The sequence below is a fragment of the Macaca nemestrina genome, chromosome 11 (assembly GCF_043159975.1).
Source record: "Macaca nemestrina isolate mMacNem1 chromosome 11, mMacNem.hap1, whole genome shotgun sequence".
NCBI lineage: Eukaryota > Metazoa > Chordata > Mammalia > Primates > Cercopithecidae > Macaca > Macaca nemestrina.
Genome location: NC_092135.1, coordinates 64,704,268 through 64,776,356, shown reverse-complemented (window position 1 = coordinate 64,776,356; position 72,089 = coordinate 64,704,268). Strand labels below are relative to the sequence as shown.

The following is a 72,089-nucleotide window of genomic DNA, read 5'->3' as shown; positions in this document are numbered from 1 at the left end:
GACTTAGGCAGCCACTGTGTTTTTGGTTTTAGGTGCAATTTGTAGGGCCAAATGATATTTGACATAAGTGATTAAAAAAAAACAACAACAAAAAAAACAACCTTTATTCTTTGTTTTGCAAGCTTGTTTCCGACCTATCTACCAAACGATCAATCTAATAGCTACCTACTTCTATAAACACCATGTAAAAGATTTTGTCTGAACACGAAGGTCTAATTCATTCCCTTTCCCTCCAGAAATATACCTATTCACATTTTCTTCATTGGGTACACATTTTCTTCTGGGAATGTAAAATTGTGTTAAGTCCTCCATCATGCAATACCCTCGTGAGTGAGCAAGGAAACTTCATGTATTGCATTTTCCTCCATCTTTAGTCTGAGAGTTGCTTGGTTAAAGTTTTCACGTGCTTGATCATGTTTAATCATCCTGTGCCCTATAAGAGAAATGCCATTATCCATATTTTTACAAAGTGAAGGAACTGAAATTGAGAGAGATAAAATTGTTTGCTGAAGATCACAGCAATAGAATGTGATAGGAGGGTCCTATTATATTTATTAGTTTATTTATGACAAATAAATATTAACCTGAATTAAAGTTTTGTTTTCTACAGATCAAGATAAGTGTTAACAATATGTATTATTAGATTTGAGGAGTATGACCATTATTCAAAAACCTTGTCTAATTCTGCTCTCTTTTTTCCTCTACACCAACCAGGGAACAGTATATTTTTATTCTTCTCCTTTACCAGTCTCTTAATTTATATGGATTCAATAATTTATAAATGTGTCTAAAGATAGTTTGGGAGTCTTGTTGAAGAACCAATATTATGAAAAACACCTCTTATCTAATGATCAAAAAGACAGATTGGATTACATTTTATCTACTGACAATAGCTAAACAGTTTTTTAGAATTATTTCTTTATTTAAATAATATGGAATTCTGAATTGAAGTTTATGCCCCCATTTCATAGAAATGTGTAGTTTTTATTCTTTCACTGATTCTGAAGCTACAACAGTTGAACTAAGAGTTAGTGCAATGCAAGTTAGAAAAGAAATAAAAGGCAAAGTGAGAGGCAATGAAAATTACTATCATTGCATTATGTTCAGCTAAGTGAGGTAATTTAGTTGAAGGTATATATTATCTACCAATCAAAATCCTTTTGGTGACCATAGACTTGCAAATGTTTTGATAGTTCTAAAGCTTGCAGATATTTTTATATGATCACTGACATAGACTCATTTATCTGAAGCAATTTCAGTCTTTTATCCATATACAAATTAAAAAATAATGTAACAAATTTTGGGCAAACGATATTATATTGTCTGTTGTAGAAATGGGAAGACCTATAGAGGCAGCAAACTATTTCTCCTTCTGTGTCTATATCATTTCACATTTTTCCATAGAATAGCTGAACATCTCCAGTAATTTTTAAAAATATTTAAAACGTTGTTTTGTAAAGACTATAAATATTATATCAATAATTAGAAAAATAACTTTTTTCTTAGAAGTTTGAAAAAATGCAATTGGATCTGAATTCTTAAAGTAGATATGGTGGAAAATTCAAGAAGCAAAACTCACATTTCCCTTTTTACACAGGCAAGTGGTATTTTTTTACATTGTATTAGAAAATCTGAAATTTGTTTAAAATGTAATTAAAATGTATAACATTCTTTTATCAAAAATATAATGCCCTGAGAAGAACATTAAGTAGTAGTTTGATTTTTAAAGCATTTTTTTTTAATAAGTGGGACATATAGCTGTGGGAAAATAATGGATAATTTTATAAGACATAATAACTCCTCACACAACTCTTCATTACATTCATTATGGGGTCTACTAGACATTTGAGGACACATAAAACTTCTTTGAATTATGCTTGATTTGTTTCCAAAATATCATATTAAATATACTTGAGTTTTTAGGAAACGATATAATGTGGACATTTTATATGTGCAAATAAAAATACATCTTTAAGTTACTTTGACATTGTGGATGTCTGGCTCAATGAATAAATAATATATTTTATATTTGTCTTTGCTATATTTTTTAAAACTGTATTAATTTTTAACCAGCCACTTTACTGAATCCTTTTTTGTTTTCATAATCTTTTAGGCAATTCTTTTGAATTTTCCGACATAGAGATATATAATTAGGAAAAGTACCAACTTTTCTACTTTTGTATATTTATATCATTTTTTTATTATATTAAAGTAACTAATATTTATAGAGCAATGCTAATTTTCCTGAGATAGCTTGCATTCTTATGTTGTCTTGATTTTAACAAGAATAATCTAGATTTTCAACTGTTAACTATGGAATTGATATCTGTTCAAGGTGGTCTCCTGTCTTATCCCTAATTCTCACTCTAACCCTGTTTGAAATTCTTCCCTCAAACTTTAATTATATCAGATTTTTTCTATCTGATATTTGCAAGAGTTTCTTCTGTTTTAAAATTAGAAATACATCTTAAATGACATCGCCAAAAATGTTTTTAATTTAAAATGTTTTTGTAAAATGTTTAAGTCGTTTGTTTGCAATTCACATTCATCTGTGATAGAACAGCTCCATTTGGATCTTCTATTTCTCTAACTGTACAGTGGATTCTTCTCGACACCTTTCTACCTTATATGGGCCCTGTTTCTTTCAATGTGCCATGCTCTTTCCTCCAAAGAAACAACTTTATAGATGTGGATAGGTTCCCAGACTGGCTGTCAGCATTCTAATTTACCAGTGATCAATGATTAAACTAGATTACTAATAGTATGATTTCAAGTATTTAGTTAGAATTCATAGAGTTAAGGCTAGACAGACCCCAGCTGTTCTTCTGGCATAGATAGGTGTTGGCAATGTAGACAGCCAGTATTTCCATTATTTCTTAGACCTCAACATGATGTAAAATTAACTATGTCTTCTGGCCAGTCACTATAGCTGTTGCTGCCCAACCTGCCAGGCAGGCCCATCTCATTCCTGGCCCCATGGGTCTGAAGGCTTTTCTAACGCTTTTAGCAGACTGACATGCCATGGAATCTGTCTATTTACCTCAGTTTCCCATTGACACTATCCTCATCCTTGCCAACATCACTCTAGACATCTGCTACTGCATTTCCCCTCTTGACCTCTAATATCCATCTATTCAGCTTAGAGCAGCCAGAGCAAATCAATAAAACATAAATCAGATCATGGCACTTTCATTTCTAAAACTACGCATGATTTTTACTTGCATACAGGATAAAATGTACCATTTTTAAGATAATCTACAAGGTTCTTCCTGGTTGATCTACCTGACTGTTACTCACAATACAAATGCCTCACTGAACTTCTCTTGTTTCTGAAAAGCTTGCAAGCCTTTTCCTGACTCAGTGACTTTGGACCTGTAATTCCCTTTACCTGTAAAACTCTTCTCCCAAAACATTTCATGGACAATTACATCCCTAAATCTCAGTTTCAATGACCCTTCCTCCAAGAAGCCCTCCCTGATACCTTACTCTAAATTTCTATATCCTATTATAGCATCTCATAGCATACAATTATTTTCTTTTCTATTACATACAATAATTGGTAATTACATAGTGGCATATTTCTAATGGTTTTTGTCTGTAAGCTCATATGTGATTGGGTTTTTTCCTCTGTATTTTCAGGATTCATACATAGAAGTTATGGCATTAAACATATATTATTATCAAAATTAATTAAGAGATGAGTAAATTAATAGATGAAATAGAGAACTATGGTTCACTAGCCCTTAAACAGATCATTCTATTGAATTTACAATACTAGATTTTATTTATTTGAGAGCTATTTTTCAAAATCCATACTTGACAGTTCTGTGTAGTCATCACCCAAAATGAGTGAGTTCTATCCTGATACACTTTACACTTACTCATTTCCCCATTCTCTCTGCTCATTGTCCTAAACCAAGTCCCAAGAGATACCCACTCTTAGTCTCCTTCTTTGTACTCAGTCATATTCCAGTCATGGTTGACACATCCACCAGCCTTTTAAGTTTATGTCCTATTTAATGTCTCAAACTTGCCTTTACCACTGTTCACCCAAGATCCAGATCCAGGGATTCATACTCAACACTGAGTCTTTTTACTCATGTATATTTTGTATATACTATATCATATCAATAATCTAGGTTTTTCTTTCTTCAGCAATTTTTCATGTCCTTTTCTGGATGCCTTATTGTACATAGAAGTTAAAGAAAGCATTTGATATTTTTTGTGTTGATAAGTTTTTGTGTATGTAATATGGAGTTTAGAAAAGGAAATATGCATTTTTGTCCAGGCTTTCCACCTATAAAAGGTGTGGGAGCTATGCCATTTTGGAGCAGTGACCAGTCTTTTATTTTCAAAATGTTGTACTTTAGTGATCCAATCAGAAGCTCCTAATGGCGTCCTAGGACCCTTATATAGGAGACTAATATGCATAAGAGGAACAAAATATGAAAAATTACATTTCACCTGTTCTTCATAAAAATTAATAATAATTAAATCTAGCAAATAAGTAGATTTGGAATGAAGGCTATGCATTAATTGTTTTTATCCTCCAAACAGATTTTTTATCTTTGAAATTGACAACAGCCCCTGGGATGGGGCATATAATCTAGATTTGAGTTAGTCAGACACAAAGCCAGACAAAGTCATTCATCTAGCTTAAAAATCCCTGAGTCCTTTCTTTTGAATCTACTTCAAGGAAGGAAATGTTATATTTAAATTTAAATGAATGTTGCAAATCATCTTATTTGAGGATAAAGGTGGCTCGCTTGTCCAGACACTTGGCCCCAGAAGAGAAAGGAGAACACAGGTTCTTCTAAGATTGTAATAATTTCACCTATATTAAATACTTCCTTAAATAGATATGATGACATACTCTAAATTTATTTCAGTAAATTATTTCTTTCTTTAGCGGCTCACCCAAATGAACACTTACAACTTTCTTTAGTGCCTGTGTATTTTCTCAAGAAGCTATGATTTCAGCAGTTTATTCTTCCCATTTTCTCATAGGCTTTCAATAGTTTATATATATATATACACACACACATACATGTTTCTATATATATATACACACACCTACATGCATCATACATATATAATATTACAATACATTATGTATAAAAACTTCTGGAAGAAGTTATTTTCTTTTATTCTTCCTTTTTTAGCTTTCTGTAATATTTGAAAAATTACATGAATATGTTTATGAATTTACATTCCTTTTAGAAAAATTAAAAATAAGATCTAGCTTAAAATCTAGGATTATGGTAGACTTACAGAAATGAATTGAACCTCTGTGTTCATGACAATGAAATGATAAGTCTGAAGGTAACATGTATGAATAGGTCATTTTCTTGAATTATGCATTTGAATTACGTACACTCTGAGGCCTGAGGCAGGACAGGTCTCTTAGCTCATAACTGAAACTAGCAGGCCATGTAGCCTATTCATTTTAGGATGATTTTGTTGTTCTGTATTTGATGCTGGACATCCAATGAACTCTTTCAAAGTGATAAGTCTCTATCAGTAAGAAATAGTCCCTAAGAGAAACTGACCAATATGGAAAGCAAAAAGGTCTAAAGCAGTGACTGTTCTAAGCCAGAAAATGAAACTCTGTCAGAATGCTAAGAATGTAATATTAAAAGTTTGGCTTAAATATATTAACTAACAAATATAACCAATTAAGTGGCCGAGACAGGCTGTGAACCTTGATAGTCCGGCTTTAACTAAACATTTTTTCTTTCCTGTAGGAAATATGGCAAAAATTTAAGGATAAAATCTTTTACCAATGGCTCCAGGCAGGAAGAACAAAAGGTTTAGTCAAAATGGAAATGATAGCCGACTTTTAAAAATACAGTTGTGGCTGGGCACGGTGGCTCACGCCTGTAATCCCAGCAGTTTGGGAGGCCGAAGTGGGTGGATCACCTGAGGTCAGGAGTTCGAGACCAGCCTGGCCAACATGGCAAAACCCCGACCCTACTAAAAATACGAAAATTAGCTGGGCGTGGTGGCAAGCGCCATAATCCCAGCTACTCGGGAGGCTGAGGCAGGAGAATTGCTTGAACCTGGGAGACGAAGGTTGTGGTGAGCTGAGATCGTGCCACTGCCCTCCATCCTGGGTGACAGAGCAAGTATCTGTCTCAAAAATTAAATTAAATTGAATTAAATTAAATTAAAAAGTATAAAGATAAAAGGTGATTTAACCGATTATTGATTCACATAACTGTTTTTCAATAAGAAACAGGGAAAAGGGAAATTTTTTTTTTAAATGATTGTAATTATTGTAAGGAAAGTTTTCTCTTTTCTTTCTTCCTTTCTCTCTCTCTCTCTCTTTTTTTTTTTTTTTTTTTTTTTTTTTTTTTTTGACAGTCTCACTTTGTCACCCAGGCTGGAGTGCCGTGACATGATCTTGGCTCACTGCAACCTCTGCCTCCTGAGCTCAAATGATCTGCCAACCTCAGCCTTCTGAGTAGCTGGGACCACAGGCATGCACCACAATGCCTGGCTAATGTCTGTATTTTTGGTAGATACAGGGTCTCACTATGTTGCCCAGGCTGGTTTTGAACTCCTTGGCTCCAGTGATCCACCCACCTAGGCCTTGCAAAGTGTTGGGATTACAGGCATGAACCACAGAACCCAGCCAAGAATGAGTTTTCTGAGTTTAAGTTACAGATTAGATCACTTATTATTGATCACTGATTATTGCAGAAATATTTCCTCTCAAGCTGAACAAGACTATGGAAGAGAAGATTTATGAGCTAGGTGATGTATACAGTACAGATAAAGGCGGCTTATAATGGAAGAGAATGCCTTTCTAAACATGGATTTCCAAAGAGTAATAAACTTCAAATATTAGTGAACAGGAACTGACTGACCTTTCGGCTTCATGGCAATGCTGCACAATCAATGAATAAGCCAGGATGGCTCCACTGGTTCAAAAACCTTAGAGAATGAAGAGGCAAGGATAAAACTTCTGACTTATATGTTAACTATCTCATAAGAAAGGTTGGGTCATGGGACCACTCTTTGTAGACTTGCAGAACTTTGCACAAATAATGAAGACATTATGAAGAATATCCTGAACCTTGAATAAAGTTTACTTTATGTGCAGATGAACATTAATTTTATGTCTTCCTTTAATATTATCATATCCCTTATCTTCTCAGTGAGGGTGTTGTAACCTATTTCACAGTGTATGAGATATATTGAATATCTACCTCCACCAGGAAATCAGGATGAGGATCTCAACATTACTATCAGCTCATGCTGGAGACAGTAAGATTTTGGGGACTGTGTAATGAATACTAACATGAGAATAAAGGTTAAAAAGTCAGAAATGGTAAATATTCCCACAAAAGTGCTAAAGAGAAAGTGTATATCTTCAGGTGACTTCCACAGAAAAAGCAAAGCTTGTCATACTTCACAGAATATAGGTGACTAAATTTATGTAGAAAGGCTCATGGAAGAAATCTGAAGCAATAATATAGTTCACATGTATTGATTTATATTTGTGTATCAGTCAGATATCAGCTAGAATGATAGAAGTTATTCTGTCTTTTGAGCAGAAATCGTGTTAATAACTTTAATTGAAGTATAATATATATCCATACAGTATACATATTGTAATTGTACAGCTCAATGGATTTTCTTAATGTGAACACACTTATCTTGCAGCATCAAGATTAAAAAATTGAACAGTATCAGGACCTCAAAAGCCCATATCACACCCCATTTCTGTCATCTCTCCATACAAAGATATGAATACAAGACTTAGAGAACAGTTGGAAAGGTTAAAAACAAAATTCATTGAGGCCACTGACAGCCTTTGGGGAATCAGTAAATACAGAAATCAGAAAGATGCCACCATAAGTGATCCCAGCTTCCTGCAGATGTTGGGCGTCTCAGAAAGAAAACTGGCTTACTAGTTGCCTTTGCCCAATCCCCTGACAACAACTGCAACAGGTAATGGCTTATTTTCTGCCTTTCAACTGTTGGGCCACTGACTCTCACGAGGGGACATTTCTTTAAGAGAATCTTAGAAATGTAATAAAAGACTCAGTTATGAGCGTCCAGAAATGTAACATTTATAGAAATCCTGGGGGCAACAGAAAAGCTTAGAAAGGTAGGGACGATACCAAGCATCAATCTGGTCTAGTCTGGTCCATGCTTTAGCTTCTTGACTTCTTTATACACTCTTATGTGCATATCTAAATTGCCAAAACAACATGGTGCAACTATTCATCACGCAAATAGAGATCCACAAAAATGGAAATGAAAAAAATTCCCATAAATAACCCCACCCATTTTTGAGTGATGCTTATTTCTTTACTTTTTCAGACACAATATGTAACTTAAAGATCAGTATAACACATTGTATAAACTATTAATGGAGGGGGAGAGGGAAAGCAAGAAGATTGTGTGTGTGTGTGTGTGTGTGTGTGTGTGTGTGTGTGTGTGTGTGTAGATAGAAGAATTGATAAGAGATGATAGATATATTCAGCTACTGCAGTTCTTGGGTAATGGAAAATACGCAGTGCCATTACCCAATGCCATAAATACCTTGTAAATGGCTTTTTTGTCTGCTATGACTCATTCTATTTTTTCCCCTCAGTACGAATGCTACTATTAATGGTTCTTCACTTGTTGGGTGAACAAGATTTTCATTCACAAAGGTCTGAGCGAGCAATTAGGGGTGCCTGAAAGCATCCTTTGGGTTCTAGATGTATACTTTTCCTTGTTCCTGCTGTGGAGCAGAAATCATAATTCCCCTTAATGGTTGGGATCCATCATCCGAGATAGTACAGTAGTCTCTTCTTTGTCTATTGGTTCAGGATCAGAAGGTACTTCACGTGGCCTGATGTAAGCTCAATTTCCAATTTGATTTGGTGATAGTTGTGTCCCTCAGTAAAAGCACAACTCCCTTGAAAACTACTATTCACAACCAACTGAGTTGAAAGATGCATAGATAAGAATCACAAGTTATACAAGTCACTTCCACTTCCACCCTTATTTCCAGGGCACATATCTTCTCCTGGCCATGGGACAAAGTGTTCAGATTTTTTTAAAGACACAAAGTAAAATTTGTATGTCACAATACAAGGTATGAAGGCTTTGTCATCATGCAGTTTTGTCACTATTCTATCAGTCCAGTTGCTTCTGCATGTTGGATCCATGGTAAGATCAAGGATCCCATAACAGTGAGCGTGTTATCTCACTTATTTTGCTTTCTAGTTGTTTCTAACAATGTTCCAATCAAAATCACAAAAGATTACTTTGAAAAAATTGAATACTTGATTCTAAAACATACATGGATGTGCAAAAAAAATCTAAAATATCGAAACCATTTTTAAAAAGAACAAATTTGTATTTCAAGGTTTGCTATAAAACTAAAGGAATAAAAATAGTGCGTCTTTGACAAAAAGACATATAGATAAATTTTAAAAGATAATTTAGAAATAGCTTCATGTTTATATGGTAAATTAATTTTTGACAGAGGTACCAAAGTAATTTGATGGGGAAAGGACAGCAATTTCAATAAAAAATTACTAGGACAACTAGATATTCACATAAAAATGAAATTCTATGCTTACCTGTTACTATAAACAAAAAGTAAATGAAGGTAGATGATAGATCTAAACATAAAAGCTTCTAAAGTTATATAAGAAAATGTAAAATGTCTTTGCATCTTTGGAGTAGGTAAAATTTGTTTGATAGACACAAAGCAAAATCCATACAAATTGATCAAATTAGGATCATAAAAATTAAAACTTTTGTTGTCCAAAAGACAACATTACTAAAATAAGGGGGAATCCCATAGATTGGAAAATAAATACTTGCAATGTATATACCTGTCAGAAACCTCTATCCAAAATATATACAGAACTCTTACAACTGAAAACTAACAATCCAGTTTTAAATAGACACTTTCACAAAAGAATATGTATGCATGACCAATAAGCACATGAAAATAAGCTTAACATCATTAGGAAAATGTGAATTAAAAATGAAATATGATTTAACACCTACTAGAACAGCTAATATGAAACATACTGAGGAAAACACCTGTTGGTGAGTATTCGGAACAACTAGCCCTCTCATATCCTGTATGTGGAAGTGTAAAAACGGTACCATTATTCACGAAAAAGTTTTGGCAGTTTCTTGCAAAATCAAACATGCTCTTACCTTTGACATAGCAATGCCAAATTTATGCATTGCTCAAGAGGAATAAAAACATACTATCTACAAAATGCACAAAAATGTTTATTGCAATTGTTTTTGTAAGACTCAGTAACTGGAAACAACTTATATTTCTGGCAATTAGAGAATGAATAAACAAATTGTGGAATGGAATAAAATGGAATGGAATCCTACTCAGCAATATAAAGTAATGAACTACTGGCACATTTAGCAATATGAATGTATCTCAAGAACTACATTATGAATAGATTAAAAAAAAGGAAGCAAAAGATTACATGCTGTATGCTTCCATGTATATGAAAATCCAGGAAAGGCAAATTTAATACATATTTGTAGAAAGTAGAGCAGTGTTTTCCTGGAGCTAGACAGGTAGGGTAGGGATTAAGAAAGGACATTATCGACTCTTTTGGGAGTGATGGTACTTATCCATATGTTAACTGTAGTCATAGTTATAAGGGTGTATGCATTTGTCTAAACTCATTATATTGAACTTTTAAAATGTGTATATTTTATTGTAAACAAAGTAAAACAATATAGTTTTTTTCAGTTGCTTCTTGATCAAAAGCAATACTTGAGGATTCAACACGATAGTGGATAAATCATTCAGTAAGCCTATACATATGGTATCTGCATAAGCATTGTGAGAAGGAAAGGTACATCTATATCCAGAATTAGTATCCAATAGGTTGAGGGGAAAGGGGGATAAGCAGGAAGATTCAGAACTACACATGGTCCTGTAAGAATTGAATTCATGGTGTTATTTAAGAAAGAACCTGTCATTTATCAATGTGCCCTATACATTTCATCTTACTCATTGTCTGAAGTTTACTGAGAGTCCACAAAAATATTAGAAAGAACTTTCTCAATTGTAAACTGATTTAATCCTACTTAGCAGAACACATATTCATCATCATCATATGTAAAGTAAATCTTCTTACACAAAGAGTGCAGCATCATTTGTTATCATCAGCACTTCAAATTGACAGTCAAGTAAACTCTAAGTGAATGTTAATAATGAAAAGAATGGATTGTCATATAGTGCATAATTTTAGTAAAAACTTACATTGATGTGTAAATGCATTTAATCTTATCCATAGAAATTACTGAAGGCAGAACATGTTACTTAAAATTTTCAATTATATTTTATTTAATATTACAAGGTAAGTATGCTAAAATTGCACTTACTGATTTGAGAATTCACAATCTCTTGGTATATATTTCTTTTGAATAAATGAGTAGCCTGTTGTACTTTGCCATGGAGTCTTATTGCAGTGAAAAATTTTGACTAAATAATGTGACTTTTTGCACTCACAGCTTGAGGTGAATATGTGGAAACTGATTTTGTATTCAGCCACTTATAATTCTCACTGACATAGCACTAAAATGTGTTGTTTTCTTTATTTCTTCATTAAGCAAAACCTTTTCTGCTAAAGCATCACAGGAAGTTTAACTACTTTGTGAACGATATTTTGCACTGCAAATGCTATTTTAATGGAGAATATAATACCAAAGAAGCTTAAAACAGTTAAAAAGATTATATATAAAGTGCTCAAATTATATTACTAGATTCAGACCAGAAAATAATTTTTCAAACAAAGGATAATGTCCACCAAACAGTTTAGAATATAAAAATTAGAGTTTTAGAGAATGTCATAAGTGCACTCTTCCACCCTCTCAGAAAATTGAGGACCAGATGAGTTAAATAACATGTAAAAGTTTGTGTGGTCCCCACAATTGAAGCCTTGATTTAATCTAGTGCCAGTTTTCTTCTCACAATTTACATCTAAATATATTAGAAATGGGGACTAAATACAAACTAAATACATGAAATTCTGCCAACACTCATAATTCTAGGTATAAACATTTCTCTTCCATGCGTCTTCTGCAATACTAAGTGGCTTCTTCTGGACTTTTATTTGTTCTGCGGATCACATTTATTCATCTTTTTATTGTGTACTACTCCAGGAATCCTATCTTTTAATAATTTTTTTTTTTTTTTGAGACAGAGTCTCACTCTGTTGCAACAGCTAGAGCGTCTGTCTCCCAGGCTGGAGTACAGTAGTGCGATCTTGGCTCACTGCAACCTCCCCCTCCCGGGTTCAAGTGATTTTGCTGCCTCAGCCTCCCAAGTAGCTACAGGCATCTGCCACCATGACCAGCTAATTTTTGTATTTTTTAGTAGAGATGGGGTTTCACCATGTTGACCAGGCTGGTCTTGAACTCATGACCTCAGGCAATCCACCCATCTTGGCCTCCCAAAATGCTGGGATTACAAGCGTGAACCACTGCACCTGGCTGACTTTAATTTGTAGAACAGTTTTAGATTTACAGAAAAAATTAAAATGATAGTACAGTTTAGATTTACAAAAAACAATTGTGAATATAGTTTCCATATACCCTCACACTTAGTTTCCCTTTTTATGAACATTTTTACATTAGTATGGCACATTTCTTATAATTAGTGAACCAATATTGATACATTTTTATTAAATACATGTATGGTTTATTCAAATTTCCTTAATTTTTACATAACGTCCTTTTTCTATCACAAGACATCATTCAGGATCCCTCATTACGTTTAGCCACCATGTTTCCTTGGGCTTTCTTAGCTTTGATGTTTCTCAGACTTTTTTGTTTTTGATGATGTTGATGTCTGTTTTGAGGTATACTCATCGTGTGTTTTGTAGAATGTCTCCCAACTGGGTTTTGTCTGATGCTGTTCTTATGATTAGATTGGAGCTAATGGGTTTTTGCAAAGAAAATCACAGAGGCAAAATGACACTTTCATCACATCTTATCAAGGGTACATGCTATCAATATGATTTATGACTGTGGGTCTTGACCTTGGTCACCTGGCTGAGGGAGTGCTTTCAGAATTCTCTGCTATAAAGTTACTTTCTTCATCCCCTTTATATATTATACTGGCTGGAAGGAAGTCCCTATGCACAGCCTTCACATAATGAGTAGGGTTATGTTCTCCCTCCTTTAAGGCAGAGTAGCTACATAAATTATTTGGAATTCTTTGGCCCAGGATTTTTGTTTTTCTCCCGCTTTGTAATTTATTTGATAATTTATTTATGTAAGCATGGACTCATGGATATTTATTTTAAACCTTGGATTATAATTCATCATTTATCTGTTGTTCTAATGGGTCCAGCTCTGACTACTGGGAGTGATTTCTGTTGGCTCCTGTGCCTCTTTGCCACACTCTCATCAAGGAGGGTTTTTCAGGTTTTGGTTTTTTCTTTAGCACAACTTTACTTTCTGGCACTACAAGAGGCCCAGGCTTATCTTGTCATCTCTTGACTACAGTCCTAGAATCAGTCAGTTCACCAAGGAGCCCTGGTTCCTTTTCTTGGAGAATGGTATTAGAAAGGAAGATCTAGGTGCCAATTGATCCTGGAAGCGTACTTTAATTCAGGGGTTCAGTGTACTTTCTCCTGCTCCAGTAAAATTTAGGAGGCAGCACAAATATATTATCAAAGATAGTCATTAGTGATTTGTTGGTAATGTGTTACTTGCTATCGTATTTCTTTTAGAAGCTGTGTATTATATGTATGAAAATAAATATTGTGAATCCTCAGTGATTTGTTCCACCTGTTTTGACTTTTTAATAATCCTTTGTTGAGTTGAGTTACCCAAAATCTCCCTTCACTTCCAGACCCCAGAGAGTTGATAAACAGAATGTGCAAAAATGTCAAATAGCCTCTTCCCCGAGTTTAGGCCCTTGTACACTTTACTAGATTAAAGCTGCTCACTAGTTTTTTAGCTTCTGTTTTTTAAAGAAATATTCTAGAATATTTTCACTTGGAAAGTACATTTCCAGACTTTGTGAAATGGATGCTCATCAAAGAGATTTTAAGAAAGAACAAATGAGTTCCTAGGAGAAGAAACGGAGGTTGGGGAAATAGCACTATAGTTGTGCATTTTAGGAGAGGTTGGCATCATGACAAAATTGTAACAGTATAGCTTTTTCTTCCCAGCTCTCAGCTACAAAAATATCTCTCTATAGTGCTAGATTATGGATTTTCTCCAAAGATATTTCATACTCAGAGAATAAAAATAATAAAAACAATCTCTTACGAGGATTTACTATCGACTTTCACAATACTAGACCTAGAAATATTTTCATTTTTCCCCTAAAAAGGTATTCAATGTTAAAATATTTGTTCTTCCTTCATGTTTATTGAAATTATTTGTTGATAATCTATTCAGTGCTATCTTAGCCCTTTATGCCTTTTTTACGCGCTAATACTGTTCATTAAAGCTTAAATCAAAAGGGAAGATGGTTATACAAGAATAGTTTCAACGTGGATACATCAGTTTTGTTCTTTTAAGCTGAAGGCTTGTGAGGAGAACACAAAACTAAAAGTTTATTTTTAATTTAAGTAATTTATGATTGACAGTTTTATTTTCAGATGTTATTTTCTAAATGCCAATTTACATGCTATATGTTATTTAAATATAGCAAAAGACTAATTTGATTTTCATAGACTTTAATTCCTAAAAAGGGATAATATTCATAGGGTTATTACTTACATAATTCTATGTAGGCATATATAAATATGCATATTTCTAATTAATTACTACATATATTAGTAGAAAATATATACATGCATTCCAAATTGAACTTTTTCTAAGCCATAGACCCAAAATACAGTTGATATTGTAATTCTTCTACATATTCTAGTGGTGCCCCAGGCTGTAGTTACTTAATAGAATAAATTAATTTTTTCACATATTTTTTCAAAATGAATTCTGAAATATAAATGTACCCCAGTTTGACCTAGTTAATATTTACTTGTTTGTTTTGGGGCAGTACCGGAACAATAATTTACCTTAGTATCCTTGTTCTGATAGCAGAGCATTGATCTATGTGATGTTTGCATCCCTTACATATAGCACTAACTAGTCATGTTGGATACTTTGATTCTATTCTTTCCCTGAACATAATCAATGAATTGGAAAAATGCTTCTGTAGTAAATAATTCTTCCATGTCTTTTCTCCTGTATGCATTGTTTTACCTGTGTTTTCTTCACAAATGGGCACAGTCATGCCCAAGAGTAAGAATTAACATAAAAAGTATGCTTTTAAATGAAAGCTTAAATGTTTCCCTCAGTGCATTGCAATAGCCTTTGAAACAACAGTCATTTTTGCCAGGAAAAATGATTGTATCCTTTGCCTAACTTGATTCCATTCATGTATTTTGGGAATAAGGTTCCTTAATATTTTAGAAGCAATCAATAGCAGATGATACCTCTTAGCTACTCTACTGAAGAGAGCCAACTTTATTTTCATTTTATTCAGAGTCAATGTTCTATGTAACTGTAAATAATTTATGAGGAGCTATTTGGGATGAGAGGAAGCCATGTTTTGAAAAATGAGGTCTACAGAAAATTAATTAGAAATTATTATTCATGTATGTCTCTGGACATACATAAAGGCCCTAGATTTACTTAGAGGTACCACTGAGAAGAAAACAGGAACAAAGTGCTCCCTCTGTAGGAAAATTTCTAAGCAGATTTTTCAAACTAACGGTCCAAGTTGCAAGTACACTAGCCTCTGTGTTGCTTGTGGGTGCATTCTCCAATCTAAATGGTATATTTTAAAATCAGAATAGGAAAACGCTATTTAGTACATTCTGACTGTGATGACTAAAACCTACCATGGTGCTTGGAACACAATAAACACTCAAAAACATTTTTTGTTGAGTGAATGAATAAATACAAAATGGATGAATAATTGAATCACTCAGTTTTCCCTCCTTGTTTAGACACTGCTTTGTAATGTTACTAGTCTTTTAGATGGAAATGTCAGATTAATATCTATATGAAACCCACAATTCATTACTGGGATTACTATTTTATTTGGTAGTAATTGTGTTTTTAACTACATTGGCAAAATGCTTTTAACTTCCTCAAGGCAAGGTATTAGATAGTCATATACCTTAACTATGAAACAATCTTTCAGCAAAACAATTAATATTTATTCTTAGAATTTCCCTGTGCCCCTTTCTATAAAACTCCCTCTAGAATTTTCTTTCTACATTCTGTAAACCAAGTTATGGAAATGATATATGCCAGAGAAAGTTAGAAGAAGTCTGCTTTTTCCAAGTAACCCATGGATTGTGTAGCCCACTGACCTAGTTGTCACAAGTATTTCTTTATTTTCATCTCAAACTAACCATGGCAAAAAAAAATATTCATCAAGCTTCCCATAATTTTATCATCTAACATAATCCTGTTACATTTGTGAAAACTCAGAAATCAACATTAGTACAATACTATTATCTAAACTAGGGACTTACTTGGATTTCACCGTTTCCATTAATGTTGTTTTTCTCTTCCAGGATGCAATTTCAGAATACCAGATTAAATTTAGTCATTTATGGCAGGCAGATAACATAGAGGAGACTGTGGTGTCATAATAGCCTTCAATCTGTTACGGTTTCTCAATCTTGCCTGGTTTTTAAAACCTTGACAGTTCCAAAGAGCACTGGTCATTTTGTGGAATGCCCTTAAATTTAGATGTGTGTGGTATTTTCTTATGATTAGATTGGGTAATTACTTGGGGGAGGAATATTATCCAGGGAAAGGGCACTTCTCATTGCATGGGAGGGTATCTGATACCACTGTGTCTTTCCACTAGCGATGTTAACCTTCAGAACTTGGTTAAGTTGGTACCCGCCAGGTTTCCCCCACTATCCACTTGTTATTGTTTATTTTTCCCTTGTCATACTCTCTTCTTTGGAAATGAATCACTCCAAGAGAGGGAAATTAATTTTCTTTACTTGGATGGGGTAGATACTTATATTATTTGGAATGCTTCTGCAAGAAAGGTTTTGTCTCTTCTCCCCATTTGTTTGTTTGTTTATTTATTTATTTATTTACTTCTCTCAGTATGTACTTATCAATATTTATTTTATTCCTTAGGTAATTTTAATAGCATTATTATTTATTCTCTTAAGTACTTCCTTAACTTCTGCCAATACAATTATGCTCCAGACTCATCTGCTATTGTCCCTGCTCCAATCCTAGAATCAGCCACCCCTCCCAGGAGCTCTGTTTCCTTTTATTGAAAAATGGTATTTACAAACCAAGAACCAGGTGCTGGGTATGCTCATTGCTACCGGGTGTCACTGATTCCAGGCCAAGAGAATTGGAAAAAAATACTGAGAAACTTTTAGGAAAACATACAAAATTCATGTTAGTAAAAATTACAAATTCATGAAAGTAATAATCACCATAGGTGCACAGCTTATATTTTGCAGGGTGTTAATTTTTGTGTCTCATTGCTTTATGGATTTACTTTTCACCTAATATACAAATTACATTCAAATCTCCAGACTTGACATCTATACTGAGATTCAGACTCAATTATGCAGCTATTTTCTAATAAAAATGTCTTTTTATGGTCCCTATCTACCTCAAAATTGACCTGATAAAAACAACTCATTTTGTAACAATATCCCTACTGTCTTCACTAAATATCATTCAAGAAAGAAATCTAAAGTTTATTTCTTTCCACCACTTCCCTTTTCAAACACACACACGCACACACATATATATAGTGTGTGTATATATATACATACACACACTAAACTCTGCAGTTACCTCCTAAATATTTTTAATGTGTTTATATTTTTCCATTCTTGTACCTACTGCCCTAGTCCATATCTGTGCCATCTTCTGGAGTGACTATTGCAATAATGCTTCTGGTTCACTTCCCAGCTACCAACTAGCCTCCCTTCATCTAGATTTGAAATCTTTAAATCCCCTCTTCACATAGTGGCTAGAGTGAACCACAGAAGCCAAAGGTTTAACTCTGATACTCCTCTGCTATAGTTCTTTCACAGACTCCCCCTCACAGTCAGTATTGAGCATAAAAGTTTGACAAAAAAGTAATTTTATTACTGAGCCCTGCCTATTTCTCCAGTCCCGTTCCTCCATACTCTGCCTTATTGCTTATATTTTGGCAGTACAACTTTTCTTTTTTCTAAATGCATCATGTGATTTATGCTTACATACATTGGTTAACGCAGGAACATCCTTCCCATCTGTCTTCACCTGGACAATGCTCACTCAGACTTGGGCTTAATTCCAGCCTATTTCCTCCCAGAAGCCTTCAAGTGCCTAGATTGTGCAAATATCCTTCCTGTTGGGCTAATGCTCAGTCTATGTTCCCATCTTAGTAAGTACCATATTTTAAATAATCTGTTTGGGGTCTGCTTCCTCCCCCAGACTGTGCACTCCCTTAGGGTAGAGAACCTGTTCTTATTCTTTATTCATAAAACCTTAGTGTGTGGCACAGGCCTTGCTCAATGTGGGCATTCAGCAAGTGTTGACACCATTATGGAAAGGGAAAGTGAGACTTCAAATCCACTTTCTGAACGCGAAAGTATACTATTGCTATTATGTCATTTTATCTAATATCATTAAGGTTATCACTCAGTGATTTTTTTTATGTGATAGAAAATTATTATTGAAATAATTACTGGACTCATATAATGTTTTACTGCTTGAGATACTTCTTGTTTTCAATCTGTTTATAAGCAGCAGTTACCCATTGTGTCCAGTAGGATAATTATACCTGAGGCATTTATGAATATAAAAAGAGATGAAGGTTTGACTCATGCTATTTTCAAACTATATTACTTTGGCCAGATTTCTTATTCATTTTTATAGTTGAAGGAATTGAAGATCAGTCCTGAGTATCAAATGAAGTAAATAACATGAAAATCTCATAAAAATGATAAATTTTTCATTAGTAAAATAAGTCACTACAATTCGTATTATTAGTACTCTATTACTCATTCAGTGATATTGAATAATGGTACATTTCAGTTCAGGTGTAAAGATGCCTGTCAAAGTAACTATTTTCTCAAGAAAATAAATACTATGCAAATGGCTCTTTCTGGAGAAAACTACCTACCTGCACTTTGAGGGAAGTGCTGTGAGAATCTCAAGTTTATTTTTTTATTTTTGTTTTTGGAGGTTTTTTTTTTATGACTTACAGATTCTTTGTGGAGATTCTGTACTGTTGACACCTTATATTTCCAATAAGTTATGTTTTACAACTTTTTAGGGATCCCAAATGCTTTAACTGCTCTTAATCAATTGAAATGATCAGAGGAATAATGATACAGTGCCTTCTATCATACTTGAATACATTAATCCAAATAAACGTGATTAATGTATTCAAGTATGATAGAAGGCACTGTATCATTGTGTATGTATTGAAATGTATTGAACACCTCAGGCATTATGAGAAAAACTTTAGGTTATCACTAATTTTAAGCTTAAATCAACCTTTAAGAAATTTATATTATTCCCCTTTTATAGATGGAAAAACTAAGATTTGGAGAGGTTAGGTAATCTGACTAAAGTCATATAGATAGTACGTAGTGGTGAAGCCAGGATTTGAATCTGTCTTCAGAGTCCATGCTCTCAAATCACTGTGTTTATGTGCTCTGTTGGATATTAGGGATCTGCTGTGTTTGTTTACTGTGGCGAGGGGTGAAGGTGGGGACTACATTCCAGAATACCTATTAAAGTTTAAACTGCTACTTTATGGGTAGGTTCCTAATGTTTTGTTGACACCAAACTAAAACATGTGTTTGTTTTGCATGTGATTATTCTGATACCATGAAACTACTTGAATACCTTATTTTTCTTTATTTCTTCATAGCTGTAATGTCCATCTCCACTTCAAACCTAGGTGATCATAAATATCAAACTGCCCTAAGTTTCACCCAGCTGGAAAATATGTACTTATAAGAAAGATAACATTATATAACAGTATTGTATTCCCATAGTTATGTTTCCCATGTGACTATAAATTTAAGCCCTATACCATATTAGAGTTATATTACCGGAAAAAAATGTCTCCCTTAGAAGTTTCTACACAGTGTCCTTGATTTATTGACAGCTTCATAAAAACAGAATTCATGTCCTGAACAATTCGGTGAATTAAACATTAATTCACAACTGAAACATGAAGAAAGTCTGTATTAAGAAATTGTGATCGCATAATTATCAATAGAGTCTAACTCAACCTAATACAGAAACTGGAATAATTTCTGGGCTTAGAAAATTTTCCAATGAACTATTTAGAAATTGGAACATACAGACATTGTAGATCCACAGGAGAAATTCATAGGGAGAGGGCAATAGAAAAATAAAAGGTGCAGTTAAAGAACATTCTTCATAGTTACTATTGCACAAATAAACGCATTTTAAAAACGGGATTAAATTATTGCATTAATCTAAATAAAGTACATGTAAATTCCATCTTTTATGATCATTCATTGGTTCATTTTTCCAAATGATAACTAATCATCTCTTAAAAAAACAATTGCTTATATATTACTAATATATAATAATGCTCTGTTACAAAGGAAGAAAAATAATAAAAACGTAAATATCTCCTATGATGTTAGGTGAGAATTGCAGGTTGGCAAGCTGGTATCTATTCTGACTTTTTAAAACCAAATTATCAAAATGGTAAAATTCATTAATTCTGTTTACAGAAAGTGGAATGGTGTTCATGTTTACTTAGCTCAGTGTAGCCTCACAGACTATTGTTAGCACATTCTCCCTGACAGTTAGCCTATTAATGGTTTCTGAATAACAGAAAAATTCTAAAATTACATTTCAAACATATCTGAACCCAGAACAAGCCAAAGCTGAATCTGGTCCCAGACTGGCAAGGGTGGCCAATTTTGTGGTGGCCCAGGGAGGGAAAACAACATAGTTCTCTCTATATAGCTCAGAGCAACTTTGTCATTGGGTAGACAGCCAATCAAGCTAATTCCCTTAATTACACATTAATTCAAATTTCATGTTATCATTGGGCTAATTGTATCACTAATTTGCAAAAATGAAAGAAAACATAGACAAAAGGCACTAACGCAATTCTATAGACTGGCTTCATAATTTTATTAAGTTTCTTTTTTTCATGGCAGGGGATGTGGGGCGATGGAGTCTCACTCTGTGGCCCAGCCTCGAGTGCAGTAGCACGATCTTGGCTCACTGTAACCTCTGTCTCCAAGGTTCAAGTGATTCTCCTGTCTCAGCCTCCTGAGTAGCTGGGATTATAGGTGCAGGCCACCACGCCTGGTTAACTTTTTGTATTTTTAGTAGAGATGGGGTTTCGTCATGTTTGCCAGACTGGTCGCGAACTCCAGACCTCAAGTGTTCCGCCTACCATGGCCTCCCTAGGTGCTGGGATTACAGGCATGAGCCACCGTGCCTGGCCAGTTTCTTCTCTCTTCTTAAGAAGTTCTTCTGTAGTATAAGCTTGAGTATATACAGTGCAGTGTCCTGGAAAGCATGATAGGAGTCAACAGGCCAGAATTCTACTCATTCTTAATTAGCTTTCTGGCCGTGGGCAAACCACTGCACCCCTTTGAGTCTTAGTTTATTTACTTATGAAAAAGGAGGCTTAGATGATATCTAGGGTCTCTTCTAACTCTAACGTTTTATAAGCCTGTATAGATGGTCTCTAACTTTCAGTGGTTTGACTTCTGATTTTCCCACTTTACAATGTTGCAAAAGCAATAGGTAGAATCCATATTTCAAATTTTTAATTTGTATCCATACAACCATTCTGGTTTTCACTTTTGGTACAGTATTCGGTAATTACATGACATACTCAACATTGTCTTATAAAATAGGTGGCTGGGTGCTGTGGCTCACACCTGTAATCCCAGCACTTTGGGAGGCCGAGGCAGGCGGATCACGATGTGAAGAGATCGAGACCATCCTACGCAACATGGTGAAACTCTGTCTCTACTAAAACTACAAAAATTAGCTGGGTGTAGTGGCGGGCACCTGTAGTCCCAGCTACTCAGGAGGCTGAGGCAGGAGAATCACTCGAACCCGGGAGGCGGAAGTTGCAGTGAGTGGAGATCGTGCCACTGCACTCCAGCCTGGCGACAGAGTGAAACTCCATCTCAAAAAACTAAATTTAAAATAAATGAATAAATAAATAAAATAGGCTTTGTGTTAGATCATTTTGTGCAACTATAGGCTTATGTAAGTATTCTGAGCACTTTTAAAGTAGGCTAGGCTAAGCTATGATGTTTTGTAAGTTAGGTGTATCAAATGTATTTTCAACAATATTTTCAATTTACCCTGGGTTTATGGGGATGTAATACCATCAAAAGCGGAGGGGCATCTGTATTACAATTTCTGTATTTGATGGTTGTTTTCAGGTGTTAGTCACTTATAGTTTAGAATTTATACCCAATATTATAGGAACATCTTCATTAAATGTCATATATATATATATATATAGATATATAAGTAAATTAAGATTAAATCAGCGTAAACATTAAATGGCAGAGATAAAATACCAGAATTCATCCAAATTCCAAAGGACATATGGTATGAAGAGCATGGTACACAACTCTTCTCTCTTCCCGTGTGTGTAGAAAAGCCAAACCACTTTTCTCTCTACTGTCCCTCAATATAGACTACATCTATGACTAAATGTATGGCTTTTCCCCATACTGACCATACCTCCAACACCAGCTGCATGTCCTACAATTTAATTCAATTCTGACAAGATCCAGTGTAAGCACAAATACCATAGATTAGGGGTTCAGTCCCAAACGCTTCTCCCAACCCCCACGTCAGAAACCAGTACAAGTCCAGATTATCACCTGTGCTTATGACTGATGGGCTTGAAGACAGAGGTTCCCACCTCCCTCTGCTTGGATCCAGTTGTTTGCAAGACTATCTCAAAAACTCAGGAAAACAGTTTACTTATTAGATTACCAGTTTATTATAAAATTAAACAATTTAGGAACTGCTAGAAGGAAGAAATGCCTAGGGCAAGGTAGGTGGGGAGAGTTGGAGATTCCATTCCCTCTCTGCACATGCCACCCTTTCAGCACCTCCACGTATTCAACTACCTGGAAGCTCTCTGAACCTCTATCCCTTTAAGTTTTGATGGGATAGAGGCTTAATCACATAGGCATAATTGATTAAATAATTGGTGGTTGGTGCTTAACTCAACCTTCAGTCCCTCTCTCCTCCCAAAAGGTTGGAGTGAGGGTGGGGCTGAAAAGTTTCAACCCCTGAATTACATGATTGGTCAAGTTAGCAAATAGCCCCCATTAGGAGGCTATTCAGGATCCCCCAGGTACCAGTCATCTCATTAGCATATAAAAATCCAGGTTATCACCTGGGAGTTCCTAAGGGTTTGAAAAGCTGTGTGCCAGGAAATAAAACAAGGACAAAATATACAGTTCTTGTTATGTCACATTATGTCTGACAGGTAAACAAATATGCCCAGTTTCTAGGAAAACACATACAGGTCCCCTATGAAGAAAAATGTACTGAATTCAAGGTCATATAAGTATAAGAAATATGATTCATTTTATCAGTGAAAGCTAAGGAGCTCCTTTTACTGAGAGTAAATAATTTGCAACCTATGAGTTACCCAGTATCAGAAGACACAGCTGAATAGGGCAGAAAACTCTCTCTCTCTAGAATGTCTTAGATACAGACTCTCCTAAAACCAGTGGGATGGGCTAGATAATGTCTTGACAAAATGGATGAGTTGACTCTCTTTGTTCTATAACTGTATGTAAGGTTGCTGAGAACTGATAGATATATAACTTCAATTTTCTTCTTTCTATTAGCTGTTGCTATGATGCCAGCTCTATCAAACTCATCATAAACATTTCTGTATCTTCTTGTGTTTGTATTTCTAGAATGTAGCTCTTGGAATACCAAATACTATAGATGACTGCTTCATGGATTTTTGTATGTATTTGAAGGCTTCTGAGATGAAAACTTCATGGGAAATTTTAAACAGAAATTAAGTGTAATGCTCAAAACCATTGCATAGCACTAGTAAGAAATAAATCATAGTCCAAGACAATAGAGAGGACATTTCCATTCAAAGGAAGGCTCTGTTTGATAGGGGAAGAAAACAACCCCAAATCTGATTTGTTTTGGTTTGACTTGTTCGGTGGTTTTCACCTAGCAATGTATGTTAGGATCTAGTTTACCTTAGATTATGTTAACAAGAGACTATAAGATCCATGAAGGAAGAAAAAAGGAAGACTATTTTCAAAGGGAGAAACAATTCGCAGATTGGGTATAGCAGCTTCTAGGGAGAACCAAACGTGCATGCTCCAAAGAGAAGGGAGGGAGAAGATGGTTTATGTGTTTACATACATATTAAGCAGGGCTGGGGAAAAGCTATGCATATTTATGAGGGAAGCCGGAAACATGTGCAGTGGGTAAACATATATCTAACATACATTCTGTGTTTGCTTTTAGGGTTGGGTTTTGGCATTACAATGAGCTGGATTTGGGCTTTCTGTCAAGAGGTGAACTATAGGGCATGAAGACAGTTTGTGTGCAGTCTCTGTAAGCTGGCTGAAACTGGCTTGAGGTCTATGACTAGTTATCAATAAAGAATATTTAAAGACTGGTCCTCTGTCTAATCAGAGTTGTGGTAGGACTGCAAAGTGAGGGTGGTTTGGTAGGCTGGTGTTAGGTGGTCTATTGGGGTCAGTTGGAAAATTTTCTAGCTATAGTTGTTTTGGCAATATTTTTCAGGAGTTGGTTTCTGCTTAATTTCAGAAAAGAAACATTATCGCAATTAATAACAGTGATACGTGACTAATCTCTCATTCGGCAGGTTGTGAAATTCGGTTTTTGGTGTGTTTCATTTTAGTTACGGGGGTTAGGATATATTTCAATACATATTATCTTTTCTTTCATGGTTAATTTCTTATTATTCTTACCACTAGATTTCAGAAATATGAGAGTAAATCAGAATCAACTGAGAGGAAGGAGAGTTAGGAGAGAACGACAGGAGATAGACACAGTGACCCATGTGACTTGGAAGAATACAGATAAAATCAGGTGGCAGGAGTGTGGTGCTAGAGCCAAACCATCAGCTCCCCTGGTTCTCAGATTTGCAGACTTGCACTGCAACCACACCAGCTCTTCAGGGTCTCCAGCTTGCTGGCTGCAAATCTTGGGACTTCTCAGCCTCCATAATCACATGGGCCAATTCCTTGTAATTAATATCCCCTCCACTGCATCTGTCTACACACACACACACACACACACACACACACGCACATTCTATTTTTATTTGTCTGGAGAACTCTTACCAATATACAGAGTGTTGACTTAACAAAAGTATATGGCCATCTTAGGTAATTATGTGCTAATTTTAAGAAAGATAATAGTTATAAATGACTTTTGGAAATATAGTAATCATAAAATATTTTATGATCGTTCCATTTCTTTAGTATTATCTAAATTGTTTAAATTTTCAAAGTACTACACTTTAATCACTTTTTGACACATGTTGACTTTAGCTAATTGAATTATTAGCATTTCTGCCAAGTGAATATAAATATTTCATGTTCATTTTTACATAAAGCTTCCATGGATGCTTCGAATGTGAAAATTTGTGACAGTGGTTAAATAATTTTTGTTGTAAGTTTTGATAATCAGGCACAAATTTTGAATACTATTCAGAAAATGAACAGGAGGAACCAAGAACATTCTAAGACATAGAAGTATAGTATTTGCATACTCAGTCAGTCCTCAGAAAATCAGAAGTTGATGAAATGAAAATTGTATTTAGAAAGAATTATAAAATAGCTCCCAAAAACCTCCAGAAGTATAGCAAGTAGTATTAAATATAGCCATATAATCAGCCACCATATTTAACAAAAGAAAACATTTTGCTATGTTTGCTTCAGAAGTATTCTTAATAGATATTTAAAGAATAGTTTTAGATTTACAAAAAGTAAATTTGAGAAGATAGAACAGAGTCTCCATATACCCCACACCTAGTTTTCCCTATTGTGAACATTTTAGGTTAGCATGATACGATGGGTTACAGTTAGTAAACTAATACTGATATATTATTATCTGAAGTCCATAGCTTAATAAAGTTGCTGTATTTTTTCTTAATGTACCTCTTCTGTTCCAGAATCCTATCCAGGAGACTGTATTGCGTATAGTTGTCATATCTCTTTAGGATCCTTTGACTGTAACCGTTTCTCTAATTTTTTCTTAATTTTGATGACCTTGACAGTTTTGAGGAGTACTAGTCAGGTATATGGTAGCATGTTACCCTATTGGAATTTGTCCTATATTTTTCACGATAAGACTGGGGTTATGGGTTTGGGGAACGAATATCTAGGAAACAAAGTGCCATTCTCATCACATCATATCAAGAGTACATGGTATCAACAGGATTTCTGACTGATGATATTGAGCTTGATCATTTGGTCCAGGGAGTGTTTGTCAGAATTTTCCACTGTACAGTTACCCTCCTTGCCCCACTTTCTACATCATAGTCTTTGGAAGAAAGTCACTTTTTACAGCCCACACTTAAGGAGTAGGAAGTTATGTTGTCCCTTTTTGAGGGCTGAGTATACTCCCTGTTTACTTAGTCATTTTATGAGTTCATAGATATTTATTTTAAAAATCAAAACTGCTTTATTTTGTCACTTTGTGAGGTTTTGTTTTTATGTTTATTTTCTTAATTTCTGGCACCACAAGATACTCCTGGCTCATGTTATATGATTCCTGTTCCAGTACTAGAATCAGCCATTTGCCAAGGAGTTTCTAAACACTATTTTATCTGGCATTAACAGTGCTATTCTCAGGGTTTTCTTTTTCTTTCTGCACAGGTATGAGGTTTTATTGATACCATAACAATTGTCTATCTTTAAAGTTTTACCTTTTCTGGTTTATTAGGTTTAGATATATCTTATAAAAATAACACTTAGGTAGATTTGTATTATTTTATCTAATCCTAGAATGCCTCTAGTTTATTGGGTAAAAATAATCAACTCATATTACATCATTCATTTATATGCCTGCACTTACTTCTTTCTACATAAAGAACATCAACATAGTTTTAATATTTGAACTTTGATCACCTGCCCACCTTCTATATGGTATTGCCATATTTAAATTTTACTTTATAAATCATGTACATTTATAATTACTGTTTTATAGTAAAGCGTTATATGTATTTCCCCATGTTTACTGACTAATCTGCTCATTATTGATTTTTTTTTGTTTTTTCCTGAGACTGAGTCTCACTCTGTTGCTCAGGTTGGAGTGTAGTGATATGATCTCAGTTCACTGAAACCTCCACCTCCCCAGTTCAAGCTATTCTCCTGCCTCAGCTTCCCAAGTGGCTGTGACTACAGATGCCTGCCACCACACCAGGCTAATTTTTATATTTTTAGTAGAGACAGGGTTTCACCATGTTGGCCAGGCTGGTCTTGAAGTTTTGACCTCAGGTGATCTGCCCCCCTCGGCCTCCCAAAGTGCTGGGATTACAGGCATGAGCCATCTTGCCCGGCCTCATTGACTTTTATACTTTTCCACCTCTGGGTTCAGTTTTCTTCTACTGAAGCATATCTTCAAATCATCTAATTTTTATGTCTCTGTGGTTGTATGTGTATATTTGGAGTAGGGGTTGGGTAGTAGCTATAGGTTGAAAATCTTATGATATAAAATTATTGTATAAGATTTATGATAGTGATCATACAATCTGCTTATTTAATTATACTCTCGAATGATAATTCAACTTGGTCTAAAATTTTAAATTGATAGCTTAATGCCTCAGCAAAGTGATGAGATAAAAATATGTTATTTGGTCATCTGACCTATGTTATTATTTTGGAAAAGCCTCATGTAAGGCCAATAATTAATTAATTTGTAGGAAGTGTGTTTTAAAAATTGAGATGCTTCTTAATACTTTTTTTGGTGATCTGCAGTTTTCTAACATTGGATGTAGTTGCAAATTTATTTTTATTCATTCCAGTTGTCACTCAGTAATCTTCTTCAGTATAAAGATATGTGTCTTTCTCCAATTCTAGAATATTCTCAGTCATTATCTCTTTGTTTCTACTCTATTCTTTTTATTCTTACATCTGGAATGTCTATTTTTAAAAAATGAATCCCTTTCCAATTTATTTCATATCCTTTATCCTCGATAGTTGTTCCGTTGTTTTATCTCTTTAAATATATCTTCAATTTCATTTTCAGCTGTGTTCAATCCATTTATTGAGTCTGCATTTTAATATACATATTATTTTATTTAGAGGTCTACTTTTTTCAGTCTTCCTTTCCCATATTTGCTTTTGTTATTTTCTCCTATTTTTGTGTCTGTGATGAGTTTTAAAATAATTGTTAACTCTATTTTGCTTTTTTAATGTTGTTTCTAATTTGTGAGTTCTTAATTCTTTTCTTTTTTTCTAGTAACTCTCATGAATTTCAATTTCCTTATATGCTTAGTGATGTTTTTATTGTGTGTCATCACATTAAAAATCCATTTATGGGTTTTGTGTGTGTGTACACAAGTAAGTGATGTCACATTTTGCTGCTACTACTTTCTCAGTAGTTTCAACATTACTTCACTTTGGGGATGCCTGCGCCACACAGTTCAAGTGAATTCAGATCTATATTTGCAAGTGGTGTAGGCCTGGCATTTTTATTCCTCAGAGGACACTTGGTAATACCCCTTGGAACATCAGTGAGAGAGACAAGCTTCCCTGCTCTTTCCCTGGGGCCAGTATGAAATGATGTTTTTCTTAGCTTTCCAGAGTGGATTGTCATCTCAGAGGTAGATGACAAAGGTATCAATTTCCACACCTCAACATGTGAGGATCCCAAAGCCCCATCTCTCCATAGAGTATATAAGGTACATGCGCATGTGTGTATGTCTTTTTCTGATCATTTGTTTCTGAGTTCTCTTTCCATTTCTGTTTATTGATACAGTTCCATTTTCTTTTTTAAATGCTCATAGTATTATTTGTCTTATTCTCTCTAGCATTTCTATATGATTATAGCATTGGGAAAGGCTGTATTAGGTGAGTCTACTGTGTTCCTGGAACCCAAGGATGCACCTTCATTATAAAATTAAGATACAGCAATAATAGATGTAGAATAAAGAGAAAACAGCAATGGTTAGGGTGTGTGTAAGTTAAAGGGAACAGCCAACAGTGATTGAGGTCAGAGAACACACTGAAGAACACAATAAGTTAACTGGTGAAACAAGATATTCAGTCAGGACTTAAATGATTCAATGAAACTTAAGCATCAGGAGAATTAGAGGGAAATAGAAGTGTAAGATTGCAACAATAAGGCTTGGGTGACTCAAATAATGATTGCTTCTTGCCTAAAGAATTTTCACCATTTTCTTGAGATTAATTACAAATCACCAAGCGTGGCTAGCCTGACAATTTCAAAGGTGGGAACAAGAATCCTTATTACCTGGCTAGAATCCCAGGGAGGATGAATGTAAATACTTGCCAAAAAAAAAAATTTGTAAGTTATTTTGAAAAATTACAAAAATGTTGATAAGATAATGAACTTTTATTTTTTTATTGGCACTTGCTAAAGCCAAGGAACTGACAAGTGGACCTGGCTCTCTTTTATTCCCATTTAACCTCTTAATAGGAAGAGCTCTATCCTCAAATATTTACCTGTCTCTAAAGTCTCAACAATGGAAACTATCTAGAGAGATGCTATACCTTATTATTCTCCTCCAGTGGATATATTCACAGCTTCCTAGTCTGTGTCTCTACATATCTGGTACTAGGTATACTTTCAACCTTGAATACCTTCTTTATTATGGTTGATAGCAGCAATATCATACTGCTATCATAGATATTGAATCATAGAGTCAGAAGGAAGTAATGAGAAAAAGGCTAGAAATATAATTAGGGTGAGATTGTACTATATGTTGTATGTCATACTATGAAGCTTACACTTTATATGTTAGGTGAAAGAGTTAAAGGAGATTGGGAGTTACATAGCAATTTTGTTAGTGCCTTACCTCTTCTTGCTAGGGAGAGTCAATCTGGGAAGAACAATACCGGGCAGAGAGAGAGAGAGAGAGAGAGAGAGAGATCAGTTAAAAAGTAATTGCAGTTTTATCCAGACACATGATGACCAAAGTCTGAAGTAGAACCATAATAATAGAGGTGAAAAAAAATGAATACATTGTAGATACTCAGGAGATAAGATTTGCAAGTCTTGATGATGGATTAGTTAAGAGTACATGTGGGAGAGGATAGAGAAATAGATGCCTCCAGGATTTGCTTCTTAATTGTCTAGCTGGGTAATGGTGCCATAAACCATAAAGCAAATAAAGAAGGAGGAATAGCTTTGGTGAAAAATTATAAGAAATGGAATTTGTACAGTTCAAGTTTGCTTTTCCTGTGAGAGATCCAGGTGAAAATGGAAGTAGCGCAAGTGTCTACTTACATCTGAATCCAAGGGCAGAGAACTGATGAAAGGTAAAATTTGGGAACATGAGCACTTAAATTATATTTAATGAAGGATGAGACCACCCACAGGAAACAAGCAATGTTTCCCACGAATATTGGGAATTGTATGACTACCATACAATTGATTTGCGTGGTATCAGCATCAAGAGTAAAAAGCACAGAGATGGACAGAACTCCTCACTATCAGGGAGTCCACACAAGATTCTGGCTCATCTGCATCTGACAAACATAATTTGCATTGAGTTGGCAATAATTTGTTGTCTTTTAAAAAATATTGTTACACTAGTAATTACTGCCTTGACAATAACAACCACAAATCCCATTCAAGCTGTTGTTTGTGAAACCAGTGTAAGCTGGGAAGGAAAGATAAAGCATACACACACACCCGCACATAAATAAGGCATGAATGTGAAATAGTGAGCTCATTGGAAAGACGCAAGCGGGCTGAATAAATATTCACCATGTTACCAGAGAGTGAATAAGAATTTTTTAAAATAATAATCAAAACCCTTTCAATATTTTTATTTATCTTAGTACATATCTAAAGAAATAACTAGACATGATTCATATTTTTCAAAGGGGTAGTATTGCTAATATGGACTTCATAGAGGACTTATACTATTTTTACATATATGGAAGATGTTTACTTGTACAACAGGTGGAAAAATGTGTAACTTTTCTAGAGGCAAATTTGAAATTCTTCCCTTTTGAAAGACACAGGTGCCTGACAGTGTATTGCCAATTCTTTAGAAACAATCAAAGGAGTGTGAGAAAAATAAAACTACTGAGATGAAAAAAAAAATGTATGAGAATTACATGGAGCTGCCAACGAGCTTTACATTTTCAGCTTAACAAACAACTTGATTATTGACTAAGGTTAGCAGAAATGAAAAACATATTTGAAGACTCACATCAGGAAGATAAATATGTTATATCCGTCTGCCAGGCAAGCAGTGTTTTCTTGTGGAATACAGGAGCATCTTGAGATAGAAAGTTGGGTTTATTCAAAAGCACATAATCCAACTGCAGCGGTTTAATGCGAAGGAAAAAGATTTGAGAAAACTGAGCGGCCAATCTCACTACAAATGTTTTATAGGCCACTATTTGACTCTCATATTGAAAAAGTTTAATATTTTAATTTTAAATAAATTAGAAAAAAAATACTAACTAGGCAAGATGCAGTGTCTTATGCCTGTAATCCCATCACTTTGGGAGGCCAAGGCAGTTGGATCACCTGAGGTCAGGAGTTCAAAACCAGCCTGGCCAACATGGCAAAACCCTATGTCTACTGAAAATACAAAAATTAGCTGGGTGTGATGGCACATGCCTGTAATCCCAGATACTGGGGAGCTGAAGGAGGAGAATTGCTGGAACTGGGGAGGCGGCAGTTGCAGTAAGCAGAGATCATGCCACTGCATTCCAGTCCGGGCAACAACAACAAACTTTAACAATACCTATTGTAGTGAACTGACTTTAAGGAGGCGTGCATTGTCCCACCTCCTTATAATCACACCTTGTGTCATTCCCTCCTTTTGTATCTGAGCAAGACCTGCGACTTGCTTCTAACCAAAAGAATGCAACAAAGATAATGAGATGTATATGGTTATGTGTGCACAGATGCTGCAGGATATTCATCCTGTCAGAGTCTCTCTCTCCATTACTGGATTTGAAAAAGCAAGCTGCCATGAATTATATAACTGCAAGGAAACAAATTCTGTCAGCAACTACTACAGAAAACTTAGAAGCAGATTCTTCCCTGGTTGAGTCTCCAGATGAGAACTCATCCCTGGCCAACACCTTGATTGCTACTTAGTAGAAGTTACTACTAAGCTATGCCTGGGCTCCTGAATATGTAAACTCTATGATAATAAGTATGTGTTATTTTAAGCTACTACGTTTGTGATCATTTCTTTTTGCAATAGATAACAAATAAAACCATTTATATTATATTATTTATTTGTTTTCTCAATCAAGACGTACTCAGCCACTATGTTGGGTGCTGGATATAGTGCTAAACCAAGGTTTATAGCCTAATGACTCAGACATTCATTATATGTACAACAACATAGAAGAAATGCAGGGTACTGTTGGAACCTCAGAAGGCTTTATGAAAGAAATAATATCGAATATAAAATTTGAAATAAAAATATAAATTTTTTAAAAAATGATACTTCTATTTCTGCCTGAGATGGAGTAACAGGAACTGGATTTATCTCCTACCTGAAACACTTAAAAACGGGGAAAATGTGTTACGAAGGGTTTTCACACCATGGACATCAGGTAGTGCAAGGCAGCAATCCCTCAGAGGGGAATGGATGAAATAAACCCCATTATGGCCACAGCTCACTTTCTGGAGAGTTTCCAGGCTGTGATGCAGGGAACAGGAACCCAGCTGGAGGGTGGTGTCTCCCTGAGTCCAGGGGATGGAGCTGGGTGTCCAGGAGGCCATGGTGGCTAAATGAGAGCTGGACAATACTCGGTGTTTGACAAAATCAATTTATAAAAAGAGATTATTCGAAGCTGATTGTATTTTACTCTACAAAGGTTTGTACTCACTTCATTGAAGAGTCATCACATAGTAAGGCCCTGGCTGAATAGCCTGAGGCTCTTCCTTCCAACCAGACATTTGGCAGCACTGGGAGAGCTGAATGAGGTATGCAGGTGCTATCATGGACTAAGGCCAAGCAAAGAATTGGTTTCCTACACACACTTATGTGTGTTTAAAAAATAGAGATATTAATGTGCTACAATAGGTAGAATATTTCTGTAGGAAATATGAGAAGGTGGTAAGTTAGTTGTCTCTGGAGAACAGGCCTGACAACCTGGGATAATGTGGAAGGGATATTATTTGTACTGTATGCTTTTTCTACTGTTAAAATATTATGTGATGTATATGCACCTCTTTTTAAATACAAATCTAGCTAAAATTTTTGAAAAACAATATAATTTGTTTAGATGAAAGGAGTATTTCAGAAAGAGAGATCTCATGCAATGATCAAGATGAAAATGAAGAGACCAGCCTAGCATTTGTGTGTGTGTGTGTGTGTGTGTGTGTGTGTGTGTGTGTGTATTCAGTAGAGGTGGGAGGTGGCCAAAAATAAATATGAAAGGAGAAATAGGGGCCCGATTATGCAGGTTCATTCTTGTAGGTCATTTTAGAGAGCGTAGACTGAGTCCTAATAAACTGCTGTTTTCCTTTTGGTGTATGTATCATATGATATTTTGTCTTTATTAATTTTTTGGAGTCATTTTGTCTTTTTAATTACCTTTTTGGAACAGCTTTTTTTTTTTTTTTTAAATCATTGTGGCTTCAGTTCCCTCCTCCAACTTTCTAACATTAAGGACTGTCATAGTTGGTTGGTGTAAATGACAGAGGTAGCATCGCCAACCTTGCCTCTAATATCAGAGTTGTTGTGTAGAACCATGCAAGCTGCAAAATGCACAGCTCCAGATAATTTCCGTCACATAGAGCAACGCTTCTCAAGCACCAGTGTGCATAAGAAATACCTGGGAATCTTTCTAAAGAGCAGGTTCTGGTTTAGTAAGTCTGGGAAGGGCCTGAAATTCTTAATTTCTAACAAGCTCCCAAGTGATGCTGATGCTGCTTGTCAGAAGATTGCAATTGGAATAGCAGGGAAGTAAACAAAAATATGACTAGAGTTCCCTGGAGAAGGCCAGTAGATGACTCAGTGTGAGAGCAGATAGGGCACTATGAAATTGAGACATTTCAGGTGTGGCCATAGCAATGTGATAAGATTCAGTCAATTATGGTTAAAGATTTTTAAAATGTGAAGGGATGCTTTTGTGCCCTTTGGTATAAAAATCATTTTAGTGCACCCAATTCTAGTCTCTTAGATTACATATTGTAATTAAAAACAGAAGGTAGTGCTTTGTATTACATATCAGTACTGGACCACTACGAGCTCTCAAATCCCAGGGAGAACACCACAATGGGAAAATGGAGTTGTGGATTAATTTGTAGATGTATAAAAAGAAAAAATTATCCCTGGCACTGAAGGAGGAAAATGTATCTGGAGTATTCCTTCTTATACAAATTAAGGTCCTGTGCTCTTCTGTCTGCCCGCCTCACTCCTGACCCTGGCAGCCTGGGCTCTGGCTTCTAGCCTCCACAACTACCAGACAGCCCCATATATGCTGAAATCACTTTCCTTTCTCCAGGCTCAGTTTTCCATTATTTCATGGCTTTATTCTCTATTAAGGCAATCTTGATTAATGAAAGCAAAATAAAAACATCTATGAAAAAAATTATTGTGTTACTCTGGTCATAGCTTGGTTTCTTCAGGAAGCAGCTTCTGATGTGAAATTTGCAGGCAGGAAGTTTATTGGGAAGTACTATTAAGATCAACAGCTGTGGGAATGTGAAGGAAACAAAACTGGGCCCAGGCAAAGGTTAGGCTGGGATGCAGGCACAGCAATGCTTCAGCTGATACTACAAGGAGCTCTGGAGCTGGGATGGTCCTGAAGAGTTGTCTCAAACTGGGACAATGGGGCCAGACTGTTTTACTCCCACATAAAACAGCTATTAGAGGCATACTGCTCCTGAGATGGGGATATGTTATCAGGTGAGGCAGCTCTTTTCAGTTAAGGGCAAACATCAGGAGAGAATACTAGGCTGCCAGCTGTTAGCTGTCAACATTGCCAGCAGCTGGGGGAATAAATCCTTTAATCTTGAAGGACGGGCTATATAAACTGCACGATGGAATATCTATATGACCCTTCCATAAATAATTTATGTTTCTGGATCCTCAAATGCCTTAACATAAGAATGCAAAAAAGCAAATAAAGGAACCATATCAGTCTGTGGTAAAGTGGCTTGGGGTAAAAAAGTCCCTCATATCATCTAGTTCAGTGCTTTTAAACCTACCTTAGTGAAGTACTAGGTCTGTTAGGTTTTTTTTCTTTTTATTACTTCAAACCTGTCATCCTGTCATGAACAGATAAATGGTTTTATCACATATGACCAGTACACACAGCTTGCATCACAAATGTTGAAAAACACCTGAAATATACCCCATTCAGTAAGTCCATTGGTCAAGAGCTTACATAATATAGAAATGTCAAATCACTATAAGCATGTATAAAAAAGAGTTATTCTCGATTTCTGTGCTGGTATCAAGAGTGGTTACAGTTTGCTGATGGGCACTAGGTTTGTCTGCTATTCACACCAGTTTGTAAAGCCCTGATTCAACGGGTCACTTGATTCATGTCTTTACAGAAATTAAACAATCTTATAAACAACAACAGCAATAAAAACTACGGCAATAAAAACTACCATTGATTACCACTCTGCTTAGGAAAATAGAAAACCTAGGGTTTTTCCCTTCTCTTACCTTGTATTTAACACTCAAATGAGTGGAAGTACCCTGCTCTATGTCCAGACTATTCCTAGGTTATTTGGATTTCAATCTCTATAAGAAAAGGACATGTGTCAATTAATGCCCCTGTTTCACGTGGGTTATGTGCTGTTAACTGCTTTTTAAATTTTGTATCTTTCTTCACACTTAAGAGCCAGTTTTAGACCCACACTGAACTGCTTCTGAATTGAACATCATCAGAAGAGAGCTGTTTTCAAAGACTACTCCTGCTGAATTTGAGTTAGCTGCCTGTCACTTTAAAGTTTAAGCTGCTACAGGTTCAAAGGGTGTGAAAAAATAACTAGACAGGACCTTTGTGTGTGTAGTCAAGCTCCTTTTAAGTCTTCGGAACACCACACCTGCTTTGACAATCCACTTGAACTTGAGCTGTGCTGCAATATTGTTCTTACTCGCATGGCAGCAGCTGCCCATTGAAGGTAGAATATATTATAGGCTGCAGCTTTTTAACATTAGATCACCAAAATAATAAGACTTTTTTTGAGGTTCTTCATTTGCCTCTTATCCGCAAACAGAAAGAACATAATAAGGAAATCACTGGAGAAAATTCTGTTTCTGCTTTCACTCATTACCACTACTCCCAATCAGAGCCTCTGCAATTATTAAATGACATTAGAAACCATCTGAGTTGGGAAGCAAGATTTCTGGAAATGCAAGGCTCTATTCTAGACCATGGGAAATGTCTTCTGATGGAAAATTAGTAATATTTCCACCCTAATACCAAATAAGGAGCCTCTGCACTAGAGAGGAGAACTTCCTGGGCTGTGCTACTTGTATCGCATGGTTAAATATATTTCTAGATCACAAAGTAATAATTTCTATTGTGGTTTCTTAACACATTTCAATGGAGTATAATTTGATCCCAAAAAAGCAAGGGATACTACAACTAGTTAACTTCATCTCAAAGCATCATCATCATCATCATTTTAAGAACAGTTAGTTTCACAAGATTTTACCATGTGTCAGTTACTATAAATTAAACTCATCTAATCTTTATTAATAAACCTATGATGTAGGTAGATATGGGTACGATTACCGTATATATCCTAAACATACGTATACCCAACCTATTAGAAAGAATAACATTGTTACTGAGAACTTCATTGATTTCCCATCAAAAACCCAATACCTAGACAATTAAGCTATTCAACATTAAAACAATAATTACCTTGCCTTGAGGGAACTTGAGAGAAAGAGGATTGCCTTTTTTTTTTTGAGACAGAGTTTCACTCTTGTTGCCCAGGCTGGAGTGCAATGGCGCGATCTCGGCTCACCGCAACCTCCGCCTTCCCGGTTGAAGCAATTCTCCTGTCTCAGCCTGCCAAATAGCTGGGATTACAGGCATGCGCCACCACCCCAGCTAATTTTGTATTTTTAGTAGAGATGAGGTTTCTCCATATTGGTCAGACTGGTCTTGAACTCCCAACCTCAGGTGATCCGCCAGCCTCGACCTTCCAAAGTGCTGGGATTACAGGCGTGAGCCACTGCGCCCGGCCAGAGGAATATCTTTTAAGCCCACACTTCAGTGTAATATCTACTGATGGCATTTCCTTTGAGCTGCGGGACCAGCTAGGACCATACAATAATGCATTTGTTTAAATCATGCATATACAGTCATATGCTTTCTAAGGCAAAATATCATTAAGCTGCTTGCCATCAGCTTTTCACTTTCAGGTATGCTTGTAAATATTTAGCAAACTATTGTTTTATACATATATTTTCTGAATTTTATTATAGAAAAATTTACACTTCTAGAACATATTACCATCCAATAGAAATCACTGCTAAAGGTTTGCTCATTCTCAGTCTAGATTAAAGTAAAGAATACCCTTTTTATTATTTGAAGCACAAAAAGAGAATATATCTGAAGCACAAAAGAGGAATAAAATGGCTTTTTTTTTTAACCTCTGCATTCATGCTTTCATAATCTATAAATCTGTATTTAAATATGGAGATCTCTTCTCTCTCTCTCTCTCTCTCTCTCTCTCTCGCCTTCTGAAGCTGGCCCAGAAGTGTGAAGGGGGCCCTGGTCCCTGTCCCCTAGGTGAAGCATGAAGTGAGGTCGAAAAAGCCAGAAAGCGGCTACGAGTTGTTTACAAGTAGAGGTGAGGCAGGAGAATAGGGTCTGGAGGCAGGTAACCTAAGGACTAAAGAACTAAATCAAACGGAAAACCCCAACTTTCTAAGCCTAAGTAAATAACTTTGTAGCTTCAGCTACGGCAGGAAACATCCTCTTCGTTTGCATAGGGTGTATGCCGAGTAACCAATGGGAAACCTCTAGAGGATATTTAAACCCCAGAAAATTCTGTAACCAGCACTCTTGAGTCATTTGCTTGAGCATGTTCCCATTCTGTGGAGTGTACTTTTCTTTCAATAAATCTGTGCTTTTCTTTAATTACTTTGTTTTTACCTTTTGACCAATTCTTTGTGTTCAAAATGCTACAAAGCAGGACACCCTCCACCGGTAACAGAGGGTCTCAGGTGGCCTCTCAGTGTCCTCCACACCTCTGGCAGGAATGATTCTTGTGTAACCCACTCACATGTAATGAAATAGAAGAGTGTTTCAGGACCTAAAGGGATCTTACGGATGTGCTTCCACTTGGAGCAATAGTGGTTCTGCAACTAAACTTATAAAAAGGCTTCAGGTTTAAGACTGATTCAAACCAGAGCACCATCCACTAGCAAATAATTGAGGCTGTATCAGTGCACTGAATTTTTTAATAGAGAAATATGGTTATAGAGGGAAGAATAAAAATCAAATTAGTTCTATATTTACTTCAGAGATTGCACCTAACACTCCCACTCATATTTAGAATTGTGCACTAGAAATGCAGTAAAAGACAGCAGTGACTTTCAGACCAAAAACTATCTTTCGGAATGGATTTATTTGACTATGTTGGTAGATATGTCAACAGGTGTTATCATGGTTGAATCAATTCACTGATTTAATTATAATTAAGTCATTCAATGGTCATTCAGTCAGTAGATATTTTAATCTCTGGACTAGCCAACAATATTAAAAGTAGTCTAAAAAATATGAGAGCTAAGAAAATAGTTCTGTAGTACTGTTATTTATTTTTAGGTGCTAAATTATAGGATGTATCTTTAAGGCACACGAGGCGAACATGTAAAGAGGGATTGTGGACCTAATGACACATTTATTGAGGAATTAGTATTTGGATTTGTCCTTAGAAACAGGGTATTATTAAATAAGGATACAGAGACAGAAGGATGAGAATATTGAACAAGTTATATGACTTACCCAGTGTTAAACATATACTGTTGAGGCCAGAATCTAAACATGTCTTTTGATTTTAAAATCTATGATCCATCCAGTGTTTCATGAATTTTTAATTATAAAAGCAATACACAAGTTGTGTATCCTCCAGTTGAAAAATATGACAAACAAAGTTAACTCAAGTCTGAGCATCTTATGTTATCCATTTGTGAGTTTTTAGACAACCTTTATTAAACATTTACATAGTTATACGTATGTATTTGTATGTACACACAGAGAGACTCATTTGAAAATAACTGTGGGTACAAGTTATTCTTAGAGCATAACTAATAAAAGCAAGATTCATAGAAGTAAACAGTACATGGTTGTTTTAATCTAAAATTATTCATACAAATGCAACCCACATGTCTGTATTTACATAAACATATTTTGGTAAAGATACAAAACAAAAACAAAAAAGAGTCTTATGGCAGCCATTATCTTGGGGAAGAGAAACTGGTAATCATAGGGATAGAAAGACAGATTTTCAATGTTATATTCCTGCACTATTTGATTTTGTTGGCATGTTTATATATTGCTTTTATAATTAAAAATCTAGTTTAAAATTAAATACTAACATTTATACAAGAACAAAAATATACAAAAGTATGTAGATTGTAAAAGTCACATGATACATTTAAAAGTGTTGGTGAAAATTATTTTAAGTTACTTTGCTGCGGAACTTGCAAATGATCTAGTCAAGAGCCTGAAGCAATACACTTTCTCATCTTGTTTAATTCCTCCTTCTCTGGGAACATTTGCCACATGGCTGTGACTGATGGTAATGTGACTTCTGGACTCTTTAGGAAGGAATGATTTCCATTTGCTTTCTCTTATGGAGTCTGTGGAGAGCTACAGAATGCAGAATGAAGAGGAAATATTCTGTTTGATGGAGTTAGTAATAATAAATTGTCATCCCATAAAAGGAATCCAGCAAATATTTCTTTAAAGCAGCTTATCTAATAACTTATAAACTAGTAGGAAGCAACGTGATGCCTCAATTTATTGCTGCCCTTCAATCTGGTGACAATAGTTCTGACAGTTAAAGATAGGCTTTCCTCACCAGCCTAGAGAATTTAAAAAATTGTTCATTGATTTCTTCTATTCTTCTAGTACAGCTGTAGTCATTTTCTATCTACAGAGGGCTTTAACGCCCTGACTATCCTCTTCATATATTATCATCTACAGAAAATTGAATGCACAATGGCATTTGTATGAATTTCCAGTTTATAAATATTACTGTGCTTTCAAGTATTCTTTTCATCTTCTCCCTCCGCCATAATATTGGGCAAAGTGAATATTCTTTTGAGACTAGAGCAAGTGATAAATTCACAGGACCGAATTTTTCTCTGAAGTTGATATATGTTTTATTTAAATCAAACTCAAGGAGAGCGATTAAGAAGTCAAAATTGGGCTGGGCACAGTGGCTCAAGCCTCTAATTCCAGCACTGTGGGAGGCGGGGGGGGGGGGGGGGGGGCAGATCACCTGAGGTCAGGAGTTCGAGACCAGCCTGACCAACATGGAGAAACTCTGTCTCTACTAAAAAAAAAAAAAAAAAAAAAAAAAAAAAAAAAAAAAAAAAGTCCAAAATTATCTGGGCATGGTGGCACATGCCTGTAATCCCAGCTACTTGGGAGGCTGAGGCAGGAGAATTGCTTGAAACTGGGAGGCGGAGGTTGTAGTGAGCCGAGATCATTGCAGTGAGCTGAGATCATGCCACTGCACTCCAGCCTGAGCAACAACAGCAAAATTCTGTCTCAAGAAGAAAAAAACAAACAAAAAAAAAGTTAAAACTGCGAAATTTGACCTGAATGACACAAATTATTTTTAATAAATTTTATTTGGACTGATGTAAGAGAATAGCAGAAACTATTTGGAAGGATGACTCATTTTCCCAATTTTTATTTAAAAAAACCAATACTGACCAAAGATTTGTAGACGTTTACCTACTTTGTCTTAATTAGAAGGCATGGGAGAAAAAAAATGTGTTATCTATTTTGTCATTTCTGATATGAGCAAATATAAGAAAGTTATTCCCCTGTTTCTATTGGTTGAAATAACACTGTACAGGGTTATTTCAGGGGGGAAATACAGGGGGACCAGAGTAACTTACTCTATTACATATACTAAGCATCATTCTATTCCTCAGATTTTAGTAGTTCTGCAAACTTTGTATTTGTCAGCTATACAAATGGAAGAGAGTTAAAAGCATTTCTGAATGCTATAAGATTGAATGACTTACACAGTGAAAAAATGACCAATTGTCCTTAGTGAGCTGTCCAAAGTTGCATGAGAAGAGAAAAATGTAGTAATTCTGAAAAATGAAAGTAATGGAAAAGTGTAGGCAGTAAAGTTCCTTTACCAGTAATGCTACCTCATTGAGCAGTCAACTAGGTGTGCTTTGAATAAAAGTCATCAGTTCCTCTTCTACTATTTGCAGTGTTTTGGTTTTTTTGCTTTTCAATCAACGACACATCACAATTTATAAAACATGTATATGTTAGCTTTTCTGTTTTATAGCAAGGATTATTTTGAAGAACATTTGAACACAAAATATTTACTATATTCTAAACAATGATGATTACTTAAGATTATCCATCAGATTAATGTTTTAAGTGGAAATTATATTGAGACTGTGTCAAGTGCCTAAGTCTCAAAAGTAACATAAACCCGTTGAAAATCGTTCCACAGAACAGGAAGAAGTTGGATCAATCCAGTGCTATTAAACATGCATGTATTTTTGTACCCATGGCAGTTACTTATAATACATAGAGAAAATCCATATTTCGAAGAGTGGCATTATGTCTCTGTGATTCTTTTGTAAGATAAGCTAAAGAAGATTTGAGCAATTTTTATTATTTTGGGATCCTCACATAACTCAAAAGTGGTAAAATCATTTTCACTCAAACTTTTAAAAGAAAGAAAATGCCCTTTTCACAGAGGCCAAGCATACAAATATTTTGCTCAAAAGCACATTTTTCCTTATTGTAATAAACAGTGCAGGATGGAAGCAAAACCTTCAGACTGGTAACAACTTCTTGCTGCTATACTTTGGATAAATAAATACAACTTTCTTACTTGACAGCAAATGTATATATATGAATATGATGCAGACCTTAGTCATTTAGAAAAAGAGCCAGTGCAACTGAGTGAACTTGTATATCAGGCAGTTGTTTGAAATTCAAAATAATAGTAGCTGATATCCCTATAAGGTTATTAGGAAATTACTTTCTATTTTTTAAAAAATGTACATGTAGCTGCTGACTGATGACAAATAGTAAATACCCTCCTCTCCTTGCATTAGAATACGAAGATGGCTAGTTGCCACAATTTAATAAAATATCCCATCTACAATGTAGAAATGACAAGGACGGATCTAGATAACTGCTCTACTACCTTCGTTATATAATAATAAAATTCTCACCCTAAGGGGTAATGTGTGTTGTTCATCACCACTCAGGCAGACAATGGTAAACCTAGGCTGAGAGTGCAGATTTTTCTGATCATTACACCATTACTCTTTCCACTTGAATCAGTTAGGGTAATGCTAGGAGTAGGATTAAAAAGACTTGAAAATGTAAAGGCACAAATACAATAGAAGGGCACTTGTGTTCTTGCAAAAGACTAGTTCATGTACCTTGCTAGTGAGAGGTACAAAATTATTCTGGTGGCTAGGCTGCCTGAAGCTCTGTGGCTTTTCAATACATGGCTTAAATGTTGCCTTCGGGGTCATCTTCTTCCCAGCTGGTGGTTGTCCACAAAGGGGGCATAGCATGGAGAAATGTATAAGAGAACATTTTTGGGGGACACACCCAGAAATGACCATTGTTACTTTTTGTAACAATCCCTTGACTAGCACCTAGTTCCTTGAAAACAAGAGAGGCTCTGGAATGTAGTCTGTCTATTTGCCCAAGAGAAAGAGAAAACAAATTTTAGTACACATCTAGTAGTCTTTTCTTCGTGGTACTTATATCTGCATGGATAATATAGTAAAAGGCACCCTACATCCCAGCCCTAGGTTCTGTTAAGTCAATGAGATACTTGGGTAAATAAATTTGCATTAATACCTAGTATCCCTAGATACTACTACTACTTTAGATACTACCAGATCTAGTATCCCTAGATACTTTTACTTGGGTAAATACATTTTCATTAACATCTAGTATCCCTAGATACTATATACTACTTTACTACCTTACGGTATGTGGTCCTAATCTCCTAGAGGACCTAAGTAAAAGCCTTGCAGCATCCCAGCACAGAAATCTGTAAGTTAAGAGATACTTGGATAGCTCCTTCAGGGTTATCTTTTCCAACTACCAAGTCATTGCTGGTATCATGAAGAGTGGCTTCTCCATGCCCAGTCCTAATGTAGGAGCTCACATTTCAATTCTGTCCTGACTTCTATGTTCATCTCTGCTTTAAGATTAACACACAAGTACTAGGGGAAATAAGGTGATACAGCCACTTTTAAAAAAATGAATCAACTATTTTATTTAGAGCAAAGTATCTATCATCTATCTATATGCTGTGCACACATTTTTACAAATGTGAAATCATACAGTGGATAGTTGTTTGACATAAGATTAGAGAGGCATTTAATTTAAAGTTCAAATATAAAATCTTGCCCATGTTTTTAAAATGTCTATTTACATAAATAAAATGAACTTTTTAAGTTATCTATTAGAATGTATACTTAGAAAATTTACATGTTTTCTTATATTTCATGTCTCTTCACTGCATTCAGAAACTAGACTACTTCTTTTGTTTAGTGAAAGGATATGACAGAAAAAAATAAAGGCCTTTAAAATTTTAAATTCTAGAACTTAAAAAAATGAAAAGCACTCAAGGAATAGGCAATAGATTTGGAAGAATAGTGCACAAGTGGAAAAGGATAATCACTTGGAGAGTATAAACAGAATCCCTGTGGAAAGCAAGAGGGCAGTGAGGAAGAGGAAAAGCCATGAGTGTGTGATCATTAAGGAATCCCTGACTGGGGGGCCCTGGACACTGACTGCCCCCTAAGTGAAGCATGCAGTGAGGCTGAAAAAGCCAGAAAATAGCTACGAGTTGTTACACGTAGACTTGAGGCAGGAGAATAGGGTCTGGAGGCAGGGAACTTAAAAGAACTAAATCAAACGGAAAAAGTCTAACTTTCTACACCCAAGTACATAACTTTGTAACTTCATTTCAGCTATGTCAGGAAACATCCTCTTCATTTGCATAGGGTGTATGCCAAGTAACCAATGGGAAACCTCTAGAGGATATTTAAATCCCAGAAAATGCTGCAACCAGTGCTCTTGAGCCACTTGCTGCAGCCTGCTTCCATTCTGTGGAGTGTACTTTTGTTTTAATAAATCTGTGCTTTTCTTTCATTGCTTTGTCTGCACCAATTCTTTGTTCGAAATGTTAAGAACCTGGACACGCTCCACCAGTACCAGAGGGTCTAGGGTGGCCTCTCAGTGTCTTCCACACCTCTGGCAGGAATGATTCTCATGTAACCTACTCACATGTAATGAAATAGAAGAGTGTTTCAGGACCTAAACAGATCTTATGGATAATACTAAGGCTTCATGAATGTCCTGTATGAATAACCAAACACCAAGCAAGGCAATGGAGGGGATTTACTATGGGGTTGTAACTATGCATTAATCTGGGCACCCACTACCCAGATCACAACATGAATCATTTTCAATAGTGTATTGTGCTTTCTCATGCTTCATTGCAGGTGATATTCTACACTCTCTCCCTAAAAGGTACCCACATTCTGACCTCTGTTGCCATTGAACAGGTTTGTGTGTTTTTGAATTTCACCTAAATACAATCAGATGCTATGGTTGGCTGGAAGTGTCTGGTTTCTTTTATTTCATACTTATAATGTATAAGAAATTAATCTGTGGTGTTGTGTACAGCAGTTGGTGATGGCTATAACACGTTGCTCTCTGCTCCAAAAGATTATTCTTTTTGGTTGTTGTATACTCTGCCCTTGTACCACTAAACCACAATTTATTTTTACTTTCTGTTGACAATAGAGTTGTTTTCATTTTAGGGCTATTGTGTATAAAGCTGCAGTGAAAATTATTATAGATGTCTGCTAGTAGAAAAACACATTCATTTTCTTGAGTATATACACAGGAGTGAAATTTGGGGGTCTAAAATATATATACATTTATTTTTAATTCTGCCTAGTAGTTTTCCAAAGTGCTTACAAATTTACATCTTATTGGCAATGTATCCAGCTTTCCAGATACTCTAAATCCCTTGTTGACACTTGTTATTGTCTGTGTTTTTCATTTTAATCAGTGTGTTTGGGATGTTAATTGTATCTCATTGCCATTTTATTTTTCATTTCATTACAAACACCTCTATGCACACAAACTAGAAAACCTAGAAGAGATGGATAAATTCCTGGACACATGCATTCTCCCAAAACTAAGCCAGGAAGAAACTGATTCACTGGACACACCACTATGAGCTCCAGAACTGAATTAGTAATAAATATCCTACCAACCAAAAAAAACCCTGAATGAATAATGATGTTGAACAATTTATACACTTGTAACAATTTAGATACCTTATTTGGGAAATGCCTATTAACATTTTGCCCATTATTTTAAAAACTGGCCAATCTGTCATTGAGGGGGATTTAGGTTGATTCCATGCCTTTGCTATTGTGAAGAGTGCTGCAATGAACATTCATGTGCATGTGTCTTTATGGCAGAATGATTTATGTTCATCTGGATATATACCCAGTAATGAGATTGCTGGGTCAAATGGTACTTCTGCTTTTAGCTGTTTGAGGAATCGCCATACTGCTTGACACAACGGTTGAACTAATTTACACTCCCACTAACAGTGATTAAGTGTTCCCTTTTCTCTGCAACCTCATCAGCATCTGTTATCTTTTGACTTGTCAATACCAGCCATTCTGAGTGGTGAGAGATGATATTTCATTGTGGTTTTGATTTGCATTTCTCTAATGATCAGCGATGTTGAGCTTTTTTTCTTATGTATGTTGGCTGCATGTTCTTTTGCCCACTTTGTAACAGGGTTTTTTTTCCCTTGTAAATTTGTTTAAGTTCCTTATAGACGCTGAATATTAGACCTTTGTCAGATGCATAGTTTGCAAATATTTTCTCCCATTCTGTAGGTTGTTTACTGTTGATAGTTTTTTGTTTGTTTTGTTTTTGTTTTGCTGTGCAGAAGCTCTTAAGTTTAATTAGATCCCACTTGTCAATTTTTGCTTTTGTTGTGATTGTTTTTGGTGCCTTTGTCATAAAATCTTTGCCGTTTCTATGTCCAGGATGGTATTGCCTAGGTTGTCTCCAGGGATTTTATAATTTTGGGTTTTACATTTAAGTCTTTAATTCACCTTGTCTTGATTTTTGTATATGGTGTGAGGAAGAGGTCCAGCTTCAGTCATCTGCATATGGCTAGCCAGTTATCCCAGCACCATTTATTGAATAAGGAGTCTTTTCCCCACTGTCGTCTTTGTCTGCTTTGTCAAAGATCAGATGGTCGTAGAAGTACAACCTTACTTCTGGGCTGTCCATTTTGTTCCATTGGTCTTTGTACCTGTTTTTGTACCATTACCATGTGTTTTGGTTACTGTAGCCTTGTAGTGTAGTTTGAAGTTGAGTAACGTGATGCATCCAGCTTCATTCTTTGGTTTACAATTGCTTTGGCTTTTTGGGGCTTTTTTTGGTTCTGTATTATTTTTGGAATAGGTTTTTCTAGTTCTGTGAAGAATGTTATTAGCAGTTTAATAGGAATAGCATTGAATCTGTAAATTGTTTTGGTCAATATAGCCATTTTAATGATACTGAGTCTTCCAATAGATGAGAATGGGACATTTTTCTGTTTGTTTGTGTCTTCTCTGATTTCTTTGAGGACCGTTTTGCAATTCTCATTGTACAGAGTTTTTACCTCCCACGTTAGCTGTATTCCTAGATATTTTATTCTTTTTGTGGCAATTGTGAATGGGACTGCCTTTATGATTTGGCTGTCAATTTTGCTGTTGTTGGTGTATACAAATGCTGGTGATTTTCGTACATTGATTTTGTATCCTGCAACTTTGCTGAATTGTTTATAAGATGGAGGAGCTTTGGGGCCGAGACTATGGGGTTTTCTAGATATAGAATCATGTCATCTGCAAACAGAGATTGTTTGACATCCTCTCTTCCTATTCAGATGCGCTTTATTTCCTTCTCTTGCTGATTGTTCTGGCTAGGACTTCTAATACTCTCTCGAATATGAGTGGTGAGAGAGGGCATACTTGTCTTATGTCAGTTGTCAATGGGAATGCTTTTAGCTTTTGCCCATTCAGTATAATGTTGGCTGTGGGCTTGTCACAGATGGCTCTTACTATTCTGATGTATGTTCCTCAATACTTAGTTTATTGAGAGTTTTTAACATGAAGGGATGTTGAATTATATCTAAAGCTTTTTCTGCATCTATTATGATAATCGTAGTTTTTGTCTCTAGTTCTGTTTATGTGATGAATCACATTTATTGATTTGCATATGTTGAACCAAACTTTCATCCTGTGGATGAAGCCTACAGCCTACTTTATCATGGCAGATTAGCTTTTTGATGTGCTGTTGCATTCAATTTGCAAGTACTTTGTTGAGGATTTTTGCATCAATGTTCATCAAGGATATTGGCCTGAAGTTTTCTCTTTTTGTTGTGTTTCCGCCAGTTTTGGGTATTAAGATGATACTAGCCTCTTAGAATGAGTTGGGAAGTAGTCCATCTTCCTCAATATTTTGGAATAGTTTCTGTAGGAACAGTACCAACTCTTCTTTGTATATCCAGTAGCATTCAGCTGTGAACACATCAGGTTTGGGGCTTTTTTTGGTTGGTAGGATACTTATTACTAACTCAGTTCTGGAGCTCATATTGGTCTGTCCAGTGAATCAGTTTCTTCCTGGCTTAGTTTTCGGAGGGTGTATGGGTCCAGGAACTTATCCATCTCTTGTAGGTTTTCTAGTTTGTGTGCATAGAGGTGTTTGTAGTAGTTTCTGATGGTTGTTTTTATTTCTATGGAGTCAGTAGTAACATCTCTTCATCATTTCTAATTGTGTTTATCTGAATCTTTTTTCTTTTTTTTTTTAAGTCAAGTTAGTGGCCTATTTTATTAATTTTGTCAAGAATCTAATTCCTGGATTCATTGATCTTTTCATTTTATTTTATTTTTGGCCTTGATTTCCTTCAGTTCATCCCTGATTTTTGCTCTTTGTTTTCTGCTAGCTTTGGGGTTGATTTTTCCTTGCTTCTCTAATTCTTTCAGTTGTGAAGTTAGGTTGTTAATTTGCAGTCATTCTACCTTTTTGATGTGGGCATTTAGTGCTATTAATTTCCCTCTTAACACTGCCTTAGCTACGTCCCAGAGATTCTGGCATGCTGCATCCTTGTTCCCATTATTTTCAAAGAAATTTTTGTTTTCTGCCTTACCATGGAATACTATGCATCCATAACAATGAAATCATGTCTTTTGTGGGAACATGGATGGACCTGGAGACTATTATCCTTAGCAAACTAACACAGAAAACCAAATACTGCATGTTCTCACTTATAAGTAGGAGCTAAATCATAATAATTTATGAATGCAAAGAAGGAAACAACAGACACTGGGGTCTACTTGACGGGGGAGGGTGGGAGGAGTAAAGGAGCAGAAAAGATAACTATTGGGTACTGGGCTTAATACCTGGGTATGAAATGTTATGTACAACAAACTCCCATGGCACATTTACCCATGTGTGTTTGTTACATGTTTGTGTAGCATACCTTCACATGTACCCCCAAACCTAACATAGAAGTTTAAAAAAGAACAAAATATTTGTCCACATAAAAAGTTGTATACAAATATTTATGGAGGCATTGGTATTAATCACCAAAAAGTGAAAATAGCCCAAATATCTATCAATGAATACCAGATAAAGATAGTATGGTATATTCATAAAATGGAATATTATTCAGCCTTAAAAAGAAATAAAGTGCTGATAGGTGCTAAAACATGCATTAACAATAATAACATTCTCAATGAGAAAAACCAAACACAAAAAGACTCACATTGTATTATATTTGTATGAAATTAGCAGAATAGACAAATAGGAACAAAAAGTTAAATAGTAGTTGCCAATGGCTAAGGGATCAGAGAAAGAGACATGACTGCTGAATGGGTGTGCAGTTTCTTTCTAAAGTGAAAAAATTGTTCTGCTACTTGACAGTGGTAATGGTTGCCAAGTAGTGATGATTGCCATATCAAGATTGTGAATACACAAAGACACACTAAATTTAACAGTTTAAATGGTTAATATATTAATACTCAATTTTATGTTTTATTATTTTTATCTCAATAAAAACAATTTAAAAACAACAAAAACCAAAGAAAGTTGGATATCTTTTTCTTAATGGTATCTAAGTTTTTTATGTACTCCAGATGAGTTCTAAGTCAGATGTATATATTGTGACTATGATTTCCATGTATGTATTATAGCTTACCTTTTTACAAAAAATGTTACCTTTTGATGAACAAATTTATCAATAATTTCTTTTATGATTAGCCCTCTTTTGCCCTGTTTAGATTTTTTTTTGCTCAAGTTAATAGCAATATTGTCTTATTATTTTTTTGTTCTGAGACAGAGTCTCACTCTGTCACTGAGGCTGGAGTGCAGTGGCATAATCTTGGCTCACTACAGCCTCCGCCTCCTGGGTTCAAGCAATTCTCCTGCCTCAGCCTCCTGATTAGCTGTGACTACAGCATGCCACCACACCCAGCTAATTTTTGTATTTTTAGTAGAAACAGGGTTCACCATGTTGGCCAGGATGGTCTTGATCTCCTGACCTCGTGATCTGCCCGCCTCGGCTTCCCAAAGTACTGGGAATACAGGAGTGAGCCACCGCACCCGGCCTATTCTCATATTTTTATAGAATATTTATTGTTTTACTTTTCAAATGTAAGTATTTGATCTACTTCAAATAAAGTTTTTGTACAGTGTGAGGAAAGGGTCAGGTTTATTTTTTTCTACATATATATTCACTTGATCTTCCATATTGGAAAGATTATTTCTTCCACAATGAATTGAAATAATGAATTTATATGTGGCTGTGTATGTAGAAGTACTTTCTAAATTCTCTTTTGTTTTGTTCTGCTTGTATCAATACTATGCCTTTTTAATTACTGCAGTTTTATAGTTAGTTTCTTATCTAGTAGGAGTAAGTATTCTATCTTCTCCCTTTCCTTGGCCTCTTTCTCTTCCTTTTCCTTTCTCCTCCTTTTCTGTTTTCTCCTCTTCTTTTCTCTGGCTTAGCGATTCCATGTAAACTTTCATACAATAATATTACAGGACAATTTATATTTCTATTTATATTTCATGTAAAATTCCACATAAGTTTTAGAAGAAATTTGCCAATTTCAACAACAACAACGACACTGTGATTTTTATTTAAATTGCATTATCTCCTAAAACTTTAAAATCTGGTATGTTTTGTCTTAAGAGGGAGATCAGCTGTTTATTTTAGGAAGGACTTTCTGATGGAACTTTGTCTCTTAAGCACCATGAAATGAGAGACATGGATCTACCTTTTAGCAGCTATCAGCATAGCCCCCCTTGCTCCTGTATGCAGCCTCAGAACTCAGCAAATTACCCATGGGGAAACTGGGCTCTGACTCTTGAACATGTCAAGTTCCTTATCTGTTATGCCAGCCACACTCAACCTCAGAACCTCATGCATGGTTCTCTCTTTTCTTCCATAGAGTCTCTCTGAGTAGGTCAGGCACAAACTTTGGTCTACACTGAGAAGTGGCAAATATTCACAGAGAAGAAAACAACCAGCTCATTCAGAAGGCCTTCTTTCAGAATTAAAGTCCATTATTGCTTCTATGGCTCTTATATACTTAAAATATTATGTTTATAATATATCTAGCCCTTTCTACTTTTCAGCAAGAACATTGGTTTGATGAATTCTCCTTATTCTATTCAAAAAATGGAAGGCCATTTTTATATGGATTCTCATGGAAAAGATGCTATCTTAGAGAAGATCCCAACTTTATCCTCATTTCCCATCCCAACAGACATAGCATTATGTAAGCAAAAGACTGGGAAAGAAGGCACCTTAAATTGATTTATAATAAATTTATTCTAAGTAAGATAGGTATTTGAGATAGAAGTTAAGTCAAGTTATAGAAAAGAACAAAGTTAAATTTTATGTTAACCTAACATTTTTTGAACCAGTATATGTACTCAAGACTTTAAATTTGGGGATCAATTTGAGTCATATTTTAAAATAAAAACTTCACAAATCTTTCAAAGAAAACATTTCTGCCTTATAACAAAGTTGACTTCAGATAGTGTCCTCAGAGTTTAAGATGGATGGGTAAATTCATGGTATCAGCTACCAGATTTGTGTATATTTTTATACTTTATGGATCTGATGATGTTTTTATCACTCGAGAAAAAACATAGCAAAACTCAGTGAGCTACTAAGTATGTCCCAGGAACAACAAAATGAAATAATAAAACGAGGTGAAAATAAGTGAGGTAAAATACATTTGAAGTTCATCTCTGGGTAAGAAACAGACCAACACGTTTTGAACACTTAATTCTTCTTAAGTATAGCTTCAACATTTCTCATGCAGATTTATCTGGAGCTCAGAAGTCTGACTTATGAAAAGTCTACACTGGAAGACAACAAACCAAGGGGGATTTTATAGGCCTAACTCACAGAAAGATGTGTGATAAATATTGGAGGCCCTAGTAGACTTAAGGTGTTACTCTATGAACTTTAAAAAATGAGAAAAGGTATAACTGGCTTATAGTTTACGTCGGGAGACAAGAGGAACATCCATGAGAAGCAAATCTAAATATAACAACACAAAGGAGTACATGATATTGATAATTGTCGTGCTGTTTTTGGAACTATCCCATTATAAGCAGATGCCTCTTCTCCACATTAACTTTCATCTAAAGGAAATCATAGCTATCATGCAGATTCATTGTTCTGGTTATTCCTTGACAGGTTATCAAGATAAATATCCACATAGGCTCAGAAAATGTGGACCTTTCTTACGTATTAGCTTTTTCAAGCATCATGGGCAAAACCAAAAACAAACAAAATACAAGCAAATAAAGAAAATGAACACATTCTGTGACCTGAGATACAAGAGAAAGGTCCCACTGAACTCTGGAGGTGACTTCCAGAGGCCAACTTAACAATGTCCCTTTATTCTTCTTATGCCATAGAAACAGCAGTACTGTAAAGTGATAAACTTTGTGGTAGACAAAGTCTACTATGGCTCCTAATGATCTCTGCCTCTGGGTATTCCTGCCTTTGTCTCTTCACTTTCAAATCAAGCCATCTAAGCCTGGGCTTTTCATTGTGGGAAGTTTTTTAAATTACTAATTTAATCTCTTTATTGTTATATCACAAGTCTATTCAGATTATTGATTTCTTGTCAAAGCAGCGGTTTGTGTTTTCCTAGAAATTTGCTCATTTCTTCTAATTTACTTAATGTTTTAGCACACAAATGTTCATAGTATTCCTTAATCATTCCTTTCTGTAAGGTCAGTAATCATGTTCCCCTTTTATTTCTGATCCTAGAAATTGAGTCTTCTTTTTTTCTTGATTAATCTTACTAGAGGTTTGTCAAATTTCTTAATCATTTCCAAGAACCAGAATCAGTTTCATTCATATTTCTTTTATGTTATTTCTACTCTGTATTTCATTAATTTCCTTTCTGATATTTATTATTTTTCTTTCTTTTATTTGATTTAGGTATAATCTGTTCTTTTTTTTTCCCCATTTTCTCAAGGTGGAAGGATAGGCTGTTGACCTGGGAACCTTTTAATTTTTAATATGGGCATTTACAACTGTAAATTTCCCTCCAGGCTGTGTTTTACTGCATCCCATACGTTTTTGGTATGTTGTATCGTCTTCATTTCCAAGCATCTTAAGAATTTCCTCTTTTGGCCGGGCGCGGTGGCTCAAGCCTGTAATCCCAGCACTTTGGGAGGCCGAGACGGGCGGATCACGAGGTCAGGAGATCAAGACCATCCTGGCTAACACGGTGAAACCCCGTCTCTACTAAAAAATACAAAAAACTAGCCGGGCGAGGTGGCGGGCGCCTGTAGTCCTAGCTACTTGGGAGGCTGAGGCAGGAGAATGGCGTGAACCCGGGAGGCGGAGCTTGCAGTGAGCTGAGATCCGGCCACTGCACTCCAGCCTGGGCGACAGAGCATGACTCCGTCTCAAAAAAAAAAAAAAAAAAAAAAAAAAAGAATTTCCTCTTTTTCCTTTTGATCTCTACTTTGATGCATTGGTTATTTAGGAATGTGTTGTCTAATTATCACATTTTTTATAATTTTTCTGAAATTTCTATTACTGGTTTTTAATTTCATCCTATTGTGGCCAGAGAACAAAGCTTGTATTATTTCTACCCATTTAAATTTATTGAGATTTGATTTATGGCCTAGCAAACATTGTATGCTAGATAATATTCCAAATAGGAATTATGGTTCAAATATATTCTATTTAATCTCAGGCATTCAGGAATGTGCTTCAACCAAGAGTATTGCCTCTGCTACTTGAGGTCATGCAGTAATGGAATCGAGAGATAGCATAAACTCTTTGTTAATTAAACTGACTTGTGTTTTTCATATGAAACTCAAGACTACACACATAGTCGTAAAACTTACCCAAGATAGGTATTCCTGTTCTACTCAAATAATATATTCTCTTGTATGAGCTATTTTTTAAACTAGTACAGATTTGGGGTACACTTTTATAAATCAGAATTTGACATTGTGTAATTTTCTACCCTCTTGCCATAGAACATCCAGAAGTATTTATTTAATGTAAATTCTGTAGCTATCCAAAACGTTTTAAATCATTATCTTTAGGGGCTGGGAAATAATGAAACATTTAGAACAAGCCCTCTGGGTGATTTCAATGTACACTAACATTTTGAGAGCCCCTTTCTCTATACTTCGTTTATGAGAAGGGTTCATTGATATGCTCTGCTGAAGGAGATGTGATGGGAGGAATGCTGGGATGGACATCAGAAAGGGGTTGCACTGCCACTCAGGAGCTGATGATGACTGAGCCATTAGTTCTTTCTAAGCATTGGTATCTTCAATTATAAAATGTGAACAATATTCCAGTGTATCTCTGAGAGCTACTGTGAATATTTAAGGAGACAGATCAACTCAGCAAAACCACTTTGCAAAATGGGACACCCTTTACAAACATAGGGAACTTTAAATAAATATTTTATTTTGTTTATTTCAACAGGTGACTCAGGAGCTAGAAAATGCACATACATCAAAATACGTCCAGAGCTTACATTCTGATGGGCACCTCATCCAAATTTAGTGAGTCAGAATAAATTATGGGTGACTTGCAATGAATAATAATAAGCATACTAATTATATTCCTGAATCACAGCACTTGCATTTAGTCCATCCCCAAAGAATAGAATGATTGTCACAGCCAGCAATATTTATCAAAGTGACACCAAAGTCGTAATATATGGATCTACTCTTCACCTCCTGAAATTCACAGACTTTGATTAAGTCATGTGATAATATATGCAGGACATTCTGGAATTACTGTATATCAAAAGGACAAGTCTGTTGATGGCATCCCCTCGAAACATCTGCAAGTTGCCAAATTCAAGAAAGCATATATCTGGAAATGATATTAAGGACACAGTGTTAATGGGTGAATCACTTATCTGTGAAAAGTCCTCGACCTCTCTATTAAAATTCTGTTGCTTTTAAAGGCCACTGATTATTTTTACTCAAAAAGAAATGAACATTTCCATTAGCTAGAGTTTTTCTTGTACAGTGCCTGACTAAAGACTATGTTAAGGACTACCAATCTAGAAATGTACAGGGAAAGCTACCAACATGGCCACAACTGGGAGGGAGGGGAAAGGGCTGACATAAATGCTTAGTAATATACATAGGACAAGTGTCAAGTTTCAGGCAAACAGAATCTTGCTTTTTTGGCTGAGGTTTCTTAATATGTCTCACATGATCACATGGATGTATGTACAACATTTAAAACTGCAAAATTCTAGCTTAAAAGAGGCTCTTGAGATAATTGTAATATCTTTGGGATTATCATCTAGGATAAATAAACAGAGAGTGATGTTTGCTGAACAGAAAGACATTTGGATTCACATTCTAAAAAATCATACTGTTCTTCTATGATCTCTGACTCACCCTGTCATTTTCTGAATGAAGAAAGAAACTGAGACCCAGAAAAATTATGCTTTTTAGTAACAGAGCCCAGATTACAATCCAGTTCTACTAATGTATTCAATTTTGGTTTGATTTATAATCAAAGCTAAGACTATTTTAAAATGCCTGAAATAACTTATAGATTTTTAAACCAAAAAATGCAAGGCAGAAGATTTATACATTTTATTTTAAAGCATCTCAATTTATGACTTCATTCTTAGCTATTTTGGCAGAATCCTAAAGTTTTTCAATGCTTGATTTACATTACTAATTTATCTTTTATTTCTTCTTAACTGTGCTTCTTATCAGGACATGCTATATTTTATATCTATTAGTACATTTCCTTTCAAAAAGAAGTATATATCTCTGTAACTATGAAGACACTCAAACTATTTTCTGATAAAACTAGGGCCTGGTGGCCAATAGCTAAAATTTATATATAGCCTGCTTCTCTCTAAAATGTTAACCAGTGAAATTATTTTTTCAATACCATGATGCTTAATGGATTATTAACCAACTAAATTGTAAGATTATATTAAAATGATGTCTTGAACACAACAAGGATTCCAGATGGCTGGTGTGTTTAATAGGCAATATGGGAAAATGCAGTAGGTGAGGATGGCTGCCTCAAAAAATATTAAACAACTTTTAAAGCTTTTGACATACTGGTAATACTTCCCAAACATTGCAAAATGGTTTTATATGTTAAATACCACTGGCAAATGGGTAAAACTAGTAAGCATATGTTCTCACCTCTAAGTAGGGGACACAATGCACATAAATGGAAGCCTCTAAATAAGTTACAAATTTATAACCAGATGTTGTAAGGATAGACAAAAATAAACTCTCAAAAAGTTAACAGCCAGTTCATTAAGGACACAGTCACCTTCTGCTATTCTAATAGTTTTATCAGACAAGTTAAGAACTAATTCTCAACGACTTCAGTCTACATATTGTCACGTGTGTCCGTCCTTGTGAAGAGACCACCAAACAGGCTTTGTGTGAGCAATAAAGCTTTTTAATCACCTGGGTGCAGGTGGGCTGAGTCCGAAAAGAGAGTCAGCAAAGGGAGATAGGGTGGGGCCTTTTTATAGGATTTGGGTAGGTAAAGGAAAATTACAGTCAAAGGGGGTTGTTCTCTGGCAGACAGGGGTGGGGAGTCACAAGGTGCTCAGTGGGGGAGCTTTTGAGCCAGGATGAGCCAGGAAAAGGAATTTCACAAGGTAATGTCATCAGTTAAGGCAGGAACAGACCATTTTCACTTCTTTTGTAGGGGAATGTTATTAGTTAAGGCGGGAACCGACCATCTGGATGTGTACGTGCAGGTCACAGGGGATATGATGGCTTAGCTTTGGCTCAGAGGGCTTACACATATTAGATGTCAAAATATCTTCATTTCAAAAAACACTTAATCATAATGTTTACCCCTCACTAATAATATTTTTATTTAGAATACATGTGCCTTTTAAAAATTATATTTCATCATTTCATGGCTCTCTCTAGCACAGACAGTGCAAACTCAAAGGAGACTAGGCCCTAAAGGTAAGGACCCTTGTTGCCCTATGATTAAATGAGGTATGAATATTTCATTTTTTGTGCTTAACTACAGGTTTACTTTCAGTAACTATAATAGTAAGTACACAATGAGTCATTGTTAACTAGCCTTTTAAAATAACTGTATTTAGTTTTCACTACTTAATTAATTGGTCTAACGTGCTACAGAACTGGTGATTATAAGCATGTCTGTTGTGGAAAAGGAAAATCAGTATTAATAATAATGACAAGAACTCAAGTCATAGTCTACCATCTTTAAAATTAATTAAATTATGTTGACCACCAGCATACCGTTTCAGCAAAACAAGCATACTTCAAATGAAGAATTGATAGGTCTAAATGGGTAATGAAAAGAAAAGAAGAAAGCGAAAGGAAGTGTTGACTGTGTTGAGTGTCAAGTGTCAGTAGAAATGTTGGGCCCTAGTTTGGCATTCAAGAATAAGTAACCTAGAGAAAAGCTATGTCTGGAAATTAATTTCGTAAAATATCTGCTCAGAATGATAGCTAAATCATGAGGGCGAATAGACAACTAATGGTAAACATGTACAAATAAAAGACCAAAGCTCTAACCTTGTCTGAGCTTACAGAATTTGACCCAGAGTAGGAGGCCTCAAAGAAGATGAAAGAATGTGCCATTAACAGGCAAGAAAATTATAAGGAGAATGCTGTTTTATTAAAGCCATGAAATTGCTTAATTTTAGGAAGACCTAAGGATGCAAACAGGATCCACTATACAAGTTCCAGGAAGATGGCATAGAAATTCCCAAAGATTGTATCTAGTTCAAGTAAAATTCGATCAACTGACTCTTAGATGGTTTACATATTTAGAGCAATTTTAATGGAATCAGGGAAACAAAATTCAGATTTCAAGGTTTATTTAGACAGCAGGGAGCTGGATAATGGTTTATATCAGAGAGCATAATCTTTGTCAATGACTTTCAAAATATTCTCAACATATAAAAAGTCGTAAACATTTTTGACTGTAGAATTGGTTATTCCAGATACAATTATAGCTATCCTTATATTTTCATAAAGTTCTTATCCTTATAGAAAAGTGTAAAAAATGTTATTAATCACTAATACATTCCCAAAACTAGCTTTGATCTCAATATTAACTTGGAACAGCCAGTGAAGACATTAAAAAGTAAGCTACAGCCATATCACCAAAGTTAACCATGATAATTAGAAAAAGGCAGAGAGGCATCTTTCCAGGCAAGAGGGCCCTGCCTCTTCTCTATATACATGGTGATTCGTATACAGTTTAAAAGAGAGATACTTTAGTAAGTACTAACTAAAAGAAAGTTTTGTGGTGTAATATGAATAAGACAACAATAGCATTTAGGCCAGAAAATTAACAAAGAGGGAACCAACCCAACAAGAACATAAAATATTTATGAAGTTGCATGCACTAACATATTTCTTGGAAAGAGATAGACCATATATTGACAGAATAACAAAGAGAAAACAAAATCACACTCATAGTCAATGAATGTACCAAGTTTCTATGAGAAACTGATAGCTGCAAATTAATAAATGTAAATAACAATCGATTGTATATGATATATATTTACATATCCATATTTATAGAGTGTTATACCCTAAAAAGTGAGTATTTATGTATTTTTAAAACATGTGATACTAAGGCTCAAAATAAATCTTAAAAGAACTAAGAATTTTGTCATGTTGAGCCCCATTCTGCCATTTTGTGGTCACAATGGAATATAATTCCCTTACAGCTATATGAATTTATGTGACTGAGTTCTCCCCACAAAATGGAATAGAAGTTATAAGTACAACTTTGACATACCTTACTACAAGCAAATTACTTGCCTTGGACTTGCTTTCCTATTTTCCATCAGCTGGAATTCAGAAAACAGCAACCAGCTTACAACTGCAAACAAAGAGAATAGAACAACTAAGATGCAAGGAGCCTGGTTACCAGACATCCTTGTAGAGCAGAGCTGTCCCACTGACCTAGACCGGCCAGATTGTTATGTGAAAGAAATACACTTCTATCCTATTTAAGCCACTCTACTTTGTTACAGATCTTAGAATTGATGCTAAAAATATTTTTCAAAGGATTTAAAACCCCTGGGAAGATGTAGATCTTTTCCTGTTAATGCAGACATGTCTACATAGGAATCCAATCACTTTGGTATTATAAAACACCCCACGCTCAATAATACAGATACTGTATTTTCCACAAGTTGATGTCAGGACTATCTAAATCCTTTTATCTATACTACGTTGTTCTCTATTTTCAATGCTCCTACAACTGAAATGTTTAATGAGAAAACTGCTGTCTTAAACAAAGGCTAACATTTTGCATATCATAAAAATTATGTGTATATACAATAAAACTGCCAAAGGGATAAAAGATTCTAAAGAACATTTAGATTAATAGACATTTTGATGCATTTCTATCTTACATAGATTAAGTTTAAGAGTTTTCTTCTAAGTGGAAATATAATAGACTGCAACTTAGGTATATAAGAAGTATTTTTAAGTTGAACACACAAGTGAGCTGAAATATGTTGATTTTGAGTGGTAACTATGTGCTCGGCATTGTGTTGTAGGGAGGCACTTTGCATTAAGTGCCTGTATATGGAAAACGCCTGTCAAGTATTAGCTGAATTGAATTTCTGTAATTTCATTTTGTGTTTTAAAAATTTTGCAAAGAAATTATTGTTAAGTGTATTTTTCATATGAGGAAATTCTGACTGAGAAGGGTTAGAGATCAAAGAGTTGAAGTATCTGTTGGGAAACTTGAACAGTATCTCTCTAAGGACTGGGCAAGAAATTGAGTAACCTCAGTAACCTCTGAAGACAGAAAGAATTGTTGAATCAACAAAATTTTTTCCAGTGTCAAGATATGACAAACTTTTCATTTGTTCAGATATTGAGACATAGATATGCCATTTATGAGAAACTTTAAGAAAGTTTGAGTTTAATTTTTGACTTTGTTGGTGACTAGCTATGTGACCTGAGAACAATTCTATATGCTCCAGCTTTTTAAATATGTAAAAAAGTAATATTAATTGTTAGCGGCTTTAAATAAAATATTGTTATGCCCAGACCCTCTATTCCCCAAAGAAGACCACCAGAGTCCAGAGTCAAAGCCAAGCGGCAAGGATCTTTATGACAAGTTCGAACTTGGTCCCTCCATTACACAGCATACAAGAGGGCCCCGAACAATGCGAGTGTTTGCTTTTTATAGCCCGAAAGTTACAGGGGAACAAAGGAATTCTTTTGGTTCCCGCGCTTTCAGTAAAACTTTGAACGGCTGCCTCCTTATCGGAGACTTTTCCAGGTGGTGTTTGTACTGGGCTCAGGAAGTTTGAGAGATATATGGCGATATGTGGTGGGATGGGAGGATGGGATGTGTTTGTATTGGGCTTGTTTGTTTTGAGCCCGGGGCTGAGGAATGTGCCCGGCTCCTCTCAATATAGGCAACCATCAAGACCAAATAATAAAGAAACAGAAAATCTCAACAGACTAATAACGACTAAAGAGAATGAATGGAGCAATAAAAAAATTTTCACCAGATGGCTTCACAGGAGAATTCTATAAAATATTTAAAGAAGAATTAACAACAATCCTTCTCAAATTCTTCCAAAAAACTTAAGAGGAAATATTTTCAAACTGCATCTATTAGGCCAGCATTTGCCTAATGTCAAAGCCAGGCACGGACACTACAAGAAAAGAAAATTACAAGTCAATATCTTGATAAACATACATGCCAAGATCCATGAAAAATACTTTCAAACTTAATTCAATAGCACATTAGAAAGATAATCCATCATGGCCAAGTAGGACTTACCCATGGGATGCAAAAATGGTTCCACACACATAAATGAATAAATGTGATATATATAATTAAGAGAATGGGAGTCAAAAACCATATTATCTCAACAGATGAAGGGAAAGCATTTCACAAAGTAACATCTTTTCATCACAGAAACTCTCAACAAATTAGGTGTAGAAGGAATGTACCTCAACACAGTAAAGGCCATATATGACAGACCCACAGCTAAAATTATTCTCAATGATGTAAAGTTGAAAGTTGTTCCTTGAGGATTAGGTACAGGACAAGGATGTTCACTCTTGCCAATTCTAGTCAACATTGTACTGGAAGTATTAGCCAGAGTAATTAGAAAAGAAACAAAAGGCATCCAAATTTGAAAGAAAGAAGGAAAATTGTTCCTGTTTACAGATGACATGATCTTATAAATAGAAAACCCTAAAGATTACACCAAAAAAGTGTTAAAACTAAAAATTCATGGAAGTTGCAGAATATAAATCAACGGAAAAAATCAACTGTATTTGTTTACACCAATAACAAATTATCTGAAAAAGAAATCAAGGAAACCAACCGATTTACATTAGCTATGAAAAAAGAAAATCCTGAAATTAGAAAAAAAATCCACTAAGTAGAAGACCTATCTAAACATTGAAAACTATAAAATATTGATGAAAAACATTGAAGAAGACACCAGTAAATAGAAAAGTATCCCATGTGCATGTATTTAAAGAAGTTTGTGAAAATGCTCATATTATCCAAAGTCATCCAAAGGTTTAATGCAATCCTTATCAAAATTCCAATGACATTTTTCATAGAAATAGAAAAAAACCCTAAAATGTGTATGAAACCACGTAAGACCGCAGATAGCCAAAGCAATCCTGAGCAAAAAGGACAGATCTGGAGGCATCACACCACCGGACTTCAAAATATAACACAAACCTATAGTAACCAAAACTGGCATAAAACAAACACATAGACCAGTGGAAGAGAATAGCTAGAAATACGCACACTTACAGCCAACTCCTTTTCAACAGAGGTGCTGTAGGGGCCAAGGGAAACCTTTCTATTTGGCCTGTGAAGGTTTGCTGCAAAGCCAACTAACATAAGATTAATTGAAGAAAAGGTAAACAAACTTATTAATGTGCATGTAAGAGAGAATCACAGAATGATTACCTGAAACACCAACAATGGGGTGCATAAGCTTATATAACAACTTAAGTTTACAGAAAAAATGAGGACTCAGAACATGGCCCAAAACAGGTTATGGTGGTAAATCAGGTTATAGCGGCACAAAAGTTACGGGAGGGAGAGAATAGGCGGGCTGACTAGCAAAGGTAGTCTTGTTATGTAAATGAAACCTCACAGGTAGCAGCTCTCAAAGAGAATAGATGGTAAATATTTGTCTCAGACTTTTAAAGGTGTCGGAATCTCAATTAATCTTCCATAAATCCCTGTAAGAGAAGGCCTGGCTGCACCAACGCAGATTTTCTACAGATGCAAATCTCACCCACCAAAGATAGCTTAACAGGGCTACTTTTGTTTGTTGGATTTCTGAACAGCCATCTCAAAATGTCAAAGAAACATGTTTCAGGGTAAAATAATTTGATATCCTTCAGTCCCCACTTCGAACCTTTAAAAAGTTTCACTTACTAAAAGCCAAGTTGATAGCTTTGGAGAGATTTGGGTTAGAGGTTGTTCGATCGAGATAACCAAAGGAATGGAAAAACAAATTGAAATAAGCAGAAAAGATAAAATTTAAATACGTTGTCCCGTATTTTCTTGAATTCCCATATTTTCTTGAATTCTCTTAGCCCTGAGAACAGCTTAGTCAGGCTAAACCAGAGTCCTGTTTCAGGAGGTGGCACTGCAGATGGGTGAGGCCTCTATATATGATGCAGGCAAACATATCTTACATAAGAGGCATTTTTATGGAAACAGAAGAAAAACAAAAGTTAATGTCTGGAATATTCTATATACAAGTTCTTTTAAAGAGTCTCTGAAACATCTTTAGATTTTAGTGACAATCAAATAGATTTTTTTCTGGAGTGTTATTCAAATCCAGAAAGGTCTTCAAATGAACTTTCTGTGTAGTCCATAAATCAGCAAGCATGAAGGCTGTTTATATGTGTTGCTCTGGTGATTTTCCTCAAAGTTTTTATCAAATTGTCCAGCTTTACTTTGCATGGCTCAAGGCAAACTGAGTATTAATTTCTAGTGATTTTAAGTGAGAAAAATTTAAAAACATTAGTTTGGAGACTTGTAGCCAGAAAAGAATTGAAGATTTAGTCCAAATTGTAGACAAATAATAAAAACTTAAAAATAATGGACAATGCTAGAATTTGTAACATGTGTACTATAGTTTTCTTTTAAAACAATTTTTTCTCCACAGATTCCCGTTTTTACCAAGGACAAATCATAGTGGAACCAATTGATTAACAAAATAAGTTTTAGTCTTATTATACTTGACCTTGTGAACACCAAATATCTGAGAAAAGTATTAATGTAAAAAGTTAATTTTGTCAAGGTTGAGGATGCACACCCATGACACGTCCTCAGGAGGTTCTGAGGACATGTGCCCAAGGTGGTCAGAGCACAGTTTGGCTTTACACATTTTAGGGAGACAGGAGACATCAATCAACATATGAAAGATGAACATTGATTCATCTGGAAAGGTGGGACAACTCAAAGCAAAGGTGGGAAACTCAAAGTGGGGAGGGGGCTTTCAGGTCATAGGTAGATAAGAGATAAACAACAGTTGCATTCTTTTGAGTTTCTGATTAGCCTCTCCAAAGGAGGCAATCAGATGTGCATTTATCTCAGTGAGCAGAGGGGTGACTTTGAATAGAATGGGAAGCAGGTTTGCTCTAAGCAGTTCCCAGCTTTACTTTTCCCTTTAGCTTAGTGATTTTGGGGCCCCAAGATTTATTTTCCTTATTCATTTTCATAATCTGATTATGGAGAGTGCATAAAAGGAAGACATAGAAGCTGGGCTGAAGGGGGAAGGAAGCTGGGAACCTGGCAAGGGCTACCTCACACTGGGACTTGTTCCTGGTCCCCAACTACTCCAGGTGAATGGGTGAGTTGACATGTAAGGAGAAAGGGCCTCTGGAATATGACCACTCTCACCACAGCCTTCTGGAGTCCTGGCAGGAGGAGACCCCTTGACCACCACAGACTCTCAATTTGGCAGGAAGGCCTGCTTAGAGAAGTGGTAGGGGCAGCAAGCCCACTGGTGTGGAGCCCAGAGGGTTGGTGCCAGAGTGTCTGTAACAAAGCACAGCCAGAGAAGGCCATACATACCTACAATAACAATATATTGTATTTTGAAATTGCTAAGACAGTAGATTGTAGGTGTTCTCATTACCAAAAAAAAAAAAGTAAGTGAAATAATGCATATCTTAATTAGCTTGATTTAGCCATTTAGCAATATATACATATTTCAAAACAATATGTTGCACATGTACCTGATAAATACATGCAATTTTTGTCAATTATAATAAATAACTTTAAAAGTGATGCAATACATACAGTATAGACAAGTGAGCATTTATTTTATTTTAATTACAGTAAGCAAAACATATGAATTAGAAAAAAATATTCTTTCAGTTATTCATTACATATTTATAAATTTATCAATTTCTTCTAGATCTTCTAGTTTATGTGCATAGAGGTATTTATAATATTCTCTGACAGTTATTTATATTTCTGTGAGGTCAGTGGCAATAACCCCTTTGTTGTTTCTAATGGTGTTTATTTGGATCTTCTCACTTTTCTTCTTTATTATTCTACCTAGCAATCCACCTATTTTATTGACTTTTTCAAAAACCCAACTCCTGGATTCTTTGATCTTTTGAATGTTTTTCAGGTCTCAATCTCCTTCAGTTCAACTCTGATTTTGGTTATTTTTTGTCTTCTGCTAGGTTTGGGGTTGGTTTCCTTTTACTTCTCTATTTTAGTTGTGATGTTAGGTTGTTAAATTGGGATCTTTCTTTTTGATGTGGGCATTTAGTGCTCTAAGTTTCCCTCTAAGACTACCTTAGCTGTGTCCCATAGATACCGGTATGTTGTGCCTGTGAATATATACACTGGCAAAGTGATGGGAGTTGCCATGGGCTCGGGGGAAGCTGCAGTGTAGGGAAGGAGGAGGCAGGCTGCTGTGTGGCATGGGAGCCTCCCCAATGGAACTCTCTGCCACTCAGGTATGATTCACCAGTGCAGGAGCTATGAGGAGGACCTCCAGGCCACCTGAAGCAGTATTATTTTTTTGTTTATAAACAAACAAAAAAATTGATCACATGGATTCACAGCTGAATTCTACCAGAAATACATCAAAGAGCTGGTACAATTCCTACTGAAACTATCCAAAAACTAAGAGCAAGGAGCTCCTTTGTAACTCACTCTATGAGGCCAGCATCCTACTGATACCAAAACCTGGAAGAAACATACCAAAAAAAAAAAGAAAATTTCAGACAAAAAGCCTTGATGAACATCGGTTCAAAAATCCTCAACAAAATACTAGCATACTGAATCCAGCAGCACATCAAAAAGCTTATCAATCATGATCAAGTAGGTCTTATCCCTGGGATGCAAGATTAGTTCGACATACACAAATCAAGAAATAGATTCATTACATAAGTAGAACTAAAGACAAAAAAGAAACACATGATTATGTCTATAGTTGCAGAAAAGACTTTCGATAAAATTCAACACCCTTTATCTGAGAAACTCTGAATAAACTAGGTATTAAAGGATCATACCTCAAAATAATGAGAGCCATCTATGACAAACCCACAGCCAACATTGTAGTGAATGGGCAAAAGCTGGAAGCATTCCCCTTGAAAACCAGAACATGACAAGGATGTCCTCTCTCACCATTCCTATTTAACATATTATTGAGTCCTGGCCAAAAGAATCAGGCAAGAGATAAAAATAAAAGGTATCCAAACAGAGAGAAAGTCAAACTATACTTGTTTATAAATGACATGATCCTATATCTAGAAAATTCTATAGTCTTGGTCCAAAAGCTCCTTAAACTGATAAACAACTTCAGTGTATTCTTAGTATACAAAATCAATGTACAAAAATTAGCAGCATGCTTATACACCAACAACAGTCAAGCCAAGAGCCAAATCAGGAATGCAATCCAATTAACAATAGCCACAAAAATAATAAAGTATCTAGGAATACAGCTAACCAGGGAGGTGAATGATGTCTGCAAGGAGAACTACAAACCACTGCTCAAAGAAATCAGAAATGACACAAACCAATGAAAAATATTCCATGCTTATGGATAAGAGAAATCAATATCATTAAAATGGCCATACTGCCCAAAGCAATTTATAGATTCAATGCTATTCCTATTCAACTGCCAGTGACATTCTTCACAGAACTAGAAAAACTATTTTAAAATTCAGATGGAACCAAAAATGAGCCCAAATAGCAAAGGCAATCCTAAGCAAAAAGAGCAAAGCTAGAGGGATCATAATACCCAACTTCAAACTATGCTACAGAACTACAGTAACCAAAACAGCATGGTACTAGTACACAAACAGACATGTAGACCAATGGAACAGAACAGAGAGTCGAATAATAAGGCCACACACTTACCACTATCTGATCTTTGACAAATCTGACAAAAACAAGCAATGCGGCAAGGATTCTCTAATCAATAAATGGTGCTGGGATAACTGGCTAGCCATACAGAGAAGATTGAAACTGAACTCTTTCCTTACATCATATACAAACATTAACTCAAGATGGATTAAAGAGTTAAGTATAAAACCGAAAACTATAAAAACCCTAGAAGATAAACTAGGCAATACCATTGTGGACAAAGGAACAGGCAAAAATTTCATGATGAAGATGCCGAAAGTAATTGCAACAAAAGCAAAAATTGACAAATGGGATGCATTAAACTAAAGAGCTTCTGCACAGCAAAAAGAAATTATCAACAGAGTAAACAGGCAACCCACAGAAAGGGAGAAAATTTTTGCAAAATATTCATCCAACAAAGGTCTATAAGGAACTTAAACAAATTTACAAGAAAAAACATACAACCCCATTAAAACAGTGAGCAAAGGACACGAACAGACACATTGCAAAAGAAGACATACATGAAACCAACAAGCATATGAAAAAGCTCAGCATCGCTGATCATTAGAGAAATACAAATTAAAGACCACAATGAGATACCATCTCACATCTGTCAGAATGGCTATTAATAAAAAGTCAAAAACTAACAGGTGGCTGCTAATGTTTTGGAGAAAAGGGAACACTTACACTGTTGATACGAGTGTAAATTAGTTCAGCTACTATTGAAAACAGTGTAGCAATTCCTTAAAGACCTGAAAACAAATACCATTTGACCCAACAATCCATTACTTGGTATATATCCAAAGGAATATAAATCATTTTTTTTTAATTATACTTTAAGTTCTAGGGTACATGTGCATAATGTGCAGGTTTGTTAAAAGACACATGGATGTGTATGTTCATTGTTCCACTTTTCACAACAGCAGATGTAGAATCAACTTAAATGGCCATCAACAGTAGGCTGAATTTTTTTAAAATGGTACATATACACCATGGAATGCTATGAAGCCATAAAAATATAAGATCATGTCCTTTACAGGAATATGATGGAGCTGGAGGCCATTATCCTTCACAAAGTAATGCAGGAACAGAAAACCAAATACTGAATACTCTCACTTATAAGTGGGAGCTAAATGATGAGAACACATGGACATAAAGAGGGGAACAATAAACACTGGGGCCTAACAGAAGGTGGAGTGTGGGAGGAGTGGGGGGGGGGGGGAATCAGGAAAAGTAACTATTAACTAATGGATACCAGGCTTAATACACAGGTGATGAAATAATCTATGAAACAAATCCCCATGACACAAGTTTACCTCCAAAACAAACCTGCAAACATACCCCTGAACTTAAAATAAGTTAAAAGATAATAATTCATCAAATATTTACCAAGTGCTGAATTTGATAATTAGAAATTAATCAACACAGTTTTTATTAATAATACTAATTGAATACAAAGTTCTTATTAAATTACGTCAACACATTGTAATCTATTTATCAGTATTTATTAACTCTTTTCTCTTTTTATTCCTCCGCTCCTACCACATTCTTTTTTCCTAATGTCTTTACAAGAAATTATTTTATAAACAAAAGGTAGTACATTATAAAAAATTAACAAATTTTTGTCAAAGTTATAGTTCACAAATGTAGCTAGGTATTAAGAGAAATACAATAGAAAGTAAAGAATTCATTATCCATAAGAAGATTATAATCATATTTGGGAGAAAAAAATGATATAGCAGAAAGAATACAGTGTATAAGAACTGTCAAATTACAGAACACAGTAATTAAGGCAAATACAAATTCAGAGACAGGGGTGGGTTACTGGAGTTTAGAAATCTACCCTGAACCAGGAACAACCTGAGGAAATGGCTCATTGTCAACTTATATTAAGCCTATTTAAGGATTTCCTTTAGAAGAGGTTGTCATGATGGACATTTGTGTTCTAAGACCAATAATGAGTATTCAAAACACAATTCAAAACAATCAACATATAACACAAAGTTAATAAAACCTATTCTTTAGCCTCATGTTGTAGCAGGACAAGCTGCAGACAAAACCTCTCAGACACCGAGTTAAAGAAAGAAGGGCTTTATTCGGCCCAAGGCAAGACTCACGTCTCCAAAAACCAAGCTCCCTGAGTGAGCAATTCCTGTCCTTTTTAAGCCCTTAAACTCTAAGGGGGTCTGTGTGAGAGGGTCGTGATCAATTGAGCAAGCTGGGGGTATGTGACTGGGGGCTGCATGCACCGGTAATCAGAACTGAACAGGACAGGGATTTTCACAATGCTTTTCCGTACAATGTCTGGAATCTATAGATAACATAACCGGTTAGGTCAGGGGTCGATCTTCAACCAGGCCCGGGGCACGGTGCCAGGCTGTCTGCCTGTGGATTTCATTTCTGCCTTTTAGCTTTTACTACTTCTTTCTTTAGAGGCAGAAATTGGGCATAAGACAATATGAGGGGTAGTCTCCTCCCTTAATGTTAGTATTGTACTACAGATTTGAAATCCTTCTATTATGAAGCTAGCCACACTACAGGTAAGGAAAATAGAAACCAAAGCAGTTATTTTTTAAAAAGAAAACTCTATATATAGTAAATTAGTTAAACTGATGTTAGAAAATCAAGGGAGGTAGAGAATGCTGAGTTAGATAATTGATTAATAATAATAATTGCAAGAAGTAGCCAACAGTCTTACCGCTCAGTGAACAAAGGGAAGAGGTTTGGTTATCAGAAGCTTGCAGTTTGGAAGAAGCACTCTTAGGGTAGGTAATCAGGCTCCCCGCCCCATACCAGGAAGGTCAGGTGACTATCAAGTGGGTCAGGTGACCATCAAGTGCCAGTCAGGCAGTTGTTAAACTGTCTCCCTAAAATAACAATTGGTCACAGCCGGCGCCACGGAAAGGCAGTCTGCCAATAGATAGAAACACCTGAAACTGGTGACCAGCAGTTTCCCGGTAAGATCTCAGGAGTTGGGCCAGTGGACACACCCATATACTCTAAGAGGCAGAATGGGGAGTTTAACTGGTATATAACCTTCCTGTAGGAATGCTAGACTGGTAAGGGAAGAGCGCCTCAAGTGAGCATGCGTACAACTCCAGTAAACATTGCGCAAGGTCTAGCAGGCCACCATGCATGTGGAAAGCCCATCCTAAGGGAAGAATCAAGGGAGAAGAGGTGCAAGACCCCAGAAGTATGCCAACATATAAAATCCCAAGTCAAAGTCAGACAGTAAACTTGATCGCTCAAGTATGAAGGGTGAGTTTGTTGCTTAAAAACAATAGCTTAATAACTAGCACGTTTATGTCCTAGGATGAGAACTAAACTTTAAATATTTCATAGTAATTTTTCCATTCTACTATGAAATTGAAATCCTTCCAACATAATTTTATTGCACTTCATTTAGCTGTTATTGCTAAATGTGCATCTCTCTGTGGGAAAAAGAAAGAAATTCTTGAAAGGTGAGTGAATGTATTATAATAATCACCAACTATTTAAAGACTATCACTGGATGGAAGAAAATATTTTACTTTCATTACAATTGTGTTTAGTGAAGGCAAAATTTTAACAGACAAATTAATGTAAATGAGATGGAATTAGAAGCTAAAGGATATTTGTCTGTGTGCTAATGAATAACCACTACATACCAAATGAGAAAGACAGAGTAAAAGAAGATGAAGTGGTGAACGATGACACTAATGAGTGGCAGCTGTGTCACATTTTTCATGGTTTTCCTACTTTTGTACATGATACAGAAAATCCCTGGCTGCAATCAAGGTGTTGGCTAGATTGTAATCATCCTAAGGCTCTACTGGCGGAGGATCTGCTTTCAAGCTCAGACGTGTAAGTGTTGGAAGGCCTCAGGTCCTTGCAGGCTATTGGCCAGAAAAGCAAGTTTCTGGCTCCATGGGGAGCCCATAAGGTTACTCACAGCATAGCACAAGGAGTGAGAGAGATCACCCAAGAGGGAAGTCACAGTCTTTTTGTAACCTGATCTCAGAAATGACAACCCATCACCTCTGCTGCATTTTATTCTCTACAAAGCGATTACACAAGGGCATACATAATCAGGAGGCAAGAATCATTGGGGGCCATGCTAGAGGCTGCTTAGCACAGATCTTAAATACTTTAAACAACAGGGAGATCTGTGCTCTGTGCTGACAGAATCTACAAGAGTTGGCATCACATTTTTGAAGATTGTGGAAGGCATTGTTTGAGATATTTTCATAATAAACCCACTGGTATACACACTTAAGTAAGGTAATATATCAGGAACATGCACAGGTCAGGCATGTGGTGGCTCACACCTGCAATCCCAGTGCTTTGGGAGGCTTAGGTGGGAGGATCACTTGAAGCCAGGAATTAGAGACCAGCCTGGGCAACATAGCAAGACCCTATCTCCCCATAAATTTAAAAAATTAGCCAAGTGTGGTGGTGTACACCTGTACTCCTAGTTACTCAGGATGCTGAGACACAGGCATTACTTCAGCCCAGGCTTTGAGGTTACAGTGAACTATGATCATGTCACTGTACTACTTCAGGCTGGATGACAGAGCAAGACTTCATCTGTTAAAAAAAAAAAAAAAAAAAAAAAAAAAGGAAGCACACATGTGTTTCTCCAAAGCTATTGTTTATAGCGTATAGTGATTAATTCAGTAGGTCAATAATGTCTCTGAGACCACAATGACCATTTTGCAATCTTCAGGGACCTTCTCTCAGAGTGCAAGTCAGCTACCATAACTTCAGGCATTACGCCTTAATTCAAAACAGGAAGATTGAGAAAAGGTGGTGCCAGCAAGCATTCTCTTACTGGGAAAGGGAATGCCCTCTAGCTGACTCTCTTTACATCACAATGGTCATTCCTAGACCACAAAAATAGACTGAGATAACAGTGACACATTTAGACTGAACAGGATTTGGCCTCTGGGGCTGGAAAAAGGAGTACATTCCCTCAGATCAAGGGATTTCCACCTTTAAAAAATCAGGTCTTAGCAGATAAGATGGGAAGAAAAGATTTTCAGGTATATAATGAACAATCTGCCACAATTACAACCAAAGTGTCTCCCCTGCATTGGAGATTGAAAATTCAGTGAAACTTATTATGGTATTTTACTTCATATCTACCTTCTATTTGATCATATTAAATTATTCGCTGCAAGAAATAAATGAGGCCAGATGAAATTATATGACTTAGGAGGCTAAAGGCAATAAACTTCAGCTTTAATTTTTGAGTTGTTAACTTGTCTTACTTTTAGACATGCATATATAAGAAAATACATTATGCAATGGGAAAACTATGGTTTTATATAAGAGATGTTAATGATAAAACTTATTTGTAACATCATCTTTACCTTCTAGAAAGTCTACTCTCTGGCCTATTGCTTCGGTCCCTTTATTAAAAAGCCTATGCCTAATATGATAATGTCTCATTTAACTGCAAATGATGAGACGATGAGAAAGTTTGGAGGTTTTTTTTATTTGTTTTTTTTTTTTAGAAAACATATGCTTTAAGCCCTGCAAGTTGATTCTTATGCTTATTTAACACATCTGTAATAATAAAAAATTTAAGCTTTTAAAAATTAAAAATGGCATTATATAGACAGACAATCAAAGTACACTGTTGAATCTAAAAACAAACAAAAACTACATGCAGAAACTTAAAATATGGTAAAGGATATATTTCAAATTTATGGAAGATATGAATTTTAATAAATGGTACTAGGATAGTTTGATAGCATACT

At 35.6% G+C, this 72,089-nt stretch overlaps 1 long non-coding RNA gene across 1 annotated transcript; it reads right to left on the bottom strand.

Annotated features, from left to right (window-relative positions):
- Nucleotides 1-29,911: 29,911 nt before the first annotated feature.
- LOC105483295 (uncharacterized) lies at nt 29,912-69,751 on the bottom strand. Its single transcript, XR_011609849.1, has 3 exons — nt 69,047-69,751; nt 58,762-58,845; nt 29,912-30,058 (listed from the first exon to the last, which is right to left on the bottom strand). It is a non-coding gene; the product is annotated as an uncharacterized lncRNA (long non-coding RNA).
- Between the last annotated feature and the right edge of the window lie 2,338 nt (nt 69,752-72,089).